Source organism: Nicotiana attenuata, chromosome 6, assembly GCF_001879085.1.
Source record: "Nicotiana attenuata strain UT chromosome 6, NIATTr2, whole genome shotgun sequence".
In the NCBI taxonomy this organism is placed as follows: Eukaryota; Viridiplantae; Streptophyta; class Magnoliopsida; order Solanales; family Solanaceae; genus Nicotiana; species Nicotiana attenuata.
In genome coordinates, this window is record NC_031994.1 from 72,074,458 (window position 1) to 72,146,546 (window position 72,089).

Sequence of the window (72,089 nt, forward strand, 5' to 3'; positions counted from 1 at the left end):
GGGTCAACAGAATTCCTTATTCAGAATTTCTGGTTCGCAGACTCCAATTGGGAAGTCGAACTTTTCCTTGATTTGGGATTCAAGTTAAACCGGTGACTTGGGACACCAAAATTCAATCCTATCCCAAGTGGCGACTCTAAAAATCAAATAAATAATCTCATTTCGAATAATGTCAATTTAAATGGAAAAACTCCCTTATACATTATCCTTCGGGGTAGGTGTGTAAAAAGGAGGTGTGACACCTCCCAGGTGTATTCATATCCCAAACCGGAAGTAGTGCCATGTTTCTTGAGTTTTATAGGTTTAGAGATCCCTAGGAGGTTCTTGCCGAGCCTTTGCCAGGTTCGTACCCACTCCAATTCAATATACTCTCGATCTTGTTATCCCACCTTGTCTTTGTCGACAGCATTGACCCGCTCGATGTGGTGGTAGGTCTCTCCACCTAGCTTTCTTCTTCCTCCGACTGCCGGAATGGTCTGGCGACTGTATATAGGATTGCTGCCATCACCATGAGTGATCACTTCCTGGTGATTCCATTCGAACTTTACGTCCTGATGCAGCGTTGATGCTATGGCCCCAGCAGCATGATTCCATGGTCGTCCTAGCAGCAAGTTGTAAGACGCCGGTACATCTATTACTTGGAAATCAACCTCAAACCAGGTTGGTCCCATCTGCAGACACAGACTAATCTCACTGATGGTGGACCTCTGAGAACCATCAAAAGCTTTCACATTTATTGCTCCCTCTTTTATCTCATGCAGCCCTTTACCCAACTTCTTGACTGTTACCAACGGACATATGTTAAGGCTGGAACCCCCATCGATCAGGATCCTGGTGATGAAATAGTCTTCGCATTGTACGGTGATGTGCAGTGCTTTGTTGTGACCTAGCCCTTCAGGCGGTAGCTCGTCCTCATAAAAGGTGATTTTATGGCTTTCTATCACTTGTCCTACCATATTAGCCATTTCCCCGCCAGTGATGTTACTTGGTACGTACGCTTCATTTAGCAGCTTCAACAGAGCATTCTTGTGTGTTTTGGAATTCTGCAGCAACGAGAGGATGGATATTTGTGCTGGCGTCTTGTTCAACTGGTCGATGACCGAATACTCCTTGGCCTGTATTTTCCTCCAAAGGTCATCCGGACCCGTCTCAATGAGGGGAGGCTGATTGGAGGCCTTCTTGCTTTATTCAACTAGGTGTTCAGGGGTATAGACTCTACCAGTTCTTGTCATACCCTGGCTGCGACAATCTCTTCAATTCTGACCTTACCCTTTCTCCTTGCCTCGGCTGTATAATCCCAGGGTATGGCATTTGTGTAGAATTACAGCATGGTGGACATCGCCACCGGGATCGGCGCGGCTACCTTCACTTCGAATGGAACATGTTCTTTGGGTGGCAAGACTGCGACCTCAAATGGTGCTGGTGCCTTTGCTGATGGCGCTACTTCAAACTCAAGAGGTATGGACACATCTACCTCGGTATCCTCAGATGGTTGGATCTAGACTGTAATCAGACTGAGAGTAACTGATGGTTTCTTTGGGTCATCGCCTTCTGCGATCAACCCGATGGATCCTTCGGGATCCCAATCATCCTCTACTTCAATCATGTAAATACCCCCACCCTTATGGTCCGGTAGAGGGTTATTGCGAACGTTCGGAGCGGCTTCCTTTGCTACAATGACTTTGTTATCAATCAGAGACTGTATCTTGTCTTTTAAAGAGTGGCATTCATCGATGGTGTGTCCTTTCATGCCGGAGTGGTATGCACAAGACTTGTTTGGCTTAACCCACTGAGAAGGATTCTCAGGGGTTGTAGCAGGGACGGGGGTGACATAACCAGCGGCTTTGAGCCTCTCATATAGCTGGTCAATGGGCTCGGCGATGGCTATATATTATTTTGGAGGCCTTCGATCAAAATTAGGTCGGGGCCTAGGAAACTTTTGGCGTGCGGGGGGTGATTGATAATGAGATGGTTAGGCATTGTGAGTTTGGTAGACATGAGCGGGTTAGGAGTATCTGGGTGAGGTAGGTTGATATGTAGGGGGTGGAGATGACTGATAAGTTGGTGGGGGAGTTTGGTAAGAGGGTGCTTGGTAATTTGGGGCTGGCTGATATGTGAGTGGAGGTATTGGGTAAGTTTGGTATTTGAGGGGAGACTTGGTCCTTTGTGCAACCATCACGGCCCCTACGTCCTTCTTCTTAGACACACCACCAGACTGCAAGGCCTTATTTGTATCTTGCAAGGCCTCAAAGTTTGTAACCATACGGCTCTTAATACCTTCTTTAATTCGTTCCCCCAGTTTGATAATGTCGGAAAACTCATGGTTCTCAATCACCATCAATCGTTCGTAGTATTGCGGGTCTTGAGCCCGGACAAAGAACTTGTTCATTTGTTCTTCTTCTAAGGCGGGTCTAACCTTAGCAGCTTCGGACCTCCAGCGAGTAGCATACTCGCGAAATGTCTCCATGGGCTTCTTCTTTAGATTCTAGATATAGAACACGTCTGGCGCGTTCTCTGTGTTAAACCTGAACCTGTCCATAAAATCAGATGCCATACCTACCCAGCTCGACCACTTCTTGGGATCTTGGCTGATGTACCAAGATAGCGCATCTCCTTTCAGACTCCTCATGAACAGCTTCATGCGGAGCCTTTCATCCTTTCCTACTCCGACCTAGCTTGTCGTAGTATGTTCTCAGATGGACCCTTGGATCACTTGTACCATCATACATCTCGAACTTAGGAGGTCTGTACCCCTCCGGTAGTTCGACATCCGGTTGTATACAGAGGTCTTCATAGTTCAACCCTTCAATCCCTTTGCTTCCCTTGACGCCCTGAATTCGGTTGGTTAATTTCTTAAGTTCCTCAGCCAAGTTTCTAATGAGTAGATCCTTTTCATCAGACTCATGTGTGCAAGATATAGGTTAGGTGGAGAGTGGCATGGTCTCCACGTAGATGGGATTGTTGTGGTGGCCTAGTGCGTGGGCGTGGAAATGGTCATTTGCGGAGTTTTGAGGCTCTGGGATGAGTAGTGGAATGTTGTTTGGAGTATGGCAAGTGTTGCATTGGTTCTTTGTTGGAGCAGTGGGGTGATTCGGTTGTTTTTTAGGAGGTGTGAGGTTTTGAACATTGGGGAAGTTAGTGTATGGGGTGCTGAGGGAGAAGGATAGGTTGGCCAGATTCCGAACCTGATCGAGCTCTTCCTGAAACTTCAACAATTTCTGCTCAAGTTGTGACACATTTTCGTTGGGAACCCAAATACCATGGCCATCAGTGGCCTCTGCTGTTGTGTTCTCTTTTCTGATGTTGTTCAAATCATCCATCTTGCTTTTGTTCTTGTTCTTAACAGGACTAAGAGGAGGAGTGGGTGGAAGGCCCCTGGATCTCGTGGAATAAGATGATGTTGCCAGAGTTCACGAACTAACCTTTTGGGAGGGGAATAACAAAATAAAAATAAAACAAAAAAGGTAACCAAGTTAGTGAGGATAATAAAAGGTATTGCAATATTTAAACACGTAGTGCAGGAATGTAAAGCGTGTCCTAATTTAGGAACCTCGTTGTGCCCGAGGTGGGCCTAGCGACAAGTTGATTTGGAGAACTTGGAATACTAAATGCCTCATTTCATTCATAAAGATAAGACGAATCCCAAATTGACATTAAATAAACAGGAAATAAAAGTTACTAATGGCCATTGGCCTTGTTACATTTTAAAGCGAAAAAGATAAACTCATATCTACTTGGTCCCAGAAGGACCTTCCCCAGATTCGGCATCCTTGGCTCCGTCGAACAGCTTCCCCAACTTGCGAAGTCCTAGCAACAGGTATGCTCTAGCTAGATATCCACCTTCAGTTCCTTTAGCCTCTTGACAATCTTCAACCCTTTTGAGAAACTTTCTTTCCAGTTCCACTATGCCTCGCTCCAAGTATCCCAGCGGTAGCCATGTCTTTCCATTCCTCGATCAGCTTTTGGTTGGACTCTTGTATCTCGCGATGTTCACTTTCGCACTCACAGATCCTTTTGCGCAACTGGTTGTACTTGACTTGCGCCTCGGACTTTTCGTCTATAATCCTGTGGCCTCGAACAAACCTTGGCTGGCCCAAACCATCGTGATTGTCTTCCAACCAACCTGAATAGAATGGAGTACAATCGGCGTGATATCTGTCTGGCTCTATGGTGTCTCTTCCCATTACGATCTTGCTATGCCACATATGTTGGGCTTGGCACTTGTAGGGACTATCATCGCCTTAGAAGTCGGCTCGAAAGTGACTCATCTTGTCGACCCTGGGTATGACTTTCTTCCTACCAGCTTGCCTCATAACTCGCAGAGGGACGTAAGGGTAGGTTCCCCTGAGACCAATTAGTACCGGGAAAGGTGCATCTCTGGATCGGGCGATGAACTCCTCTGTCGGAAACCATTCGAACATCCATTAAACCTGTTCTTCGGTCAGATTATCAAATAGCTCAACCCATCCTTTAGCATCCTCAGGCTGAGCGAACATGTCGGGGATGTAATTCATTTGCTTTGGATGGTGGAAAGCGATGTGATCATCCCAGTCCCTACGCTGAATTTCTTGTCGCTAGCCCTTTTGGAGACGCTCTATGAGCCAAAGTTGAAGTAACAGATTGCAGCTTTCGAAGTATTTCGCTCCTCGTTGACACTTCTCTAAGGCTCGGTGTATGTCTGCAATAATCATGGGTACAATGCTGAATGCTTGCCCACCAATCCCCTCCATTAGGGTTTTGGTTACCATAGCCAGCCTAGTATGAATTCTACCTTTCTTCATCGGAAATAAGATCAGACCCAAGAAGCAAAATATGAAGACGAAAACCCTGCGATGGACGTGTCCCAAGGATGTGATGGCAAACTCGCCAGAGTAGGTAAGACTTGTTGTGGCTGTACCTTTCATACAAGTAGTCAAAAGGGATGTATGATTCCTTCAAGCATGTTAATTCTGAATTCTTCTTCAAACCCATCATTCTAAGGAAGCCCCTACCTTTGCGATTCTCAGGCATTAGCAAGCCCGGAGTTTCCCATACAAGACCGGCCAGTCCTCCTATCTCCTCCAGCAAAGGTGTCATCTCAATGCCCCCAAAGCGTAATACGGCCCTTTCACAATCCCAAAACAATGTGGCAGCTTCTATGATCATGTTGTTAGGTTGGACCTCAAAAGGGATGGTAGATTTCCCAGATATTTTCAGACGAGACTTTGATCACTAGAGTGTAAATCTTTCCACCGGCTTAGCAATCTTGGGTGGATGTTGGTGACCATGCCGAATTTGGGGACTTCGTGCCTCATATTTCTGCAAGGCAAATAAGGTTAGACCCTTCCCCCGCCGGACTCGACTATTTAATATCAATGATTAGCATGAAGCATCTAGTTCTCCAAATAAATGCACAGAACGTGACGACGTCCGTTTTGGGTTTAGGGAAACCCAATGGACTTTTGGACAACGCTATCTTAAAGGATCATTATGTGGACAACATAACTGATCCGGCTAGGTTTGACCATGATGCATGCACAATTTGAACAGAGTGAGGTTTCTATGGGGTTTTAGACTGGTACCCTTGAGCGGACAACTCAAGGGGGAAGGCTCGGAACTGTCGACTACACTGCTGATCGACTAGTTTTACCGCAAATATGCCTTTCCGAATTTAGGGGGGTAATGATATAGGAAGAGCGCAACCACTCATTATAAGTGTTGCTATAGTATTTGTTTTGGCACGAGTGGAGTATGATGTTGAGCATGATTATGCAATAATTAAAGCATGTTGACATGTATTTGCACTTTAAGAAAGCGATAAATACAGCAGTTTCATAATTTAAAGCAATAAAGGAAAGAAAACAAGGAAGATATGTCAGTTTTGTTTTTTAAAGAAGAAATTAAACGCTTAAAGGAATTAAACAGATAATTGCACATAGGGAGAGGTACAAATTCACAAGAATAATCTGAAATGGTAAAAGCCTAAAAGTCCCCAGCAGAGTCGCCATGTTGTCACGCCCCCTTTTTCTCGCGAAATCGAGTTTATGACATTTGGTTGAGACTCCTTCCTTTTGGGAAAGGGGTTTTGCAATTTTGAAGAGTCGCCACCTAAGGATTTTTTAAGGTGCGTTAGGGCACCTACAGGACTCAACTACAACTATGTTAGATAACCAGAGATAGGATAAGGGCTTGAAATTATCCCAATGGGAAGGTGTTAGACACCCCTCAGGATCCACTAGTGTAGTTCCTGGCCAGATAGTTTTTGTGAATTTGTGCAATTAGCAAGTAATCAAATAAGGCTCAAATAATAAGGGGATTTTTAAATCTAATACACAAGTGTTTGTTAAAAAAAATGAGGTTTCGAAAAAGAGTTATAATCTAAGCATGCTGATGAATGTAAAGAGGTCCTAGGTTTGTTTGTAATATGGATCATGTCAAAACAATACCCGGTAATCACTCCTCAAAAGAGGGGCTACACGTGGTATTAGCGCATCGGTCATCATATCCATATCTACCCTTCCCACCCCGTGAAGGTATTAAAGCGCGGATTGGTCTCGACCTCTATTGCGCGCTATTACCCGTCCATTTCTATCATCCCGGAGGAATTTTAGGACTACTATTCCTACAAGAGGGAGGATTTTAGGCTGACTTTTAGGTTTAAAGGTAAAAAGACTAAGGCGACATAAAAAAACACATAGGAATGCATTTAAAGGGAAAGCATGTAAGCAATTAGAAGGCTCATAGAAACCTCCGCACATAATGCATATAAATAGCACGACTTAAACACAGTTAAGGTCTGAATTTTAAAAATCCTAAAGCAGGGAATTTGAGTCAGAACCAGGTTCGTTATATAACTCAGATAAAAAGTCCGAATTAGGCCTGCCTGTTGGTTGTAGCAGTTGATAATGAAACAGATGCGGTTCCAATGTTTATTATTACCTGAGGCTTGCCTAGGCGTAATAATGATAGCCTATGAGCATGATATCTATATGGATTAGGAATGCAGTAGAGCAGTGATTAATTTTAAGCAAACAACTTGAGATCCTATAGACATGTTTTCTAACGGTATTAAGGCAGTGTTTGAGAAACTTATTAAAGTAGCGGCAGATTAATTAACTAATCCAATTCGACATGAACTAGACGGCTTCTCCAACTAAACTATTTTTACGTTCTATAGGCATGATTTCGATTATAGCTATTTAGATCCTATAGGCATGGTATCTAAAAAACTGACTTTGGACATATAGGCATGATTTCTAAGGGAAACGAGTTTGGATACATGCTGTAACGAAAATTGAGCTTCAGTTACTTTCTATCCTATAGGCATGATATCTAATTGTAAAGCTGATTTTTAACCCTATAGGCATGTCATCTATTATTAAAGCCATTTATATCCTATAGATATGATTTCTAATTGTGTGAAAGTGAAGCATGTCGAATTTATTTTAAACAAGAACAGATCCTATAGGCATGTTATCTAACAGACCATATTTGAAGCAAAATAGATCCTATAGGCATGTTATCTACCCTTTTAATAGCTAAAACATGCATATTTCCCAGCCTTTTTTACTAGCCAACCCCATAATGTTTACAAGTTATTACAAACCGTGTGACTGAATTACAAAAAAAGAAATGAAAGAAAGCAAGAAGCTACAACCATAGGAAGCCTGATCTTGACTTCCTGTCTGAGTTATGTAATTAATCACTTCAATGCCAATGTTTCAAAGCTTTTCTCATAACTGGGTGTGTCAGAGTTTCCTAAGGACCTCGAGGGATCCCGGGCAGTGCTCACACCTAGATTTGCATAACCAAACAGAATGAGTGCAATGTGGAAGGGCCAGCCCTTATGTGTCCAAGATTAGAGGGAGCTCAAGGGTCCCAAGGAAAGTCTCACACAAGAGGGGCAGAACGTAGATTCTAAGAGTATAGTGGAAGTGCAGAACATAGTTTGAAAGGGATTCATTAAAACTAGGTTGGAAATAGTATGTGGTAAGGGTGATTTGAAAATAGTTGTAGTAGTGAAACTCAAACTACACAGAATCAGTAGTCATTCAAAGGGGCAAGGGATTGTGGGGATACATTGCATGACCCCAGCAGGGGTCTGGTTTGGTCATGCACAGCAATAGCTGATGCTGGCATGGCCACAAACCATCCAAAGGAACACAAACACATATAGGGGATATAGGGGTTTGGATTCATAAGGTAGCAAGTACACGGCAAGTGACTGACAGAGTACACATATAGGGAAGCATTAATTTAAAAGGGGAAGGGAACATATCACAGCATTCTTGTAGTGTAAGTAGACTGCAGAAACATAAGCAGAGGTAGACAAGAATGAGAAACTGAAGCAACTTAAAGAAGCATGTTGTTGTTGAGACTTAAAAAAATTAACTAGGATATACCAGTAGAGAAGCAAAGTGCAGAAAGGTAAAGCAAGAAAGATTCCACAGTCTAGCCTTGGCTTTCAGCTAGCTAGACAAAGCAATAGCACAAGTAGTAGTAAAGAAAGGAGGAGTTTTTTTTAATGTAAGTGTGTGTTCTGAACTTAAAATTATCCGTCTGTTTAAAAGAAGATAGGGTAGGGTATATATAGTTTTGAAAACGAGTGAAGAATAAGGTAATAAGTAAAGTTTCAACACAAACATGAAAATAATCACAATCAGAATCAACTAACACAAGTGATTCCCTTTAATTAAGGAATCACTGCTTAACGGATACTAACAGGTTTAAATAAGGAAAGAAATCAGTTTGGGGACAGATTGATTATTGCCATATAAGGGGGCAGTAAAAGTATGAAGTACATGACTGAGTCTAAGTACAAAAATATGCTTAATTTTGGGAAAAGATTCAAGGTAAAACATCATAGTAATTAAAGGAAGGGAATCAATCAATTTAAACAAACGAATAAAATTAGGGTTCATAAGAAAACCTTTTGCAATCAGTCGCAACATTGAGGGGGTCAGAATCAATCAAGAAAGGATCATGATTCTGCACCTCAGCCTATAAATAGCAAGGAATGATCAGGCATGCAGGGTCAAACATGTCGACAAAAAGAAGCAACACAAACATACTAGCAGTAGGGGTAAGCTAGGGTTCAGTAGTAAAAGAGACCTATTCAAAGTACGGTGGTCAAGTAGGTCAAGCAGTCACATAGAATCATAAGTGAAGAAGAACATAGCAACAGGTAAGAGAGTCAGAAATGAGTAAAGGTCTCACAGTAACAAGTGAGGAAAACCTTTTAAGAAATTAGGGTTTCAACAATAGTCGGGTTTAAAAGATGGTAAGAACTCAGAATCAGATAAGTCAAACAAGACAAAAATATTCAACCGCAAAGAACTTAATCGAACCAAACCTGCGTATAAAATAATCCAAGAGAGTTTCAGAAGCCCAGGTAGAGCCAAAACACTTAGGGCTTTTAGCATGATGAACCAAGTAGCAGAAAACATGGACAAACATAGTAAAAATCATAAAAACACACTGAAAATCGGAGAAAAGCTTAGGGAACCCTAATCGTTAAAAAAATGGAGAGTCATTTTGAAAGAAAAATCGAAGAACCTTCGAGAAGCTCTTAAGAAGTTCGTAATAAGCATAGATCTTTGATAGATCTGAAAGAAAAATTGAACAGCTCTTAGAGTTAGGGTTTCAAAGAACCCAGAGAAAGTGAGAAAGGCTTTAAAAGATACCGATCTAGCCGGAAAAGTCAAGGATCTAACTTGAACAGCCATGGATGGCCGGAGAAAGACCAGAGATCGAAGTCGAGCAAGGACTGCACCAGATCTCTTCGAGATTTGTCCATGGAGTCATGAAAATATGTAGCCAGTAGACATAGGAGACGAGTACACGTTTCAAAACGCCATGGGAGACCATGGATTAGGTGGGGGTTGAGGTGGATTAGGGTGGAATTGGGTGGCGACGGCTAAGGTTTATGTGAGGCTGCAGAGAGAATTGAAAGAAGAGGGATTCAAGGGTGGCGTTTGGTGGAAAATGCATTAGGGTAAGGGGTCGTTTAGGTTTATTTTAGGAATGGTGAACAGTGGTCGTTGATCTGAATTATCAACGGCCTGGATTAAAAGGGTAGGTGGGGAATCCGGATTTGGGTTGGTTTAAATTGGGTTGGGGTCGGGTTTAATTGAAATTGGGCCGGGGAAATTGGGTCTGATTTGGGGTTAATTTTAGGCTAAAATTTAAACACAAATAGGCTGTTATTTAAATAGCCAATTTTCCCCTTTTTGAATAAAAAAAATAGTAAATAAATTTCTGAGAATAAATTGAAAGAACTAAAATTGATACAGCATGTAAATAACAATTTTAAAATATAGGGCTTAATTTTATGAATATAAAACACAATTAAATCTTAAAAAGGCTAATATTGCAATTATATGCAATTAGCTTTAAAAAAATACTAAATCAAATTGTAAAAAAATGCAAAAATTACCTTAGCCATATTTTGGCATAAATATAAAGATCCAATAAATGAATCATCAAAAATAATAATTTTGGACATAATTATTGGGATTTTATGGATGAAAAAGGGAAATAAATCAATTTAAACCTTTAAACATTTTGAAAAAAAATAATAAAACATTTGGACATACCTATATATGCATATATAAGCTATTTTGAATGTATTTTGCATATTGAAAATGTATAGGAAAAAATTGGTGTCAACAATATTAATTAGTCTTGAAACCTCCTTCTCTAATACACATTCACGCACTATTTCATGCTTAACATTGTCTAACAACACAAGCTAATTTTACAAATTTACAACAACAAAAGCAAATACTTGGCTTCAACTTATACTTATGTTTATTTAGGTGAAAAGGTACCTTACATTGCAAGTGTCACCTCAAAAATCTACAACAACTCAATTGTTTCCCAAGTCTCAACTGGAAATCACAATATAGAAAAATAATTAGTTATTTAAAGCATATTAGAAAAAAAAGCTTATTATCTGTCTGATATAAAAGATGTAGGAGGTATTATTTTCAAATCATCAATGGTTAAGAGTTTAAGTGGATTTTACTCCTAATTATATTCTCTAGCTTATCAGAAAATGAAGGCTCTAGGGGGTTCTCGTCCCCATTCAAAGCTGGAAAGGATATAATTTCCCAAATGTTAAGGGGGTTTAAGGAAATTTACTCGCTAAATTTTTCTTAAAGATCTAAGTAAATTCTAATCATTGTGTAACGATCCCATCGGTCATTTTTCTTTTTAAATCCCCGTTCCCCTAATTAAGACTTTTCGTATGTGTTTTTACTTTTTTATGACTTGCATGAATAGTTGGTTCGGGTTTGGAAGGGTTCCGGATGAAATCGAAACACTTTATTCCTTAATAGTGGCCTAAGATGGCCAAGTTTGAATTGGGTAAAAAAATTTAGTATACGACCTAAGAACCGGGATTTGATGGTTCCAATAGGTTCGTATGATGATTTTGAACCTGGGTGTGTCTTCAGATCGAGTTTTGAGTGACCCGGGTACATTTCGGCGCTTAATGTTTAAAGTTGGCGCATTGAAGGTTTTTAAGTTCTTTAAATTTAGTTTGAAGTATACTATGGTTTAATCGAGGATTGTTTGGGAGTCCGAGCCTGGGAATAGGTTCGTATGGTAATTTATGACTTGTGCGTAAAATTTGGCGTCATTCTGAGTTGTCTAAGTATGTTTCGACGCGTTCGAAATTGGTTGAAATGAGTTTGAAGCTCAAAAGTTGATTAATGAGGTTTTGAGGTGCGATCAAACATTCCGGTGTTGTTTTATGTGTTCTGAGGCTTCGAGTAAGTTCTCAATGTATCTATGGACTTGTTGGTGCATTTGGACGGGGACCCGGGGGGCTCGAGTGTGTTTTTGACCACCCGGAGCATGTTTGAACTTGGCTGAAAATGCTAGTGTGCTAGTGTGCTAGTATGCTTCGCGATCGAGATGGTTTTCCCACGATCGTGAAGAAGATTGTTGAAGGGTCCCCAATTTTCCTCTTCGCGAATGCGAAGAGGCTCTCGCGAATGCGGAGAATGACCTGGTCCTCCTTTGTGAGCGCGTACGCTTGAGCGTGAACGTGAAGAAGGCTGGGAGGGAGGATGGTTGTGAGGCAGAAGGCCTTCGCGAACGCGAGTGGTTCAACGCAAACGCGAAGGGTTGGGTAAGCTGAGCATCGCGAACATGACCACAAGGATGCGAACGCGATGAGTAACTGGGCAGCTAGGAGGAGATGGCCTTCGCGATCGCATGGCTTTTTCTGCAATCGCATAGAAGAGCGGGCCTAGGCAGATTTGATTTTTAATACGGGATTTGGCTTATTTTCTTTCATTTTCACTTAGGTAGGCCGGTTTTGAGAGCTCTTTAGAGATGATTTTCATAAAGCATCACAAGTTTCAGAGTTCTCGACGTCCTTTGAGAAGTTCTAGTGAGGTTAAAGAGCCGAATTGAGGACTTGGAAGCGAGGTAAGTCTCTTGCCTAACCTTGTAAAGAGGGAATTTATCCGCTTAGGTGTATTAATTGTTGTGTGCTACTTGTTGTGGGGAGATATGTATGCACGAAGTGACGAGAGTCCATACGTAGCTATATTCATATTATGCTCGGGTAGACTTAGACTTACATCATACCTTAATTGTGATATTTGTATCTATCCTGTGTATTTATTTCCTTGATTATGACTGAGATTGAGAATTAGAATAAAGATACTGATTTAGCCTCTTACTTTGGGAAAATTGGAAAATATTTGATGAACTATGGATCCATGTCTTCTCGACTCACATGTACTTCTGCGAACAAGGTAAATTTCTCTACTCTTATGGGATCGAGTCGTTCACCTCGATAGTGAATTAAATTACTCTTATGGGATCGGGTCGTTCGCCTCGACGGTATGGTAACAATATTCTTATGGGATTGGGTCGTTCGCCTCGGCAGTAGTGAGTACCAATATTCCTATGGGATCGGGTTGTTCGCCTCGGTAGCTTCGTGCTTAATACTTGACACTGGGTTTGGTTTGGTAACAGCTGAGTTAGCGCCTTCAAGGCCAGCTATGACATGTTTAGTGATTTGATATAGACTCATGTGTAGAATTACTGTAATTACTTTTATTTGTTTTGTTGCTACTTGTTGTACATTCACCATATCTACTTTGTGTATTTCTATTACTGTTTGACCACTAGTAAGTGTCAAGTCGACCCCTCGTCGCTACTTCTTCGAGGTTAGACTAGATACTTACTGGGTACACGTTATTTTTCGTACTCACGCTACACTTCTATATTGAATGTGCAAGTATTGAAACAGGTACTACCAGTGGTCACACGGGCATGTAGCCGCACTTCTATGGAGACTTAGTGGTGAGCTGCTTGCGTTGTTTAGATCTGCAGCACCGGAGTCTCCCTCTACCTTGTTTATTATTTCTGTCTATTACCTTTCAGAAAGTTGTTGTATTAGTTTTGCATATTCTCTAGATTGCTCATGCACTTGTGGTACCGGGTTTTGGAGGCTTCTAGGATTTATGTATTGTTGTACTTATCATTACTATCACTATGGTTGATGTATTTCTCACGCCGGTATTTATTTTTTTTGAGAAAAGAGTATGTACGGTTGCATGAGATCTTACTTATTTCATCTTTTTTAAAAGGAAACTTTATTTTAAAAGTTAAAAGGGGATAACTAAATTGTAGGTTTAATTGTGGGCTTGCATAATGGAGGCGTTAGGTGCCATTGCGGCCTATTAAGGGTTTTGGGACGTGACAACTTAGTATCAGAGATTTAGGTTCACATAGGTCTCACGAGTTATGAGCAGGCCTAGTAGAGTCTTGCGGATTGGTACAGAAACGTCCATACTTATCTCCGAGAGGCTACAGGGTGTTAGGAAACCTCTCTTTCTTTATCTCTTATGGTGCAGTTGATATTATGCTAAGTATGTTTGTATTGATCTCTCGCGGATGGTGAGAACGCACGCGGTAGATGTACTAGGCGGTAGTGGAGTTATCCTCCCCGTTACTAGAGGCCAAGGTAGAGGCTGGGGGAGAGCTCCAGCCCCTGTCATAGGACGAGGGCGTTCTAGAGTTGCTCCCATTGTACCACCAGCGGATCCAGTGTAGGATCCTATTATTAAGGAGCAGGATGAGGCACCTGTAGCTGAGCCAGCCCCAGCAGATTTCAGGACTGCAGCAAGATTTCAGGAGGTCATGGGTCGTATGCTGCGGTTCATGGACTCTATGATGCAGGCTGATTTATTTTCAGCGGACCCAAGCACATCTCAGGCGGGAGGGGGAGAACAGACCCCCAGCGCTCAGGCTCAGGGCACGTTGTTGTCTTTTATTAGACCCCGGGTGCACTACCCGCGGCGAGGCCCAACCAGTTGCAACGACCGTGCCATGGTTCGTATCAGTCGCAACCATTAATCATCATAAGCGGCTTGATAGATAGACTAGGCATCGTCCCCCTACTTTGGGGTGAAGAGCCAGAGGACCCCCAAGATTTCATTGACCAGTGAAAAGATAGGCTACGTAACATAGGGATATTGGATTCTAACGGGGTGGACTTTACCACCTTTCAGCTTAAGGGCAAGGCCCACAGATGGTGGCAGACTCCCATAAATCAGGTTGTGGATATAGCTCGGAGGATCGAGCGTATTTGAAACCGCAGCAGAGAGTTTGCGCTGAGGGACAAGCGGCCCTGACAGTTTGGTGGATTCAGTTGTGCCCCACCTGGGGGCAGAGGTCAATTCTTTAGGGGCTAGCCTAGCAGGACTATGCAGTCAGCATCAATGCCTGCTCGGAGTGCTCCAGCACGACCCTACTTTAGTGATATCCCAGAGAGTACGTACCGTCCGCCAACTATTTAGGGTTCCTCCAGTGGGTATTCAGATCACCAGGGTCAGACTTCAGGTCAGCAGTCCACTACTCCGAGGGGTTGTTTTGAGTGCAGGGAGTTTGTCTACGTGAAGAGGTTTTGTCCCAGACTTCTAGGCAAAGCCGAGCAGTAGGACCATCGGCCCATGATTACTGCACCAGCTACCACACTGGCCGGCCAAAGGCAGAGGGCAGGTGGGTAGAGGTCGCCCTAAATGTGAAGGCCAGCCAGGTGGCGCTCTAGCTAGATTCTATGCTTTCCCCGCCAGGCCAAAGGCAGTCGCCTCTGATGTAGTGATCACAAGTACTATTTTTGATCTAAGGTCTACTTATTCCTATGTTTCTTCTCTATTTTCTCTTTATCTGGATGTGTCTCGCGAGTCTTTGGGTGTTCCCGTATATGTGTCCACACTAGTGGGTGATTCTATTATTGTGAATCGGGTCTACTGGTCCTATGTGGTGACTTTCTATGGTTATGAGACCAGAGCGGATCTTCTATTGCCCGATATGGTTGATTTGGAGGTTATCCTAGGCATGGACCGGTTGTCTCCGTACCATACCATTCTTGATTGCTATGCGAAGACTATTATCATGGTGATGCCTTAGTTGCCTATATTAGAGTGGAGGGATTCGTTTGTTGGTACTTCCAGCCGGGTTGTTTCTTTCTTGAAGGCTCGACATATGGTCGAGAAAGGTTGTTTGGCCTATTTGGCCTTTGTTCGGGATAATACTGCACAGACTCCCACGTTAGATTTAGTGCCGGTGGTTCGGGAGTTTTTCGATGTATTTCCTGTTGATCTACCAGGTATGCCGCCGGATCGGGATATTGATTTCGTCATTGATTTGGAGCCAGGCACCCAGCCTATTTCTACTTAGCCTTATCGCATGGCAAACCATGGAACCGAGAGAGTTAAAGGAGAAGCTTCAAGAGTTGCTTGAGAAGGGGTTCATTTGAATACCCAGTAAGTATCTTCTTCAGCTTGTTTGACAAGTTGTAGGTTGCCAAGGTGTTCTCTAACATCGGCTTGAGATCTGGGCATCATCAGATGAAGATTCATGCTTCGGACGTTCTGAAGACAACTTTCCGGACCAGGTATAGGCACTATGAGTTTATAGTTATGTCCTCGGCTTGACTAACGCCCCAGCTGCGTTTATGGATTTAATGAATCGGGTGTTCAGATGGTATATCGAACTTCTTGTCATTGTCTTCATTGATAACATTTTGATTTACACGCGTAGTAGTATAAGGGACCACGAGCAGCATTTGAGGTTAGTGCTTCAGACCTTGCGGGAACAGAAACTATATGATAAGTTCTCCAAGTGCGAGTTCTTGTTCGATTATGTGGCTTTCTTGGGGCATGTTGTATCAGGTGAAGGTATTAAGGTGGATCCTAGGAAGTTTGAGGCAGTCCAGAGTTGGCCTCGTCCTATCACAGCGACCGAGATCAAGAGTTTCTTGGGGTTAGCGGGTTATTATCGTCGGTTCGTGGAAGGCTTCTCGTCTATTGCAGCACCTTTGACTAGGTTGACCTAGAAGGGTGCTCCGCTCAGATGGTCCGATGATTGCGAGGCGAGCTTTTAGAAGCTCAAGGCTGCTTTGACTACAGCACTGGTGTTAGTGTTGCCTTCCGGTTCAAGGGTGTATACTGTGTATTGCGACACTTCGCACGTTGGCTTGGGTTGTGTATTGATGCAGGAGGGGTGAGTTATTGTATATGCTTCACGTCAGTTGAAGCCCCACAAGAAGAATTACCCCTTACATGATTTGGAGTTGGACGCGATAACTCATGGTCTCAAGATCTGGAAGCATAATCTTTATGGTGTGTCCTGTGAGGTTTACACTGATCACCGGAGTTTGCAGCATTTGTAAGCAGAGGACCTTAATTTGAGGTGGCGTAGGTGGCTTGAGTTACTAAAGGACTATTATATTATCATCATTTACCATCCGGTCAAGGCGAATGTAGTTGTGGATGCCTTGAGCAGAAAGGCAGAGAGTCTGAGTAGTTTGGCCTTCATTTCGATAGAGGAGAGGCCATTGTCTTTGGACATTCAGTCCATGGCTAACAGACTCGTGAGATTGGAACTTGCAGAGCCTAGTCGAGTTCTTGCATGTGTTGTGGCTCAATCTTCATTATTTGAGCGGATCAGGGCTCATCAGTACGATGATCCGCACTTGTCGGTTCTTAGATAGATGGTACTGCAGGATGGTGCAAGGAGGTTACTATCGGTAAGGATGGTGTTCTGCGACTCCAGGGTCGCCTATGTGTTCCTAATGTTGATAGCTTGAGGGACAAAATTCTTGAGGAAGCACACAGTTCTCGGTATTATACTCATCCAGGTGCTACGAAGTGTATCGTGATCTGAGGCAGCATTATTGGTGGCGGCGGATGAAGAAGGACATAGTTGAGTATGTAGCGCGATGTCTAAATTGCCAGCAGGTTAAGTATGAGCACCAGAGGCTAGGATAGTAATACCAGAGTGAAAGTGGGAGCGCATCACTATGGACTTTTAGTTGGGTTGTCGCGGATGTGGAGGAAGTTTGATGTTGTTTGGGTCATTGTCGACAGGCTGACCAAGTCGGCACACTTTATTTTGGTGGTGACTACTTACTCTTCAGAGATGTTGGCCTAGATTGACATTCAGGAGATTATCCGGTTGCATGGTGTGCATGTTTCCATCATTTCAGATACTATGCTGGGTGATATGGGTTTAAAGCTATGCGGGAGGGGGTGGTTGTGGAGACGGTTAAAATAATTAATTTAAAAACTGATGCGGGGCAGGTTGTGGGTTTCAACCAAATTTTAGAATTATGCATTTCTTAACCCAAAAAAAAAAAAAGAAATATGTATTTTACTATGTTTCTAAACAGATATGTTTAGTTTCTTTTTCTTTTGGAGTGTTCTTAATATTTTTGAAAACTTTTCAGAGTTTGAAGCGTGCAATTTCCCCTAATAAAATTATAAGATCATAAAATTTGGAGCACCAATGTTAAAATCATCCCAATAAAAAAAAATAGCAGCAACATATAAAGGTCTCTCCTAAGCATATGGTTCCTCCATACAAAGAGTTTCAGACAGTGAGTCAAAGCAAAAAAATGAATACTAAATAAGGACAAAAGTGAGTGTATTAATTAGAATGTCTAAAATTGTTTAAAAATAATATAAAAGTAGTGTTAGTTGAATGACCTCTCAAGTTAGAAAAGATTGACCACCAGCTAAAAAACATTAAGAATGAAAAAAACTGTTTGTAATGTGGGGCGAGGCAGGGCAGTTTTATGGGGTATAGGCGAGGCAGGTTGAAAACAGAAAATTTTACTATGCAGAGGGCGGGTTGAAGTTTTTACAGGTTAACATTGAACCCGCACCGCAACCGTCTCGCCCCACTGCCATCTCTACGGGTAATTATATCAACAAAACTTAAAAGGTTAACTCGTTGAAACATGACACATATCATCTGGCATGTTTTACCAGTCATCCATCTTTGTTGTACACGGGTAACCATATGTATCTTACCTTTATATAGTACTTAACAGCTACTATATACGCAAGTATAAAAGAAAGCTAACAACGTAGAATTCAGTGTCATTGTGTTCTTCACTTCTTTAGTATTACTCTACGTACTCACCGTAAGACAGCAAATTCTGAAGCTTCTTCTGCTTTTAACTGAGTGTGTATCAAGTTGTTTCTGGGTACAAATTGTGTAGATACCAGAAGAGAGCATCCAGGTTAGTTGTAGTCCTAAAGTACCAACAACATAATATGCATTACAAAGTATTCACTTGGCCACAGATGAAAAACAAAATAATCGAGCTTGTGGACTAATAAGAAACGGTTGACACCCAACCACCTAATAATATGAAGTGACACCCAACCACCTAATAATATGAACACAGGGAAGTTCTCAGCATTAAGAACAAAACCATGATAGCAAAATAACTAATTTAGGGTGTCAAATTTACGGGTTGGACTGATTTTGGACGAGTCAAAAATGGATGGGTCAATGACCCGCCCCAAAAGTAACTTGGACTATGTGGGTGAAAATTTGGGTCATAGCCCAACCCACCAAATTCTTACCAAGCTTTAATTAATGTATGTTGTTTTCTTGTGAATTGTTTAATCAGATGTGTTGAGACTTGAGAGGACTGGGTCAAAATTCAACAAATGGGCAGGTCATGTTTTTTTGAGCCAATTTTGACACCTCTAAACTAATTCAAGAAGACATAAATGGACTGCCTTGCTAGAAATCCCCTAAGCAGGTATAACACAAGCATTTTTCTTGTCAGAGCACCATTTATCGAACAGTTGCCTTGACAAACCACTTTGAGGACTACCTGGGCTTGCCATTAGCACACATGGTTTGTTGACTATAAATACTTCAATACTATTCAAGAGAAAAAATATGTTTGAAATTGAAGGGATTTGAGTTGACAAACTGATTGCGGATCCTTTCATTCATGGCATTGATGTAAGTCTGATAGACAGCCATACACCTTCTCGCAAGTGGAGAAGCATAATATATGGGGAAATTAGCAAGTTCAGGATGGCTAGACCAATATTCCTCCAAGATAAGGAGAAGTTCTTGTGCACGTCCCAAGGCGAAAGCAGGAATCAGCACCCGACCCCCTTGCATGAGTGTTGAGAAGCTTCTCTCTTATCTGACATGGCATATGGAGTTGAACACCATAAGTTGATTCTATAATGCAAATATCTGGAGAAACCTCCGGGGGTCTCAGCAGCACGGAGATGCCTGTCTTCTTCACGGGAGTAGTCTCCTGTATAGAGAACTCGAACACCAGCAATATCAACCATAAACATGGCAGCACCAAGAACATGACCGGCAGTATAACACCAAAAGCGAATGCCATTTACTTCCATAGTCTGATGGAAGTCGACAACCTACAGAACAAGTTTACACATGTCAAATAATCATAGCCATATATGTTGCTAAATCTTTTAAAAGAATGATAAGGTGATCCATTGATATGGTGGGAAAAACCCAGTACACAGGTGTTATGAATAATGTAACAAAGTGGTGAACCTACACAAAAACATGGTTCTCTACAATATTAAATTAAAAAACAAAAAACAATAACTATAAAACTGGTCTAACCAAAACATGAATTAGTGCCTATACTCTCTGACATTCATAAACTGCATGTGTTTCTCCCAGATTGCAGATGTCCAATGTGGCATGATGGCATATTCAAGGCACAACCTATCCTTTTTCTTAGTAAAAGCATTAAATTTTTTGTTAACCAGTAAGAAGATTAATTTTATTCATTTCAAGGAAACCAGAAGCTGCAACGAATACACATAAAGGTCAGAAACTCTCTTAGCTAAATGAAAAGCACAATCTATCATCAATTGCTTCTCTAAGAAACAGTTAATTCTAAGTTACATTTAACACTCTTCGGGACAATTAAACAAAAGGGAAACCAAAAGAGTCCAAAAGATTTAAATTTCCACTGCACAACCCCTTATAGTCAAAAGAGATCAAATAACACAATCAGAACCTTCCTTCTCGGTGAAGAAATAACATATTGCCTTGATTCCATATTCCAGTTCATAAGCCAAGGAAACTTTTTAGTGTTAATGTTTCCATCGCATCCCCGAATTAGCTATTATACTCTACTCCTCCCACCATCCCTTCCCACCACTAATACCTCACCTCCACCCCAACCCCGCCTCCACGCCACCTATTCCACCACAATTTAATACTTTAGCAAATTGGTTTTTATATTGATTCATTTAAACTTTCTTTTGATAATTGAGAAATTCTTGAGGTCAGTGGTGCACAGTTTGAAGCTAAGTGGATGATGGACCCACCCCCCTACTCTCCCACTTAAATACCAAGCTTTTGTCTGGAGCAGGTTTCGAACCTGTTGCTTCATTTGAACTTATTTTCATGTTAAAATGTTTAACTACATGAGAAAAGAGAAGAATTAGTGAAGAAAGCGTATAGGAAAGAGCTCCTCATATAGGAATCTAGGGTACATGAAATAAAGGGAAGTATCATAATTACTAGCAAGTATTTCTAACATTCTAGATGCTGACATAGGAAATGGTTCAACATAACCCTTTATAATTTGAATACAAGAAAATAACCCTGCAGAGATCTCTTGCGTTTTATTTATAGATCTCTTGTGTAAAAGTAAATATCTCTCGGCAGATTTGACATAAAAGTATAAAGAACACCAAACATAATGTGTTCTAAAATGACCTGAAGAGCATATACTTACCACGAATATACTTGTCTCAGGAGAGCTTTGGGAGTATATCTGCCGACTAAGTAAGCCAACAAAAATAATGAAGAGATACATTGAAACAGTATTTTCTTGCAGATGAGAATATTGGCTTAAAAGCAATATGCATTGCAATTTGACTATCTTAAATCAGCTTCATCTGCATCGCTGTCCTAAACTTCACCTCCTCTGCTAACTACTTTAACCACAAAAGCTAATATGAAATCAATGTACATCCTTATATTCAACCTCTACACTTGACTCAGTAACTATACCATACTTTTTTTAGGAAAAAGTTATTTGTTGAGAGATTAGTAACCATATCATACTTATTTTTTGAGAGATTAGTAACTATATCATACTGAAAAGGGGTTTCTCCCATTGCGACAGTTAATTGGTAAGGTAGGTTAAATCCCATAAAGACAGTTTTTTCCCTTTTTTGATACATACCTTAAAACATAATATCTGAAAGAAGATCTCCTGTTAGGTGAACATCCATCAATAACCAATAATCTATGCAGGTTCAGGCTCAACTCCTCGTTTTACGTTAGCATACCTACAGGTCGGTTCGGGGCTCTGTGACGCAATATTCCATATATAAGCAAGAAACTGAATCTTAGTATGTTCTCAATCTTCGTATACGAGTCCATGCACCACTAAAATGCACGTCCCAATAACTATTACGATGATCCTGTAGGAACTTACTATCCTAGTATCATCGAGACATATGATGAGAGATAATTTGGCTTATCAACAAAACCTCCTGCAGCATCCAAGATCTGTTAAATGCTCCCTTATCCTAGAAATAACTTAGCATTAGGTTCCATAATCTCAATCTCCTATAAAATATCACGGGCATGCTGCATATGTCAAATAGCCATAATTAAGTTGGAATGTGATACCTCTGTTCCATGAAAGTACTCAACAGAATGTGAAACCTTATACCAGAGTAGGTAAAAGATGTTTCTTCAGTGCATAAATGTCAGCATGATGACATGATAAAGGTAAGCAGTGTTCCCAAGCCAAAGTGTCATAGCAAACATAGCACCAACTGGGAAGACCGAACTAATGTATCTGCATATTGAAATCTTAATTAGGTGTACTGAATGAAAGTCTTCAAAACGTTATTGGACAAAAGCTGAGAAGAAGAAGAAAATAAGTGCAGTAACAAACTATTGTCTACAACTGTTGTATGCATTTGGAGGATAAATGCAAAAGATATGATAAAATTGAGATAATCTTCACCTTCAAGTAAGTTTCTACGTTATACTAATAGGTGAGGAAGAAAGATTAATGTTAATTTTTTCTTTATCTTGTTCATAAACGCTTCATTATTGATAAAGATGTGGTGCAACCCATTTTAGTAAGATTCCGAACTAATCCATTTTATGCCAAATTAGATATCTGAGAGTTATTTTTAAGAGATACCTCATTTTTATCATTAATTATCTCCTCAGATTCAAATATCTCCTCTCCTTCTGAGTCCTCCATCTCTTCGCACTCAAACTCTACATCTTCTCCTATTTCTTCCTCTGAGTCACTTAACTCTTCCTGCTCCATCACAATTTCTGCAAGAGACTGGTCTGGCATATAATCAACGTCATTTCCATTTTCTTCGTCGCTGGATAAAATCATTGCAGTAGCACCTGAATCATGGTGCTGCATGGTTATATTTGGAGTTCTATTGATGTGATGATTTTGATCTCCAGAATCTGAAGCACTAGTTAGTGATCTTCCCATATAATGGTCAGTGTCTCCTCTGCTTCCCATGGCTTTCTGCTTTCTGGACGTGAAACTCAAGTGCATCTCCAAGTCAACCTCATTGCTTTTTCCCACAGGGCTAGAGGGTATAGAACAGGCAGCGTTTGAACTACTATCGACAGCATTCTGAACTTGAGCGCACCTTCCTCTTGATGACTCTGAGATACATGAGGTTCGTGCAGCAGAGGATGCAGCTTCCAAGTCACAATTTGCATCATCAGTTCTTTGCAGAAGTGGATGAAAGTCAAAACCAGATGATATTGAAGTTTTGTCCCTGAGCTTAGAAGACTTGTCAAGAAAGTTAACAGTATGGGCTAATTGGCGTGGATGATGAAAGAGGCTAAGATTTAGTTGAGGTTGACAACCCGAAAAGAAATTGAACGAACTGGATGTACTTAAACTAGAGTTAGACTGATAATATGGCAAAGGGCCATCTTCAGGGGCCCGGAAGAGCAAAGGATGCATCTGTAGACCTGACTCATCTTTTCCTTCGGTAACATTCTTATTATCCTTTGACACACTGGTTTCCTGTAGATTCTGATTACTTATAGTGTTCCTCCCAGCACTACTGCTAAACGGTCCATCTTTCACAAAATAATTCTTTGCAGCACTTGCAATTTTTGGGACTGTGTTGTCTCTCACAGTATCACCCGTACAAGCATCCCCACCAAAAGCCCCTGGATACATTCCACCGTGATAGCTTTTAAAAGCCGACTGAGATATTACTCGAACAGATGGTGGAAGATTAACAGGAGGCAGGCCCGGAGCTAATTTGACCAATTGTCCATTGTTAAATTTACGGGCTCGGTATGGCCTTGAAAAGGACTCGGTTTCTGAGGCCCTTCAAGTCAGATGAGAAGCATAGTGAGTCATCACAATGGAAAATTCAGAATGTCTGCCATCTTGAGAACACAAACACAAAAATAAAGGAGTGAAAAAGAATATAAAGATGCAATGTGTACCTCAGAGAAACAGGGAACTCGTTAGAGATGTGCGATTGCCCATTTCCAGAACGACGGCTATTCATCTCTTCAGCAACTAGAGAACTCTCATCTCCCAATAGCTGAGCAGGAGGAATTTTCTTTGTCAGATCTGACATAGAATGATTCACTTGGATGCTGGATACAGCAGGCCTCCAATCTGCCAAAAAGGCCTCATGAACATAAGCTTCCTCATCTCTTTCTGTACAATTATCTGCACCACTATTTTCTGCTACAGCATAGTCAGCAATATTATCCTGCATATTTTTCATGAGCAAGGGCATTATAGTTTATATACAACTGTACCCAGTGGATGCATGTAGAAACAGAAATTAAAATTAAAGAGCCTTCTCAAAAGTTTAGGGAGCCAACAAAATCAGTTCATCATTCAATGAATCAACTATGCCTCAATCACAAACTAGTTGGGGTTGTACTATCTATTCCACTTTATTCGGGACATTTTATTTGAATACTAATTAATAATTTGACTTTTAAGAAAATTAGAAGTTTTCTAAAACTAGAGATCCTCTAAATCTCACATATAACATCTATGTCATCTATAGAAATAAAATTACGTAAGATATCCAACAGTTGTAAACAAGAAAATTTCAAATGGTACTAATTTTTGTTTTCACTCAAATATTTGTGGTCTGCTCCCACCAGATAACCCACAGAACAAAAGAGGTCTCATGTTCCAAACACTACACTAATACTTATTAGCCACAGCACAATATAAAACAAATGATTTATATTTGAGTTTCCTCCTAACACATGTAACAGTTGCCGCATATGGTATAAAGCCTCTTCGGCTTCTTTTTTTTACTAACCTGTTCTGCTTAAATTGTCCTAAGTTAGACATGCCTCATGAACTACTATCCAACCAAAACATGAAACTTCGGGTAGACCTCTAGTTTTGCGACAGTTTCCGTCGCCAAGGGCGTCTACTGTCTGCATAACTGGATAGGGAGTCATAAGTACCTTACACAGAGAACATATGTTTACTGTCAAATTTCGATCACAGAGAATTATTTTCCCCCAGAAACCGTTCCTTTCCCTTCAATCTAGAGTTAACCTAGTTGAACTGTCTACCGAGAGCCTCCTGATCCTGGCAATTTCTTCAAATTTTAGTGTCCTATACTCTACTGTTCATGTTTTGAGCAATCATTGACTCGGGACAACCTATAAAACTAAAACGATCTGGAAATTCCAGCCTTACCTCCCTTTCGGAAGAAATATGCCATGTTTCCAAAGCAGCAGCTTTTGATTTTCTTCTCTCTTCATATAACCGACGTTTTGCCTTCTTACTAGCATCAGATTTATATGATTTCTGAGTTCCAATAGCAGTGCGCCACTGCCGGGGTAACAAGGAAGGATCTCTATAAGGAACAATAAACTTCCACACTGACATCCAGTCAAGCTTGAACACCTTCAGACCCTGCATGATCATGACTATGTAAATAGTGAAGCAGCGACAAATGGAGATGGTGATGCTACGGAAATGTAAGTTGCAGTGTAAACTTACCTCTTCAATACGTGCAACCTCTTCTGCTGTCAAGGGAGAGTTTTTCATCCTCCGAACAGCCTACAAGATTCATTACAGCATTATTTACCACAATCAATGACCACAACAATCATAAAACACACCATGATCAAAAAACTATCAATCAAAACAAAATAAATGGCATCTCTAGCAACATATATATTTTTTGATAAGGTAAATAATTTTATTAACAATTAGGGGGAACCTTGTATACAAGCCGTGTGCCAAAAAGAAGAGAACCTACACAAATATATGGTTCTCAACAAAGAGGCCCAATCCTCTATACAAGTGGGGACCTCATGAGTGCGCCAAAAAAGAAACTAGAAACAAAAGGCAACTTTGCAATTTTACAAACTCAAGTTCCACCCCTTCAAAGGTAGAGGGCGGCCTAAGAAGTATTGGGGTGAGGTGATCAGGCAGGACATGGCGCGACTTCAGATTTCTGAGGACATGGCTCTAGATGGGAAGGTGTGGAGGTCAAGCATTAGGGTTGATGGTTAGGAGGGAGTCGAGCGTTTTTCTTCCTTCGTATCGGAGGTGGGGATAGCATGTTAGGGTGTTGTCTTGGATTATTAGTGGTGTAAGTTTGTGTCTACACTATTTCTCCGTCTTTTTCATAGTACGGTGGCTCTATTACTGGTTGTTGTTATTGCTTTTCCATCTAGTTTCTATTCCCTAAGATGCTTATATTATCTTTCTAATTTTTGTTGTTGTCACAGATTCTATTGTCTATTTTCGTCTTCTTGAGCTGAGGATCTCTCGGAAACAGCCTCTCTACCCCTTCGGGGTAGGGGTAAGGTTTGCGTACATTCTACCCTCCCCAGACCCCACTCGTGGGATTCTACTGGGTTGTTGTTGTTGTTGTAAGTTCCACCCCTTCAAAAGCCCTCTTATTTCTCTCTTTCCAAATAACCCACATGATTGCTAAGAGAGCAACCCTCCAAGCCTTTGGACGTCTCTTCCCCCTCATGTGAGCCCAACTATGCAACGCCTCCTTCATTGTGCCCGGCGTCACCCATCACACCCCAAACAAATTAAGGACCACATATCTTGGAAAATACTAACTGCAAAAAAAAGGTCATGATTCATGGATGAATTGTGATTGTGAGTTGTACTTTTATTAGGCGAATTGAGAAAGTCATTTTAGGGTTAAAAAAATCTTAGAACAGTTGAAGGGGTGGTAGGAGATGGCTTAAACATGCCCAGCATGTCCCAATTGATAGAATGAATAGATTGCTAAAGCAGTTTTGCAGGCACTTTTCGGGAGAGGCAGTTAAAATGGGGCCATAGCGTTAATACTATGATTGTTTATTAATGTTAGTACACCAGTAACAAACCTTTATTGGATTTTCAGGTGCTTTAGATGATGAGCGATTCTTCTGCCTGACAAAAATCTGCAAAAAGGGTCAAGTACTTCCTCACGTTAAGCACAATTAAACTTTTAAGAAGACAATGAAATCGAGAGGATAAATGACTGACAACACTGTTGCTGTAACTGGAAGTGAACATAAGAATCACCTGATGCTTAGATTTGCAAGGAAGATAGCGCTGCTGAATTGCCCTCCAGTCTGTATTATACTCCATCAAACCCAATGCTAATAATCTGCACCAGATGCCAAGGTAATATTACTAAACTTATCAGTAATCGTAAAAGCGAATATGGGAAAAAATGAAGATCATCCATGATATTAAAACCTTAAGAACCTAGTAGGGAATTGATGAAATTGCCTTAGGAAGTGGAGGATGAATGATACATGGTATTTAACCAAAGCACAATGACTAAAACTGCTTAGGCTCTCACAGATATAGTTGATTAGCTTCATTCAATTGTTTTCGTACAATAGATGCAACAAAATTCTTTTCCGCTTTATGATAACACCTAATTTTGTATCACACTGAGAAATAAATTGTACTAAAAGAGATCGTTTATTTAGGGAAATTTCAGAATCCATTAAATTTTTGTAAGATGTGAATTCCAACATTCCTAACTTTGCAACTCTAAAATCTAACTAAATTCAGTACTTTCTCAGTTCTTCCTATAGCAAGGTTTTAGTTCACAACCTATCACCATAGCAGAGAATGACCACTGTGGAGAAGGTGAGCAATACCAACTAATTAAAGCAAGAAGCATCAAATGCCCCGAAGCAAGGCCAATGTTGCCTCAATTTTACAATCACGGCCTAAGCAGTAAAGCGACTCATTTCATAAAAACCCTGATACTGCTACTGCACGAAAAGTAAAAGAAGACATAAAACTCACTCATCCTCTGCATCAGTAAAAAGCACCCGGTTTGCTACCGCTGCAGGGGGTGGCTTATGGGGATACAGGGCAGGATTAAACAAAGGATAGAAGCGCTGGGCTAACTTAGCAATCTCCTTTGGAACAGGAGCAGCTGCCTGTTTTTTAGCTTTTTCTACTAATACAGCAGCCATAGTCTTCTTTGATGTTGGAAAACTTGATGGAGGAGGAGGCACAATGTTTGAATACAAGGAAGCCTGACCATCAGGTTCAGCAGTAAAATGAACACTTGGCACAGGAAACAAGGGTTCCTTCTCGGAGCAGATATCATCCATACCTCCTAGTTGCCGATGTTGGTAATCTTGCATAGCTGTCAATAAACATCACCCGTGATGAAGTAAATAAAGTATCATAAACTGAACAACCATAAGAAAACTAAATGAATTTGGTGTTCTAACATGATATACCATGAGAAACGTCATCCATGAAGTCCTTAACTAATTTGATTGGAGCCACATCAAGAACAGATAGTATTGGACCACTTATATAAGGTACCCAGGAGCCTACAGGGCATCCCACTTGACTAATAGCATCATGTCTTCCTCTTGAAGGAGAAATTCCATCAAAAGGCTGCACCATGTTAAGTCCAGATGAGCAGTCTCCCTGCAAAACATGTGCTGAAGACATTTTGTTGGTGATTTGGGCAGGCGAAGTCTTCGAAGGTTCATCAGACACTGAGGGATGAACATATGGGGAGAAGAAGCAAAAACTGGGATATGGCACACTTCTACTTGCTAACACTTCATCACGTTTATGAAGCATTTGTGATATCAATTCCCGAACATCAGAAGCAATGTGCCGTCTGGCCGGCTCAAGAACACAAACGGCAAAAACCTGAATAAGAAGTTGAACATGCTCATGTATCAAACAATGTAATTGTCCTATCTGATGGGCTGTAAATCCATTCATACAGCCATCATTTGCAGCCGACAGATTGGGTGAAGCTAGAGAACATCTTGGCAACATCATGCTTTTTGCACCATGTCCAGAGTAAGGAGAAATGGGCAGATATGGTAACAAAGGGCGTAGTGGCCTATTTGATAGTCCTAAAACCTTCTTCTTGTTCTCAACAGAAGCTCTTTGGCACCTAATTTGCCTAGTCTTAGGTCTTCGACTAACAGCCTCGTACTCCTCTTCAGCATCATCCTTCACATGTTCATCAATGTCACTCTCCAATGCCTCCTCAATTTCAAGCTCAAAATCTGCATCGTTGTCTTCATCTTCATCATCAGCATTTTCATTCTCTTGTACATTTCCAGAATTTCCATCTCCACCCAGTAAAACAGCTGCAAGAAACTTCCTGTACTCTTCATCGTCAGCATTCTGAAGATCATCCTCATCATCTGTTTCTTGAAGAAATGTCTCGAGTTCATCAAGTGTACGGCTAGCAAGTGAGTACCGCGCTCTAGTGCGCTTACATATGGCATCTTCATTATCCATATCTATGATGGATCTCCTTGAATTTGCAACATTGTTACACTCTCCAACTGAAAGATCTTCAATGCCCTCTCCCCCTCCACTAAATACAGTCCTCTTGTTATTTGAAATTCCACTTTCAGGTTCAGTATCCAAAACAGATTCTTTCTCCTTGAGTTCAGAAGAAGAGATTTTCTTCACGTCTTCTGGACAAGCTCCAGAAGAAGCTCTATTTTGCATCACAGTTTCCTCACCAAGTTCTTTGTCTCCAATGAGACAGTCCTGTCGCAAACCTGGCATTCTTTCTTTGCAATAAGCTTTCCATGATTCAGCAATGTTCTCCACATTGTCAACAACATCAGCATCCAAACCCTCGATTTCTGAGCTCAGGCTTGAAGAAGCATCAGGAGAAACAGCTTCTTTTAACAAAGGATTAAAGTCCACATCCTCTTCCTCATCTTCGTCATACTCAATCTCATCGCCATCCCTGTTACAACCACCATCATGGTGTTCGTTCTTTTGTTCATCAGCCTCTTGTTCTAGAGGACTTCCATTGTTGGATAAGTTGCTGCGTACCAAGAGCACATTCTCCTGATGGGACTCTTTATCTTCATTAGATAATGCAGTTGAACTCAAAGACAAAGACATCTTCAGCACAGAATTTGAAAAGGCTGATGCCTATGAATACTGACAAACACTTAGCACTCAACTGTATCCTCAAAAATGACTAAATATTTGCCTCTTCGTACTAGATGCTCCTCCATCACAACCTGCAAAATTTCAAAAAGCAAGGTTGGTCAGAAGCACTGAAAAAGGCTAAATATCACTCACATTCACTGCTAGTACCAGGTTACCTAAATCAGAAATATCAAGTAGAATAGATAAGAACGACAACATAGTTGAACAGGGAAAGCAAAGGAAAACCAATACTCACAATCCCAACCAAATCCAACGCAAGCATAAAGTAGCGATAATTCCAGTTTATTCAGAACTAAACAAGGACCAAACAACATCTGGGTCCAAACACTAAGAAACTTAGATGTTGTAAGCATAGTATGAACAGGGAAAGAAAAGGAAAACCTAAACTCACAATCCCAACCAAATCCCACGCAAGCATAAAATGGTGACAATTTGCAGTTTATTCAGAAATAAACAAGGATCAAACAACATCTGCGCCCAAAGATCAAGAAACTCAGACGAACAACAGAGCAACTCAAAAGTCGGCTGGTACACATACTCGTTATGCGGGGATTATAATATAGCGATTTTTTGCGCAGTGATTAATAATGAAGGGATTGTTATGTGATGATTAATTATAAAGGGATTGTCATACATGAATTAGTTTCTCTAAAAGGGCATTTTTATCTTTAAAAGGTTCAATCTCCGCGCTTTATCCCGCATATACAAAAAATAGATTCCCGTATAACTTAATACCGGCATTATTTAATATCGCAAATCGAATGCTATGTGATTTTTTCTTTTTGTGGCCGACCAAACTTTGTATTAGCTTATACACGCTGGGATTAATTTGCTCAAATACCACAATCGAACACCCGTTTTAATTTAGTAAGAGCTTTGAGAAATCAGCAAGTAGTTGACGTAACTTTGATTCTTATTCAGCATGCAATACCGGAACGTGTTCAAGTCTGTAGAATAGGATTGAGGCATAGTTGATTGATCTGTTTGATCGATCAGCTGAAAGACCTGAGTTTTTGACCCCGTTCATGTGTTATCGAACTGGAATTCTCCTTAGACCAAATTACTTCTACTAATAAATTAAAAATTCTTAGTCACAGACGGGATTGAAATGATAGGGGCGATTGTTCACATGTGACATACTAGAAAACAAGTTGAGTTTTAGACTTCCATATAATTTCACGGTGAACATAAAAAAAGGTAGTAACTTTTTTCAATCTTTTCGAAATAAAATCAAACAGGAGTGGAAATTCAATACAATGGAGATAGATATTTACATCGTCATGTAATTTCGACCTGAAGTGTACTCATTTCTTCTATATTCGAAATTCAATAATTGAACTAACAATTGAACAATTGTTTCAGAAACAGTAAAACTGTGGTTCGTAGAAAAGCTCCACCAGTTTCAAAGACTGATTAAACCACTTTAATTAGTCGAGTATTGTTTCTTCTAGTGCTAATGTGTACTGTGACGTCTCCAATTCAGGTAAGTTATGGGTACACAGAATATGAACTAGAATACCTAATTGGCCGTAGAAAGGGTTCAACAATGGCCGATTAACACAGATCGGAGGAAGGGTTTTGCATTTTGGAATTTCGGGTGGAGCGGGAGACCCGGGCGGCCCGGTTTTGGGGTAGGTACCGTGAAGGACAGCCCGGAATTTGGCAGGCGATGTTTGATTATTCGGGTCCAACTACAGAATTACAAAGGTACTAAGGATTCATTTGTTTTTATTAAAACTAGTTTCTCGACATGTGCGTTGCACATGAACTACTTACTTTTTCATTAAATAAGCCATTCACCTAGGTTTTCATCTCCTATGATGATGGGCATGACTCCTACCATATTAATAAACTAAAGATACAAGGAGGGGGACACAAAACCTAATCTTCAAAGAAAAGTTACAAAAGAAGACACTAACGGAAAGCAATGAGAATTTCCCATTTCAGTTCATGTTCAGCAAAAAGGTTCACTAAACATATGATTATTTCAATTATAAAATCCTCATTTGTTCATTGACCTTAGCAAATCCCTTCTTTTCAGTCCATATCCTATAGTTTTCAAGCGTGCTTTTCGCATTTGTATGCTCCTCTTACCATTCCGGGGAGTTGTTCAAACTTAAAATAGACTCTTGAGGTGTTTGTGATTTATCCAGCTTTAGCAAGCCTGCCAGTATATTAGCTTCTCTATAGCAATGAGTGGATTCCCTATAATGAAGAAGGCTTTCTTCCTTTAATTGGTACTAATAGTTCCAACTTTTGTTATACATTTACCGAAATTCAACATGCTCTAAATGACTAAGACAACTTTAAAATCTTTATGGGACATTTAAAAATATATCAACTTGGAATTTTGGAAAGTATCTAAGAAGATGAATTTAACAAAGTGCGAAAGAATTCCAACTCAAATAGTCCATTGGTATATCATATCCTAAATAAAGACAAACTAATGAACCTTCAAGAATTCCAAGAGTTATTAGGAAAATTCAGCACTCGGGCATTTTTAAGGATCACCAATCAGAATAACCATACAACCATTTTCAAACAAAAGAGGTTTAGGGACCAATACTACTATTTTTTGAAAGATTTATTTTAATCTATTGGAGAGTGTGTAATATCATTCACATCAAACTAAAGACAACAGAGAGAAGGTAAACACAATCCACAATGTAGAGTTACATAAAAATCGTGAACATAATCCTCAAAGATATGAATTATTGTAAATAATTAATGCTTCAAAATCACACGAGTTATAATATCTCTAGTCGGTTACAAAATAAAGTGCGAATTCAGCTAACCAACATAAGAAACTCAAACCCAAATCTTGTTATAATTATTCAATCCCCTTCTCTTATTGTAACCTTGCTCTAACCCAAAAGGTATGTGACAAACAATATGTTATTCTTGATATTGATATCGTTTCATCTTGTGGGTATTTCATGTTCTGCTAGAAAATCTTTTTTCTTGGATGTTTTAACATATTAAAACCTCGAATAAAAAGCAAAGGGAACTATTTCCAACTATAAATTTACGACAATTTAAACCAATTTACAAATAAATACATCCGAAACTGATCAGTGTTGTTGCACTTGGATAAATCTGTAATGCAAGAATTGTCTTTTGTCCCACCGAAATCTTATTTTAACCCCAAGTCCTTTTTCTTCTCCATGAACACACCACACTGACCATTAAAATCATAAATAAAAGAATGGGTTATGAAGATTATGAAGCACATGTCCAAGTTATATTGACAAATTGCAGCAATAACCATATTAAAACAAAGCAAAAGAGAAACATAGAAAAGTAACGGCAAAAGCCGTGAAAACTAAAACTGAATTAGATGCTAGTCATCTCAAAATTCTCAAACAACATATCTCAGTTTAAAAATTTGCAGAAAACGATTAAGGTATTCACATAATAAATCAGTATAAAATTGACAACCAACTTACAAGGATATCGCCTGTTGCTTTAGCAGAGTGAGGGAAATTGGCATGGGATTTCTGATTTTAAAGAAAGGGAAAGCAATCGGTGACACTGCTTGCCGAGGACCGCAAGGAGAAAGGGCGACAGGTTTATTTTGTTTTCAAACAAATATATAGCGAAGGGGTAATTTACATTATCTACGAAAGAGTAATGTTTTAGTAAAGGATAATTTCGTAATTTGACTTTTCACTTAAAAGTTTCTTGCTTTTAATAACGTATAAAAGTTTCTCGCAACACGTGTATGTAGTATGTTGACTCATGTAAAACATGATTTTATAAATAATATCAATGTTATTAAAATGAAACTTTGAATAAATAATTATACAAGAATAAATAAAGTATAAGTTACTACAAGTTATCAATATGAATCGTCGTATAAGGGGACTTGTGTTGTAAAAAACTCGATTAGGTTTGGTTTGATTTGGTTTGGTAGTGAGTAAAAAATTCGAACCAAACTGACATATTATAAATATGTAATTTTATATATACTGTTAAGACTTTTTATAGAATTTTCTATAAAAAAAAATATCTAGAAATATTTAGAATCCTCTTATGGGATGTAGTATTTAATAGACTATGAAGTGCATTCATTTTTATTTACCTTAAATAATGAGTTGTATCACTTTCTTATCAAGTGCTATTGAAATGCGTCAATCAACTGTTTGTTCTTCTATATTCATATGTCAATATTTCTTATATCTTTTTCGAATTTGAAATGATATTTCGATAATTTAAAATTAAATAAAACATATCGTTATTTAGGTATCATAGTGATTTTATGTTTAATTATAAAATTCAATTAACCTTGGAAGCGTACAACAATGAAAAATTATTGTTAGACAACTAAAAGAAAATAACTATCATGTGTTACTAAAAAAGTCTCCCATAAGAATATTTTAATAGATCATATGCTTGTCAATATTTTTAATTTTTGCTAAACATATATTCACTTACCAAAACAGACGCAAAATCCAATATGGCATCATCAGCAACGGGAGAAGATTCAACTTGAGCAGAAGAAGCTTGAATACCAACTTCACCAGGAGTAAGCTCATCACCTTTGGGAACTCCGACTTCAGGTGAGGAAAAGCTCTGACTTTTCTGAGTGTTCTCAATTGTTTCCTTAGCCTTGGCGATCTCAGCATTCAAGTCAAAGCCTTCCTGGCTAGCATCCATCAAAGTCTCGAGGCGGGTATTCAAAAAATCCTAACTTACATCACGTGTCGATTTATCTTCAAGGGCTTCGTAATCTTTCTCCCACTGATCAATTTCAGCCTTCAACTCTTCTTTCTCAATCGAAGAAGCATCATAAGAAACCTTCAAAGGGGCGAGGGAACTCTCCAAAAACTGGATCTTATCAGAAGAGACACGGAGGTCTTCTTGAACCTGAGTGAGTGTTTGAACTAGCTCCCCAGCATAAGTCTCCTTCTGATTAAGGAGTTCTTTCAAACCCCTTATCTCCTCGGTAGCTTTAAAAAGTTGCTCTGCAAATGAAGACTCAAGGATGTCTTTGTCTCTGCCAACTTGACTTGAAGAGGCTTTTTCAACTGCCAATTCCACCGCCATCATCCTTGCTTGTTGTTCCAAAGCACACTTCTCTTCAGCTAAAACTTCTTTCTCCAATTGAAGACCCCCGTATTGTTCCTTCCAGTTATCCGCTTCAATACGATAATCATTGACTAGTTGCTCAGTGTTAACAATTCTCTTCATAAGCTCCGTGCCTATCAAGTTAATCTACAAAAGAAAAGAAAGAAGCGATTGTCAAACAAAAGTAAACGATCACGAGGAAAAGAAAGGAAAAAGATGAGACTTGAACCTTCAAAGATGAATGAAAAATATCATTCATCCATGTCAAGGAGCTGTGGCTTTCCAACTTTGACTTCTCAACTGGGCCAAGTAAAGGATTCAACCATACGTCGGCTTGACCAGATTTTTTCAACAGATTACCACCTTCAGGGACTTCTATGGTAACCTTTTTCATCACCCTATTGCTACTAGAAGTACCAACTTTAACATGAGAAGTAGTAGCAACAAGGATAATTGAGGAAGTGAAAGCAGCCACAGAAGGAGCAGTAGCAGCAGCAACAAGAACGGTAGATTGAGAATGAATGGGGAGTGACGTTGGAAGAGAAGCAAGGGGTAATTCTTCAGAAACGGGACCAAAGTCTTCACTATCAAAACCACAGGAAAATAGCTGATCAGTAGAGTCACGAGGGGGAGCATTTATCTCACCATCAGAACTCACTAAAGTAGCATCTTCAGGCTCGTTCAACGGAACTGGACTTGGGGGAGGGGTGGCTTCATCATCTAAAATAACGCGCATCCTAACTCGAGGTCTACTAACTAAACAACCTTCCTCTAGTTCTTCTTCTCCCTCTAAGTCACGGGCTCCATCAACCTTCCTCTTTGAAGAAGAGCTCAGAATCCTTTCTTCAACAAGACTCACCGTAAGCCTTGCAGATGAAACAGAAGCGGGACTAACACCACGAATGGAAATCCTAACAAATGAAATGAGTCACGGTGAGAAACTCTTAAGTTAGCAAAAGGAAAGAAAAGGAGAAGAAGACTAAGTGGGAAAAAGTACCATGTGTCTTAACTTTCCACCCAAACCTTTGTGAGAGATACTTCCAAGATCTTCTCTCCATAGGAGCAACAAATAATAACTTTCCTACCCAAGCACGAAAGTCAGGGATCTCCTAAAAAAACTTCCATAGTTGCTGAAAAAGTAGGCACGAGTATACATGAGAATAATCTTTGATGAAGGAAAAAAGATAAAAATGCAAGTACTTATGTGCAAAATTCTATTTTTCTGGAAAAGGCATGTTTTCTTCACCCACCAAAGCATTAGTGGGAGCAGCAACAAAGTGAGCATACCAGCCTCGATCTCTATCATCTTCAGGGTTAACTAATACTCTCTTACTTTTGGCCGCAAGGGAAAAAACTCCATCACGAAATAGTTTGGGAGAGTAAAGATGGAGTAGGTGAAGAAAAGTAAAAGGCATAGAAGCCAAGTTTGATAAATAACGGAGGCATGCAACAGCTCTCCAAACAATAGGACCAATTTGTCCTAAATACACATTGAAGTAACGACAGAACTCAATGATTACCGGGTCAATAGGAGGTTTAAAACCTAGGGTAAAGGACATGTATAAACGAAGGAATAGCCAGTTTGGTATGAAGTTATTCTTTGGTTAGAACCAGGGACTAAAATTGGGAAGTCGGGTTTCCAATTACATTCTCTTCGAACCACAGCGAGAAGACCAGTGGTAATCAAAGTTGGGTAATGATCACCGCGGTCAAGGGAAGCAGCCTTGGAAGAGAGTTGACTCTTCATGGATTCACTATCAGTCACAAAGGATAGTTCTTGAGGAACAAATTCATTAATAGTGGGTTCACGAAGGGCTTCGGTTGAATCTTTATCTTTAGAAGACGATCTTGGGGTTGCAGAAGCCTAGGTCTAGAAGAAGATGGATTGGCAGCACTACCTTGAGAGGGGGAACCACGGTTAGAAATAGAACCGAGGCTATGTAATTTGCCACCTCTTCTACTCCTAACAGGGGCAGTTGAAGGGAGAAGTTCATCAACAATTACTACTTTGCGAGGATCCGAATTTGACGAAGACATGGTTGTATAAGGAACTAATAAAGTAATATGTGTTGAAGGATAAGAACGAGTAAAGAAGAAGAACACTGTAGGGTGAAGGTTTCGTGAAAATAAAGGTACATGAGGTACTTATAAGAAGAAACAACCGTCATATAAAGTAAGTAATGATGGAACGTCATAATGAATCAGTCACTTCGTGACTGACGCAGCCGCAAGAAAGCCCTAAAACAACGCTAAGGAGTCACAGACCTAATCATCAAAGGCCACGTGGCACATGCATTAAATGGAAGTAACATACGACACGCCGGTTCTGAAGAAAACGCAATGATGCTTGGGAAACAGCGGCAAAGAATTCCCTCCATAAATATATACCACTTCCAAAATATTCAGTTGCAGAATATTCGGCAAGTGGGGGGACTATCTGTATTGGTAAAAAATAAATAATACACGTGGAATTACATTTGGCAAATAGGACATGATACGTGAAACAATGAGAAGAAGACAAATGGAATATCATAATATAAAAGATGAATGAGTTACAAAAGGTATGAGCAAAGCCTAAATAAGTCAATGAAGAGACACGGGCGGGATGAATCAAGACTGTAAAAAGGAAAGATTCATGAACCTTCAATTAATGAGGAGGGGGAATCCGAATCGTTATAGAATCCTCGTGAACAGTTACGATTACCAATTATAACGGATCATTAATACCATTAAGCTCATAATGATTTAGCCATAAATGGAAGGAAACGTTATATTTGTAAACATCTATATAAGAGGAGAGAATTTCACTTGTAAGCACATCTGGAACAATATTGAGATATACACTTTACATTTTTGCTTTCTCGAAATCTTCTACTCTAACCTTGCAATCAATTATTTTCTTAGTTATTCTTATTTTTTTTCCTTTGATATCTTTGAGAAAGTGAAGCTAAACTTGGTTATTAGTAACCCGTGTTCTTCTAAAATTAGATTTTGACCAAAAGACATATTTTTGGTTAAACAGCATAGACGACGAGAAACTAAAGTTGTGCAAAGTAACGTTATTGTCAAGTTAATTACAAAGTAATGAGATGGAGAAAATGCCATGTAATGTAAGGAGCAAATTATTTGCAAAAGATGAAGAAGAAAGGCAATATGCATACCCTACTTCAATTTCTTTATCACTCAAACAACAAAAACTTTGCTTCGTTTTTGGCATAGGCTGCCTAAGTAGTGTCTTTGCCTTTTGCCTTTACATATAGCAGCAAATTGGTTCAGGCTTACTTATCTCTAACTTTTTAGCATTTGCAAATGCCATTTTATAAGTATTTATTGTTTGATCATAAATAATATTTCAATCTTTATAAATACTGAAATTTAATATTTATAAATACTGGTTAAAAATTTTGAGAACTTATTTGAGAAGTATTATGTAAAAGTAATGGTTTTTGCTATTTTGTATTGAACTTTATTTCCAAGTAAAGTTCATGTGTAAACATAATTTGATGACTTTCAAATACTTGTTTTTATTTATTTCAACCGAATATTGTCCAAATGCATGCGCATTTCAATCAAGCACACTCTGTTTTCTCACCTAACCCTCTCTTCGTCGATTTCTCAAGATCTTAAACCCGACATCAGAGTCCTAGACAAGAGACTAATAAGACTTGAACAAAAACGGTTTAATACTTTCAGTTTTGACATCTATGACTGAAAAATAAGAACTAGTTGTTCCAAAAGAAACTACCATTTGTTCTGAGAGGGGATCGATTTTTTCTCATAGCTCCTGCATAACATCTACTTCCTTCATCTTGTGGTTCTATTCAATTTATATTTGTTATGATGAAAGACAAAAAAGTAGAAACAATCAAATGTTTAAACGGTTTGTGTAATTTTCTCTTAGGAGATTTTCTGAGGAACTTATAAGGAGCATGTTTTTAAAGGAATCAAATAAAAGGAAGTTAGTCATGTACCCATCAGTGCCACAGATTAGCAAGTTCATCTGGGGCTTTTGTATCTATACCCGGGATCATGATTGAACCTAAACTCAGCCTATCCACTTTACGATCTACTTCAAACTTATCGAGTCTGAAGTGAAAAAATTTCACTTCAAATACACTTAAGGCCAAATAGGATAAATTACACTTCAAATACACTTAAGGCCCAATAGGTCTGAAGTGAAACCAAATGGTTTCATGCACTTAAGGCCAATGTATCTGAAGTGAAAAATTGCACTTCAGATACACTTTAAGGCCAAAAGGTCTGAAATGCAACAAATGTTTTCCTTTACTTAAGGCCAATAAGTCTGAAGTAAAAAAATTACAATTCAGATACACTTAGGCCAAAAAGTCTGAAGTGCAATAAACGTTTTCCTTCACTTCAACAGACGTTTTCCTTCACTTAAGACCAATAAGTCTAAAGTGAAAAATTGCAATTCAAATGCACTTTAGGCCAAAAGGTCTGAAGTGTAACAAATGTTTTCCTAAACTTAAGGCCAATAAGTCTGAAATAAAAAAGTACACTTTAGATGCTTAAGGCTAAAAGGTTTGAAGGGCAACCAACGTTTTCATGCACTTAAGGCCAAATAGGGCTAAAGTGCAAATTGCCCAGAAACAGTAATATCTTCTTTGAATTATAATAATTCAATATACGATTTAATACCTAAATCTACTTCAAATGAACTCAAATTTGGAACATAACCTACAAATATCATCAAGAACAAACCTCAATCATCAATTTGTCAAAACAACAATAAATCTAACAAACCCATTTTGCAATTAAGAAAAAAGAAAGAAGAAGAAGAAGAAACCTAATCAATAGTAAAAAATAAAGCGTCACAATAGCTCACTACTGTAAAACATCATAAACTCCCTTAAAATATGTTCACAAACACCATATAAAATTACTATCACCCGAAGAAGAAGAAGAAGAAGAAAGAGGAGAAAAAAGCCTGAAGTTTTTTAAAAAGTGAGTACAAGTTAAAACTTTTTTAAAAAGTGGGTACAAGTTAAATTGGGACGAATAAGGCGCCCGTGCAACTTGTCCAGCTCAGGGCGAATAGGACGCCCGTGCAACTTTTCCAGTTCATCTCTGCAACAACATGGGCTCAATGAACGTCTGGGTGACAATACCTACATCCTAAAGCAAATTCCCAACATCCATACTAATACCTAAACTCTTAAGCTATCACACTTCTTTTCTTGTAATATACTTCTGACTACCATACTAACCAAAATAGAGAAACGGTTATAAAGCTACTTGCACAACACACTTATAATTATCCTGCTATCAATAACAGATAAGCAGTTAATAGAGTATTTGCTTTTATAAGTTGCTTGAGTCACTTTAAAGAGCAACAGGAATTTGCTACCACAACAGCGCATCAGAAGGCACTTCTGACTTTGGAGCCAATAGCTAGGGCATCAAGCAACTTCTTTTCATACAATTACTCGAAAATTGACCTCGCTATATAAAGAGGTCAGAGCCATGACATCCATGGAGTATTAGACATTTAGACTCAAGGAAACCATGCTGAATTTACAAATAGCAAAAAGTAAATGAAAGTCCAAAATCAAGCTCGCGCGTCCAACATCATGCTCCTTGTCCACAAAGACACAACTGTTGAATTTCAACAGTTGATTTTACCAAAAAAATCAAACTTCTTCCACAATCCAGCTGACAAGAAATCATTTCCCCCTAAATAGAGAAAAAAAACAAATGAAGTGAGAAAAATAGCAGGATTGTCCTACCAGGGAGGAAGACGGATGGAATAAGAGGTTTCGTGGCAGCAGTACTAAAAGCTACTACTAGTATTTGTTAATTAACTATGCATCAGCAAAATAGGTATAGAAATGAATCAATAACATACGTGTTCATCATCAATGTGATATTATCTCCTTTCAGAAGAATCCGCCCTGCACAGGGAACAAAGACATTTAGAGACGAAAGGCACAGACAAGTATGTTTTTCCTTGTTATTCTTGGGGGAAATAAGGCTAGGCCTTAGGGTGAAATTTTTTTGTTACCCACCCAGCTGCTTTCTGCTTTTCTTCTTCACATTGACTTCCTCAGCATCATCTAGAACCAAATTCATGTACTCATCAAAGCCCTAAACAACAAAAACAAATTATGTCTCCGTCAACAAATCCAAGGCCAAGAAAAGATCTTGAGGCATAAGCAAAGTTTGCGGCAATAATAGTACTTCTAAATTCTCCCTAGTCCTCCGATGTTACAACTCTAGCCAAAAGCACACAGTGCAGGTGTCTCATGCAAAAGCAATAATTCAGGGGCATCCAGCAAAACTCATTTTTTAATCTGCTGGCAGAGAACATGTGCAAGCAACCTTCATCAAAACTAATTCACGCAACGACCTAGGAAATAATCAAATACTAATTCTAAGAGGGTTTAAGACAAAACATGCTTTTCTCCACCCTTTGGGCTACACTACCATAAAATTGAATTCAATCGACAAGGTTACAGCTCTTTAAACACAAGGCTATACAGTGTGGATATGTCTTTGTAGCGTTGCTTCAGAGAATTTCTTTTTGCCCTTTTAAACTACGGGGACTCCAGTCTATCCCAGATTCAAGTATAAGCTAGCATTGCCACAAAAAAAGAGAAAAACTAAAGTTGCTTGTCAATTACCTAGATGTCAATTACAAGCTTGCTACAGGAACGAAAGATATTATGACAACAATTACGCTAGATGCTTTGTACTATTTTTTTTTTTTTTTTGAGATGTAGATGCTTTGTACTATTTATAATGCAGTTCACCAAAAATAAGCGCTACATGACGTATAAAACACAATTAGTTGATTGTTAAAGGAATATAAGCTTAAACTGCTTTTCGCCTTTCTGAACTTTCAATCAGCTGGATGCTTTACCTTGCCTTGCCCAAAGAACTTCAGGTGATATATCCAGCATAGTTGGGAATTTATCCTTAGTATGTCCAAATTATGCACCTTTAAATTCTCAAAATCATTTTTCAATGATAAATCCTCAGTCATAATTTTTTAACTTAGGCCGCTCCTACAAAACCAAATACTAAAATCTAAGGAGCTTCACTCATTATCAAAAAGGAAAAGAAATTACAGTTCCATAAATCCATACCCAAAAAAAAGGAGGCATTGCCCTCTAAGCTGAATTTTATCTGAGAAATAACCTACTACTATTAAAAGCATGCACTAAAATTTATGCCAAGAAAAAGAAAACATTACTACTCAGCAACTACGAGACTGAACCATAAAGTAATCGGCATAAACAGTGGTAAGAGTTAATAATTCATAAGAAAAAAAAACATAAATCTTCATTCTTCTATATAAGTAAATAAATAAATAACATACAATAATACGTCCTTCAATCCTCAGATCCTTCTGCTCAAATAGCCATATCTGAATACGAGCTTTCTGCAAAATAATTTCTACATCAATTATAATTCAAATAGTAACTGGAAATTAATCCCTAACGTAATAGTTGAACTGAAAAAAATAAATCAAGCATAAATAAGAGGCGCATGAGAGCAAACTTACACTCTGAAGAAACCTGAAGATCAGGTTCTGTTAAAAAAAAAATCCCCAGTTAGTGCAAAAGTAGAAATATTAAAGTTATAAATTGCTCATACAAGAAAATTGGGGAAGAAGGAAGAAACTTACAATGGGTTGGGTCATAATCCTCTGTACTTTGGTGCTAGCCATGGCTGCTACTCCTGTTTCTCTCACGAGTCACTCTTCCTCTCTGATCTCACGGAATGAAGCAAAAACCTAGTTAGGAGATGCTACTAAAACCCTAGTGTTTAATCTGTGAATAGAAATGTCGGGTAGTGCCCGAATTACATTACCGGTGATGAATTCGGGTTTGGGGTGTGTTCATGGTTTGATGTGGTTTTTGCTTAAGAGAAGGCAAAACCAATTCTAGAAGGAAAAAAAAGAAAAAGCCAAACTAATTAAAGTTGGTTTTTTTAAATATTTAAATCAAATAAACCAGATATAGTACTATAAATTTATTGGTTTTGCTTCTGTTAATTTTTTTTATTTGCGTCAATTTAACGATTAGTTTTAATTTCCATATAATGTTCATACACTATCAAAATGAATTCAGTGTGCCAAAAACTTAAAAAAATTTATACCCAAACTGGAAAAAAAAAAAGAATTTAATTCAAATGCTAATAAAACCAAGAAGGATACAGAAAGATATTGAATTGTTTGTAATTCTTGCTTAAGTTCTAAACATTCGGCTTTGCCGTTCTAAGTACTTTAACTATTTCGTATGTTTTAGAATTAATCTATTCTATTATTTGGCAGACCTTTGTGCCCTCGGTTAGTGGTTATTATTATTATTATGTTATTTTAGTTGATAATTTCACTCGTTAGTCATTACACATTGATTTATTTTATTCGTCATAAAAGTGATGTTATATCTTGCTTTATCTATTTTAAACTTTTTGTTGAAAATCAATTTGGTGGGTCTATTAAGGCATTTCGTTCAGACTCAAAGTTCTTCCTTTATCTTCTTTCTTCGCTCGCATGATATTCATCAACAATTGTCTTGCCCTCACACACCTCAGCAAAATGATGTAGCTAAGCGTAAGCACCGTCATATCACATATGTTGCTCACCCTTTACTTTTTCATGCTCATGCCCCTCTTTTTTATAGGTTGAAGCTTTTCCTACTATAGCTTATTTTTGATTGCCTTCCTTCTTCCTCTCTAGCTAAACTCTCTCCCTGTGAGAACCTATTTGGGGTTTCACCTGACTGCATCATTTTTAATTCTTCTCGGTGTCTTTGTTATTCAAATTTGCATCCTTATCGTTCTCACAAACTTGACTCTCATTCTTCTCCTTGCGTGTTTTTAGGGTATAGTTCTAATCACAAGGGATATCGTTATCTTTGTCTTGATACTAACCGTGTCTTTTCCCTCATTTCTTAGTCTTCTAAGAAGCAGCATATTGTCTCTTGCTCTAGTACTGCGGCTGAGTATCATTCTATGGCTCATAGTGTAGCTGAGATATTATGGATTCAACAGTTGCTACGAGACTTGCATATTTTTCTCTCTGACGCGCCACTTTTTTTTTCCTGATAATGTAAGTGCCTTATATCTTATGACGAATCCTATATATCATTCCCCTACAAAGTATCTTGTAACTGATTTTCACTTTGTATGGAAATGTGTAGCATCTGGATCTGTAATGAATTCAATCATCAGTGATTCCAGCCTTATACCATTTATTTATAACAAAGGAAATAATTCACAACTCCAACTATCCTCAATTAGCAACTTTATTCACTAGGTCATGTCTAGTACATGCATTTAACTTAATCAACATCAAGATAACATTAAGCACATGTAAGAACACAATACACATACCTCCTACAGTAGCTTCAAGTCGAAATCCAAGTTATATTTAGCTTACAACAACCCTCAATGGCAATACAACACCATAGAAGTGACTTAAGCTAATCTTCACTTCCAATCTAAAGTTTCATATGTTTCTTTCACCAATTCACTTGATAAACATATAGACATGCATAACAACAGAAACCATATCATAATTAAGTTATTATATATATATATATATATATATATATATATATATATATATATATATATATATATATATATATATATATATATATATATAGACATGCATAACAACAGAAACCATATCATAATTAAGTTATTATATATATATAACACAACCCGACAAAAAATAACATCTCTTCCCCTTTCAAGTGCTATCTTGTAATCTTTGACTCCAAAACTACAACCAACATGTAATTAATCTTTAACACTATCAAAAGGATGTTAAAAATACCTTAGGCAGTAGATAAAATTCGAACCCTAAGCTTAACTTAGCTCACCATCATCCTTATTTACATCACAACACCATAGAGGGGTTATTCTTCACCTTTGGCTAATCTTGATGTTGGATTATGGTGTATTTTTTTGAAATTTGTCTGGAGCACTGGGGAAACTATTTAGGAGGGTTTGGAGAGTGTAAGGATGGAAGGAGGTCGAAAAATGAGCCAAGCTCATCCCAAAAACGAGATAAAAACAAGTGAAGGTCGGCCACCGACCCAAGTGGGTCCCATAGGGGCTTCCTGCGCAGTCTCGCAAAAACGTGAATATCGCTCTACTACGATGTCGTATTGACAAATTGTTTAATGCATTAGAAACTAGACTCATATATAATCAATTTGGTAGGTGGATCATCTAGCAAATCCAAATATAATGGGAGAAAAGCTCAGCTACATTTGGCCTAATTTTAAGCACATTTATGAGCATAACTTCTGATGACCTTCGCAAACTTTTGTTCCACAACTCGCTTGACTTCAAAACATAACACACGACTATGATACAAATAAAATATCTCATAACATAACCTCCTTATCATGTTATTCACCCTAGTCTCACCCAAAAAGTACATGTTATAACATTCCCAACTTGTCGACTTTGACGAAACTACTTGGTATTCATGATCTTAAGTATTTGTAACATCCAAGTTAACATGAATAACTTACTTTATGTTCTTTCAAATATGATCTCGTTTCTTACCTTATATCAATTGACTTGCGACGTACTTTTACCTACGAAAACATAGGGTGTAACATTATTTTCCCCTTTGGAACATTCGTCCTCGAATGTTGACTGATGCGCTTATCAGTCATAACCTATAGATATTACGAATACTTCAATACTGCCCTTGCCATCTAGTCAACTGTTCTGTGAATAAATCCAAAGTCTAGGGTATTCCCCCCTTTAGGCCTCTTTCTCATACCACGACTTATGGTCAAAATTCTTCCAATCTCGTAACTGTCGCTACCTTCTGTCATGCTGCTCTGTCCTTGTATGTGAGCCTATGTGACTCTTTTCTCCTTTTTCCTCCAGCTTTTAGCCAATCTCTAGGCCTCACATTGTGAATATATACAGTACTATGACAAGTTGTCCCTCCCGGTATCTATAGGTGTACTGAAGTTCTCCGCTCGGTACATTGTTGAACTTACGGTTATTTTCTTAGCCTCGGATATCTATCCTTATGGATTTATTGCATCTAGGTATGTCATACTATACCATAACACTTACTTTGAGTTATTATTACCGAGCTTTGCTACCCAACTTCAGGTTACTCTCTTGCTGCATAACCTATATTTATAAATCTAAGTCCTTTAATGCTTCCTCGTCACTGTTCATCTTAAGAATGACAGCCTAATCTCATCTCATAATTTGGAACTTTTATCCATCTATTGTTGATTCACCTTAATGTTAATCTATAATCTACCACTGACAATTTGAAACCTCTTACATAACACATTGTCACTAGGGCTCATGTCTCATCGAGGAACATCTAAAGTGATTTTCCTGATCCACCTAGGAGCGATACAATACTTCAATAACCATATTTTATGGAATTCCAACGTGGTTCATCCTATGGGGGTATTCTAATCTCGTGCAATTCATGAAATCCATTTTCTGTAAATTATTACTCAATCAAAGGCCTAAACGTCATTCTCTTTTCATTTATTACAATTACACTCTCATTCTACTATCAGGGCAGCATTCCATCTTTTCTAAATGCTCCTAGTCTTAGACTCCTCTAAGTTCATTCAGGCTATACTGAGCTTTCTATAACTTATAGAAATCATCAGCTCTCTTGTTTGATGGGCTTAATCCCAATGCCTTACCTATTCTTGTCACCTTCTCACTCACATTTCTCCTGTCTACCTAAAACATTGTCGCTCTACCATACTTTAGCTTGTGATATACACATATCTATTTATGCTACTCGCAACCTTTCTTTAACTTGCTAGCACCATAGATTTCCTTATGTTATTCTGGAACCTCAAGCGAGACATCACGTCGTCTCTAACTCTTATTTACTCTCTTAACCAGATATCTCAGTACCTGGAAACCATAGGATGGAGGATATGATACTAACGATGCCACTATCATTTCTGGATATTGAATTACGACTAGAGGTGGTGGTTGGTGGTGATTTTGGTTGATGGCGGTGGTTCTGGGTAATAGCTAGCGATGATTGGTAGTGGTAGCAATTATAATTAAGGATGGTAGTGGTGGGTGGTGATAGTTAATTATGGTGGGTGGTGGTGGTACGTAGTTGTGATTGAGGAAGGTGGTGGTGGTAGTTGTGATTGAGGAAGGTGGTGGTGGGTGGTGGTAGTTTATAATGATGTGCAGTGCCGGCTATAGTTGTTGATAGTGATGGGGTGATTAGTTGTGGTAGCTAAGGTGGATGAATGTGTAGTTGTAGTTGAGAATGATAGTGATGGGAGCGGTAGGGATGGTGGATGATGGTAGCCGATAATGGTGTCGGTTATGATTGCAGATGATGCTAGTGGTGGTTGAGTATGGTGGTGGCCAGTGGCATGGTGGTAGTTAATAATGGTAGGTGGTAGCGACAGTTAATAATGAATGTGGATTATTGTATCTTAATGAAATTAAGTCTTTGTTATAGATCTTAATCATATTCACTTATTTAGACCCATTAAGTTATTGTAAAGTAAAAAAAAAACACACCTAATGATTAAAATCTGAATAATTAAGATTCATACTTTAAAAACAAACGCACTTAATATTTGAGATGTGAATAATTAAGATTCAGACCTCATTAAGTGCAACCAAATGAGGATGTGACCTAGACCTACACGCATTTTTTAACATAACGCTTTCTTCAACAAACCACAGACGCTTTAAACACCATTTCTTTCCCAAACCTCCTATTACTTTGTAGGATAAACACGATATCGATTCTTATAGATTTCGTCGGACTCCAAGACTTTGATCTCTTTCATTTGTTCTTCCACCGAAAAGCCTTTTCTTTTTTAATGTAAGTTAACACTACCATTGAAGATGGAATATACCATTAAAGCAGCAAAAAGGATAAACATTTTGGGCCTGACACTAATGATTACTAGATGAAAAACATATCAAATTGTGATTCCTTGATCTTGAATGATTTTGGTTCTCTTTGTGTACGGGTAAAACCGGGGCAATGTCTACCCCGATTCCCCGATGAGAGACTGAAGGGGGAACACGGATCTGCGAGATTGTAATCAAGGCCAAAGACTCTTCGTATCGAGACCCAAGAAGAGTAAACGATATATCCGATATCGGACATAGTAAAGTGACGCACCCCGGACCAAGTACAACTTCTAGACCTCGAGAGACACAGTGGACGGTTATGCACGATAGGTAGGGGGCATAATAATGGTCCTCAACCGGATATTATGGCGGGAATCTCATTCAGAATTGATTATGGATCAATAATTACCGGAAAAAAGAAGATTTTTACCTTATTTAAACTTGTACTAGGACTTAAATTCTCCTACTATATAAAAGGAAAGTTTTTCTTTTATCTGACACATTGTGACACGCAATTCAAAGCTATAAATGTTTATTTTGCCTTCTAGCTACTGTTAAGGACATTGCTCACTTGTTTCTATTTTCATTCGCGACAGGGCTTGAGCCGAGGGTCCAATCGAGGACGAAGTCACTATTCAATCCAAGATCAGGCTTAGTCATAACAGTGCGATTAGTTTGATCGTTTATTTCATCTTTAATTTATTTATTTATTATTCATAATTATTCGTGTTGAATCAAACTGTCACACCTCCTTTTTACTACCCCCGAGGGGGGGTATATAAGGGAGTTTTTCCAATTTAAGTGACATTATTCGAAATAGGATTATTTATTTATTTTTATTCAGAGTCGCCACTTGGAATATTTTAATTGGTGTCCCAAGTCACCAATTTATTTTAAATCTCAAATCGAGGAAATTTCGACTTTCCTTTTGAAGTCTGCGAACCAGAAATTCTGAATAAGGAATTCTGTTAACCCGAGGGAAGGTGTTAGGCACCCCCGGATTCCGTGGTTCTAGCACGGTCGCTTAGCAATTCATACTTGGCTTAATTGTTTAACTACTCATTTTTAGGACCTATGTGCAATTATCTTTTACCTCTTTTTAAAATTACTTGAATATTCGTAATTAAAGGATTGAGTTACGAGTACGTATACTCTTTCCTTTGGTGCGTCAAAAACCATGTCACGTGAACGTGTCCACGATTAATAACGCTTTGTTTATTTATTAAGAGAATTTAGTTAAAGTTGTGCGAACGCATACCTCGAGTCTTTTAAGAAATTAATTCACAATTATATTACACTAACGTATATATTATCGCAATACTAATCTAGATTGGGCCTAAAGCAAACTACGATCATTGGTTATTTATTAAAAACTAAGTTACGAAATTAATACAAGGGCCATGAAGTATAACTTGTCTAATATAGCTCGCCTCAAATTCATTTTTAAGAATCTAGTTAATTAATTAAGGAAGGCTTAATGGAATTCTAATTATTTTAAACTAAAGGTTCGACCCTACTTATTAACTAATAGGCATCGTATTAACAGACTAATTATTTAGAGAAAGGATGCTTCATCAACAGCAACTAACGAACCCCTTTTGCAAATGCCTTCAGGCTTGGGCCCAAAATGAGCCCAATTCTTAGTGGAAGAAAGAACGTCCAAAGACATAGACCATGCAATTGAATCTGAAATTGAACTTTCATTAATTGGGCCAACAATAGGCCCAAATTTCAGAACCAAACAATTGTACAAAATCATTTAAATGCAGATCAACCTAGACTATATGAAACACGAAAGTAAACTAACATTCTACTTCTGAATTTTTAACTATTGAAACACAAACCAAATAGCTAAACATTCTGCATATTTAACATTAATTCAAACTTAAACATGCTCATAGGCAAACAAAAGTAAATCGGCGCCTGCCTCTACTCTTAAAGCGATATTTTAGACCATTTTCCTTGTTCACAATAAATGTTTAGCTAACTACTAAACTTGAAAGCCATTCAATCAACAATTCATGAAATAAAGTGCTACATAATTTTCCAAATAGTAGAATACAACACTAGATAGACTCTAACGTGAAACTTTCTGATTCCAAACCTTAGGAACATCAACTTAAACAGATTCAAACAAATTCCCACAGCAGCATTGGTTTCAACAGGCCAAAACAGATTTGAAGCATACTTAAATTTACTGAAATTTCCATTGCACTAATTCTCTACCACCCACACATATTATCAGAAAACTTCAAACATTTATACTAAGCAAATGAAGGAAACATTTATCCAACACTATAACAGAGTCTAAAAATACAATGAACAAGAAACTAAACAGCTTATGAGCATAGGCAGAGTGCTCTTCAAACACAAACGAACTCAATTGCATTTTCCAACAAGCTCCATGTTTTCCATACACATAACCACATTTAAAACTTCACTTGCCATTCAATGGTTCAAAGAAATACCTGGGAATTAAAAGAGAAACAAAAAAGTGAAGAATCAGCAAGAGAGCAGCAGCAGAAATCAATTTAGCACCAGCAATGAAACAGTGCCCAAGTCAGCAAATTAAGCCTCAGATTTCAACCCAATTTCAACATTCAAAACCCCAAATGCACGACTTCTACCGAACCTCTTTAAATTTTGACTTATCACAAGGGAATTAGAACTCAAAATCAAGCAGAAATTCAGGCTATTTTTAATACTTTTTCTTGAAAGAAAGAACTCAGCCGTTTTGTAACTTTTCAAGAATTTTTTTTTCTCTATTTTTTTTTTTGTGAGTGAAGAAAGAGTGCCTTTATAGGCAAGCTTTTAGGGCAGCAGAATGAATTCAGTTTATTGCTTTTTACCCCTTTTGAAATTTTCATTTTTGCTCTCATGTCCTTAGTTAAAAAATCAGGTTTCTGAATCAGTCCCAATCCCAGCTTCTAGGAAGCTTCCCTATTTAGTTACCAGAGATTCCCTATCCTAAATTTCCTAATTTAACCTTTGAAGCTCTGTTTTTTACTTTAGGAAACCAAACGGGTCAGTGTTGACCCAAGGTCGAAATTCTAAAATTGGGCTTGCCAGACTGGATTGAATCCCTTCTTGGGCTTCTGATTTTCAGGGTCTAAGTTCAATTGAACTCAGACAAAACCATACAGCCCAAAAGCTTGCAGAGTCACAAAGACTCTGAAACCCTGAGTCCCCAAAGAAAAAGTAGAGACAGAAAATCCAACCTCATACAAAACTCCAAACCAGAAAAAAATACTAACTAAACAAATCTAAAACTACATGCAAATACGGATGGTTTGAAGAAATGAAAAAACGGAAAAAACAAAAATAAAAAAATAAAGAAAGAAACAGAAAAAGATGAGAAGAGAACTACAAATGAAAATTAAATAACAGAAGATAAAGAAAAATACCTAAGAAGTGGCCCGGACAGTAGAAAATTGAAACAAACCTTCAAATTTTGGCCGAGTTTGACCTTAATCGTGTGTTCTTGTCAAGAACACACGAATAAAATTCAACTAGACCCCAACCCTTCACTGAAACTTCGATTTGGGGTTTTGGGATTTTTAGGGTTCAAAATTTTGATTTAATATTCAAGGAATTCTGGGGTGATTCGAGGGAAACCAGTGATGGATTTGGTATGAGGGAGTTATGGGGGTTACGTGGTGTGGATTTGAGGCGATTTGGAGGTGGCACCGCCGACTTGAGGCGGTGGAAAATTGGGGCGGCTCTAGGGTTTGGTTCGGCCTCTGAAGCGGAGGGGAAATGAGAGAGATGAGTGGGGGGGGGGGGGTTACAGATTCGGACAGTTATATAGTAACGAGGACCCCAGTTCCGGACCGTTCGATCAAATGAGATCAACGGTCCTGATCGAAGGCAATTAAAACGGGATCGTTTGGTCTCTGCGTGGGGGCAGACCGGGTTGGGGCAGAAATTGGGCCGGGTTTGAACGAGTATTTGAGAGTAAACGATTGGGCTTATGAGAAGACTTAATTAAGAGCCCAAAATCTAATCCCTTTCCTTTCTTTTGTTTCTTTTTCTTTTCTTTTTTATTTCAAAATTCCTTTTTCTTTTTAAAAAATAAAACCTAGATTAATCCCTAAATTAAATTATCCTACCAAATTAAATTGATTAGCTCTAAATAATAATTACCACAATTTAATTAAATACCAAATTAAAAGAAAATTACCAAAATTCGAAGCTAAAAATTAAAATGCAAAAATATGTTATTTTTTTGTGATTTTTTCATTTTTCCAAAACACTAAATTACTAATTAATCTAAAAAAATGTAAAATTAAATCCTAAATGCGAATGCAATGTATTTTTGAATTTTTATGATTTAAACAAGATTAAACATGCACACGAAAAAGCAAACAATTAGGAAAATTCTACAATAATTCCTAAAATAACAAATAATTAAAAGAAAAAAAATCTAATTTTTGGAATTCTATAGGAGTAATTCATGCGAGGCAAAAATCACGTACTCACAAAACCACATATCCTTTAAACCGTGTACAAATTTAATGGTTACCCAATATTGGCGTAAACAGTTTAGCGCTCACTGTTGGGCTAAGGATAATAGTGATGATTTGATACGAATCTCCATAACACAACCATTTTAGGCTTGTTCTTTAAAATATTAATTCCAGGTCAGCCTAAAAATGTCAAGCTCTCAGTCGGCTCACATGAACGTTGATGCTAAATCAGTCCATCACAGCAAAAATAATAATGTGGTGCCCAGTAGTGATGTGCTTCCTATCGATCGCAACGGTGTCCCAGCCGCCTACGCGGTCGATGCAAACTCGCAGGTGGCCATCAACATTAATTTGCCAACTAGTCCCTAAAACAGTGTTTGCGGGGGACCCCAACCTACAGTTCGAGAAGCTCGAAGGTGAAGGTGATGGGGTGAGCCTACAGCTGGTTTTAGAAATGCTGCAGGCTCAGAAAATAGCAATAGCACTACTATAGAATCAAATCCACGCCCCCAACAGGGTCAAGCCGAAACAATCCTGGGAAAGCACTCGAAGAGACGAACAAATTACCGAGAGACCGAGTGAAGTCGAGCCCGGGGTAAGTTCCAAGGTAATGAAGATGCTCGAAGCGTTGACGAAATGGGTGGAGTCAGGTGAGGAAAAAATTGAGGCTAATGACAAGAAGGTGGAAAGATACAACTCCAGGGTCGATCAGATCCCGGGAGCACCCCCGATATTGAAGGGACTAGACTCCGAAAATTTTATCCAAAAGCCCTTTCCTCCGAGTGCGGCACCAAAGCCGATCCCAAAGAGGTTTCGTATGCCTGACATCCCCAAATATAATGGGACCACTGATCTAAATGAGCATGTGACCTCCTATACATGTTCAATCAAAGGGAACAATTTGGAAGTCGATGAGATCGAGTCGGTGTTGCTGAAAAAGTTTGGGGAAACTTTGTCCAAAGGAGCAATGATATGGTATCACAACTTGCCCCCAAATTCCATTGAATCATTTGCTATGCTTGCAGATGCTTTCGTAAAGGCCCATGCGAGGCCATCATGGTCGAGACCAGAAAGTCAGATCTTTTCAAGGTCAAACAAAGGGATAACGAGATGCTTAGGGAGTTCGTGTCAAGATTCTAGATGGAATGGATGGACCTACCACTAGTTGTAGATGATTGGGCCGTTCAGGCATTCACTCAGAGGCTCAACCCCGGATGTTCCTTGGACTCTCAACAGCTAAAACAAACCTTGGTGGAGTACCCGGCGGTAACCTGGGATGACGTCCACAACAGGTACTAGTCAAAGATCAGGGTCGAAGACGACCAACTCGGGGCCCCTTGTGGATCTGTTTACCCCATCAGGGCCAATGATAAATCTAAGAGAGATATTGATCAAAAGCCAAGACCGGTCTGAGATTGATATCAACCATACAACACGAATCGAAAGGGATATGGAACCGAACGTCTCCCAGCAAGGAAGGAGGAGAGAAGCGATCGAGGGCCTAGTGGCCGGGGCCTGATGAGCAAGAATAGATTCAATAGGTCGCTCGGGAGTAGGGAGGCACCAAGATTCTCGGAATATAACTTCAACGTAGACGCATCAAGCATCGTATCGGCCATAGGGCGCATGAAAGAGACCAAGTGGCCCCGACCATTGCAGTCCGATCCAGCGTAGAGAGATCCTAACTTGATGTGTAAGTATCATGGCACTCACGGTGATAGGACCAAAGATTGCCGACAACTAAGAGAAGAAGTCGTTCGACTGTTCCACAATGGGCACCTCCGAGAATTCCTAAGTGAACGAGACAAAAAACACTTCAGAAATAGGGACACCAACAAATAGATCGAACAAGAGGAGCCTCAACACGTGATCAACATGATCACTGGGGGAGTCGAAGTCACCCAAGGGCCAATGATAAAACGCACTAAAGTTTCCATTACGAGGGGAAAATGCACTTGGGATTATGTTTCGGAGGGAGTCATTTTTCAGCGACGAAGATGCCGGGGGCATCATACATCCTCACAATAATGCACTATAATATCCGTACTTAAAAATCAATTTCGAGTTAAACGTGTGTTGATTGATCCAGGTAGCTCGGCCAACATCATTAAATCAAGGGTCGTAGAGCAATTAGGGCTACAGGATCAAATCGTACAAACGGTCCGGGTATTGAACGGATTCAACATGGCATGTGAGACCACGAAAGGAGAGATAACTTTGCCGATAAACACTGCCGGGACAATCCAAGAAACAAAGTTCTACGTGATCAAAGGGGATATGAGGTACAACACTTTATTCGGAAGGCCATGGGTCCATATAATGAGGGCGGTACCTTCGACCTTTCACGAGGCGCTAAAAGTTCCCACACCTGGGGAGTCAAAACGGTTTACGGAGACCACAGTCCGAGATCAAACACGAGTTCATCAAGGATGAGGTATCCAAACTTCTAAAAATAGGATCCATCGGGGAAGTTAAATACCCGGATTGGTTAGCTAATGTAGTGGTAATACCTAAAAAAGAAATTAAACTAAGGATGTGTGTGGATTATAAAGACCTAAACAAAGCATGCCCAAAGGACTCTTTCCCTTTGTCTAACATCGATGGAATGATCGACGCGATAGCCGGGCATGAGATACTCAGTTTTCTCGATGCTTACTCCGGGTACAACCAAATTTAGATGGACCTGGATGATAAACAAAAGATTTCTTTCATAAAAAAAATTCAGCACCTACTGCTATAACATAATGCCGTTTGGATTAAAGAACGTCGCTGCCACCTACCAACTACTAAGTGGGGATTTTGACTACTTATTAGCGCTTTTTAGCTTTTCTTTTAGTCTAAAAGCATTGAATTGTGTTCCCGAAACTGATGAAATATGAAAAATTACAGGAATGTTGGAAGTTAGACTCCCGAGATGAAATTCGACTCAAAAAGGAGTAATCTAAACACAAGGCAATAAAAGGCATAGAAGCTTACAAAGTGCGGACCGCAGAATTTCATCTGCCACCTACCAACTGCTAAGTGGGGATTTTGACTACTTATTAGCGCTTTTTAGCTTTTGTTTTAGTCTAAAAGTATTGAATTATGTTCCCGAAACTGATGAAATATGAAAAATTACAGGAATCTTGGAAGTTAGACTCCCGAGATGAAATCCAACTCAAAAAGGAGTAATCTAAACACAAGGCAATAAAAGGCATAGAAGCTTACAAAGTGCGGACCGTAGAATTTCATCTGTGACCGCAAACACTGAAGGAAATCCCAACAGACTTTCTAGGAAACTGCGGACTGCACAGGAATTGTGCGGCCACAAAAGAAGAGCTTGAGATCAACTTTAGAGGGTGTGCAAATTTCCAAGTTCCCGCCAAAGAAGTACCTTGCGGCCACAGAAGTAAAGGTGCAGACCGCAGAAGACTAGGTGTGACGACCCGGCCAGTCGTCTAATGAGTTACCGCTCCGTTTCCCCCATTTCTGCTTCTTTATGCCTTGTTTATCCGTGTTTTGTGGTATCGGGTTGGTCAGATCGAATTCGGATTGGTTTTGGTGGAGTTTGAGACACTTTGTCTCTTTTAGGAAGGCTTAAGTTGGAAAAAGTCAACCGGATGTTGACTTATGTGTTAGAGGGATTGGATGTGAGTTCCGATGGTTCAATTAGCTTTGGGAGGTGATTTATGACTTGGGAGTGTGATCGGAATGGGTTTTGGAGGTCCGGAATAGATTTAGGCTTGAATTGGCGAAGTTGATATTTTGGTGATTTCCAGTGGGTAGGCGAGATTGTTATATAAGGGTAGGAATGGAATTCCGAGAGTTGCAGTAGCTTCGTTATGTGATTTGGGATGTGTGTGCAAAATTTGAGGTCATTCGGACGTGGTTTGGTTGGGTTTTTGATTAAAAGCGTATTTCGGAAGATTTTAAAAACTTAGGCTTGAATCCGATGCGTTTTGAGTGATTTGATGTTGTTTGAGGTGTTTTGATGATTGGAACAAGTTTGACTAAGGTTTTAGGATGTTTTGGTGCCTTTGGTTGAGGTCCCGGGGGCCTCGGGTGAGTTTCGGATGGTCAATCGGACCATTTTGTGCCTTAAAAGATAGCAGAAAGTTGCAGGTTTAGTGTTGCAAGAAATTGCTCTTCGCGATCGCGTGGGTTGTCTCGCGATCGCATAGAAGGAATCGAGGTGGGCATCCAGTTGTTCTTCGCGTTCGCGATTGGAGGATCGCGATCGCATAGCATTGAGGAATTGTTCATCGCGAACACGTGAGGGAAGTCGCGTTCGCGTAGGGTCATTTGGACCTGGGTCTTTGCAGGTCGTTTGTGCATTGCGAACGCGGGGTTATGTCCGCGATCGCGTAAGGTTATTTCACCTGGTCATCGTGTTCGCAGGGTCCTTGTCGCGTTCGCATAGTGTATTTTGGGGGAGTTTAATATTTGTTCTCCGCGATCGCGAGGGAAGTGCCGCGATCGCGATGAAGGAAATGAGACCTGGGCAGAATGTTTTTAAACTCGTCTTGTTCGCGAATGTGGGTCTATTTTCACCCATAGCTGCTCATTTTTGGAGATTTTTGAAGGAGATTGAAGAGGGATTCAAGGGGAATCGTTGGGAGGTAAGATTCTTGGACTAAAAACTCGATTATTATGTCAATTCCACCTAGAAAATCATGAAAACTAAGCCAAAAATTGAAAAACTAGGGCTTGAGAAATTGGACTTTTGAATTGGGATTTGAAGGACCATTTGGGGTCGGATTTGAACACGATATGTATGAACTCGTGGGGGGATAAGGAACCTAATGATGTGAAATTTTCTGAGTTTCGAGAAGTGGGCCCGGGGCTCGGGTTTTGGTAATTTTGGGATTTTAATGTTAAATTGGATACTTTCGAGTGGGCTTCGTGCCCTTAGCATATTTTAATGATTATGTACAGATTGTGGCTAGATTTGGAGCATTCGGAGGTCGATTCGTACGGGCGAGGCATCGCAGGTTAGAGTTTGGACCAGATCGAGGTGAGTAATGATTGTAAATGACGTTCTGAGGGTTTGAAACCCCGGATTTGCACATCGTAGTGCTATATTAAAGTGAGGCACACGCTTGATGACGAGCGTGGGGTCGTGCATTGTTGGGGACTGTGATTTGGTCCGTCCCGATTGATGATTTTACCGCGTATTTGACTGAAATCTAATTGTTATCATCATTATTTGGGCTGCATGTCATATTTGGGCTTCGTGCCAACTATACCTTTCGGGGATCCTTGTTGATATTTCCTCACTGTTTTGACTTTATACCTGAATTCAGTAATGTTATTTTCCACTGTTTTCAAAACTTAGCCATGTTCACTCAGTTTTAATACTCAAATGATATTTAAATGATGTTTTGGGCTGAGGAACACTGTTTTACTATTGCCCGAGAGGCTTATGTGATTTTTGACTGATTTGAGGCTGAGGGCCTGAGATATGCACGCCACGAGGTGGCTTGATTAATATGAGGCCGAGGACCTAGATTTGATACCACGAGATGGCTTGTTATTGCGCTTGGGCCGAAAGGGGCCCCTCCAAGAGTCTGCACACCCCCAGTGAGAACGGGTACCCATTGTGATGTGAGATATAGCCCGAGGGACTGGTATTGTTCTGTGTGATTGCCCGAGGGGCTGGTACTGTTCTGAGATGTTGCCCGAGGGGCGGATTTGTTGATATTGTGCCCGAGGGGTGAACCTTATGTGCTTATCTTTCTTATTTGCCTGTCATTTACCTGTTTAAATGTGTATTTGTGCCCGAGGGGAGGATTTCTGTGCTTATCTACACTAGTTGTTCTGCATTCATTTGCGTAACTGTTGAAAAAGTCTTTTTCAAAGAAGTTTAAACTGAGCTAAGATATTTTAAGCGATTTTACAGCTTCATTGCTTTCTACTGGCTTTTGAAACTGCTTCTATACAACATGTTGATGCTCTTTTCGTGATTTCTTATCACTTAGTCTTTATTTATGATTATTACTCATTGAGTTGGCAGTACTCATTTTACTCCCTGCACCTTGTGTGCAGATTTAGGTATTTTCTGAGCTTGGTGGCAGTTGTCATTGGAGTTAGCAAGGTAGCTGCCTGGCGATCGCAGCTCTGCTTTCTCCCTCTTTATTCCTCCTTATGTATTATGGTGATCTTTCGACCATTTCGGTCTTGATGTGATTAGACAATTGCAGTATATGCTCATGACTAGTGACACCCCGGTTAGGGCTGTGTATGGGTGATTCTTTCGCGTATTTATGTTATTATCAGCCATTTCGGATTGTTTTATCATGTTTAAACTGTTCTTAAATGCTTATCTGTTAAAAAATTGGAAAATGGGAAGTGGGCTGGCCTTGTCTTCACGAGAGGCGCCATCACGATTGGGTTCGGGGAAAGGGTCGTGACAAGTTGGTATCAGAGCCTAGGTTACATAGGTCTCACGAGACATGAGCAGGTTTAGTAGAGTCTCGCGGATCAGTACGGAGACGTCTGTATTTATCCTCGAGAGGCTGCAGAACCTTTAGGAAAACTTCACGTTCTTGAAATTCTTATCGTGCGTCCTTGATTCAGCTTGGAATATAACTCTTTGAATTCCTTCCACGCATTCGTATGCGTGAACGAGCGCTCAGTATCAGATGTGCATCGATGGCTTGTGATTCCCTGATTGAGGGGCGAGATGTGATCTCTATGTGCTGATGTTGGGCCAGTCTGGAGGACTCGAGGCCGGATTTTTGCCTATAGCTTGAGCACCGAGGTGCTGATTGTGTGAGCACGTGTTTCTAGATCTATGTGTTCTGTTGTGTCCCTATTAAGGGAAGTAATGACTGGATAGTACGTGATGAGGGTGATGTGACTACGAGATGTATTCCTATGATTTAGAAGCGACGAGAAGAGGTCTGCTGGAGGATAGAAGAACTATTAGGTGCTTGATTTCCGTCTTGATTCGAGTTATAGCCCCGAGTTATGGGCGTGTGAAGAATCTCTTCATGTCTCCTAGTTGGGAGTGGAGTAAATTTCATATTGCGGTATGAGTTCAGACTCAGGAAGACTAAGTGACTGCGTAATGGTTATGGCGGTGGAAGGTATACATAAACATTAGTTTAAGGCGAAGCAGGTTGGTTACCTCTTGCGAAGTGTTCTTGAGTTGTGTGATCTTTATCTTGTCTGTTAGAAGATCCCATTTGCAAGTGAAATATATGTGTGAATTTAATTTGGGTCGCTTAAGAGAGTGGGTTTAATTGTTACGAGAGTAAATGCGAGATCTGCAGAAGATATGAAGTACCAGATGGTTTGTGTTCCACGAGCTTATGAAGGATTGAGTTAATCTCACTATGGTATTATGGCAGCAATAAAGTATATACGTTATGAGTTATGGTGTGTGTTTTGATCTATGGCTTCGAGCCAAGTGGGGGAGTTTCTATTGATTAGCTGATTGCACGTTTATGTGCTATGTTGGTTCCAGTTTGAGGCGTGCTGGTGAATCAGTTATGGTTTGAGGAGATTGAGCCCGAGGATGGCTCGAGTAAAGGAAAAATTTTCGACTAAGGTACGGTTATATCATGCTTCATAGGTGTTTGAGAATCACGGGATGTCTTGAGTTGTTGTTGATAAAGAATGCTCAGTGCATAGGAAAGGAAAGTGGCTTGGTTGCATCAAGGTAAGGTTATATGCTGCAGTGTCAAAAGTGCTAATGAGGCACAGGTTGTTCGGTTCTCTTGATCAGGCTAATTGCAGTTTGGGTAGAGTGATGACTATAAAGAATGGTTCTAATGCGTTCTGGGTTTTACATGTAACAATTGGAGATTGATTCCGCGAATGTGTTATGGCGAAGTCTGTAAGTATAAGAGGCCACATTGAAGGCCGAGAGTGTTGTGGAAATAAAGTATTTTCTCTTGATTGTATAACAATTGGTTTTGATTTGAAAGGTACCTTATAGGTGTTATGATTTAAAAATGTGCAGTCCATGTTCAGGTATCATTATGATAATGTAGCGCTTTTAATGCTAAGATTAGTGTTATGGATATATACGTTGTGGTGCTTTGTTGAGTTGTGGATGTGTTGCTAGAATGGTTTTGGTGGTTCTCTGGCAGGTGGATAGGCCTAGTTACAAAGGAGATGCTGCAGAAATTTCTGAAAAATTTGGGAGTTAGTCAAAATTTAGGGACCTGAGGTAGGTTAGAAAAGAGATATATTATGTTAAGTGTTTGGGGCGGACTCTACTTCTCATTCGAGGACGAATGATCCAAAGCGGGGGAGAATGTAATGCCCCGGAAAATTTCGCTAAGTAATTTAGGATTTCGTGGTGCCAGGTAGGCTAATTATAACATTTTACGTGCTATTAACATGATGGACATCAACTAGATTTGGTAAATAAGTGTATAAGTCTTATAATAAGTAATTTGGGGTCCAAGGAAATGCCCAAGTCTAAGTCAAATTGGAAAATTTCATAATAGGCTAAAATTCCAAATGAGTTCGCACAAGTCCACACTTTGGACGAGCATATCTAAATATATATAAGGTTTTATATGATGAACAACCTATCAAATGAAAGGTCTTCGAGTCTAGTTTCTAACTTTTCAAACCGTTCATCATTTGGACATTCCTACACAAAGTTATGATCAAATTACCAAAGGCTGAAAAAATGCGATCCTGTGGGAAATTTTATGCGATCGCATATCAATTATGCTGTCCGCATACTTGATATGCGACTGCAAAACAGGTCGCAGAATTGACCAGAACTGCCCAGTTTTGGCACCGAGTTATGCGATGGGTTTGCGGCATGCATACCCATTTTACGATGCATTATGCGATCGAATACGCTGTTTCGGAGGCTTCATTTCCCAATTTTCATAACCCGACCCCATTTTGATAAATAGGCTTTGGGGTTCATTTTGGGGTGATTTTATGAGCATTCTAGAGAGAGGTGAGAGCATTTTAGAGAGAGAAGGATGAACCCAACATTCAAATCATCCAATCTTGCATCAATCTTCAATAATCAAAGAACCCAATCACAAGTTCTTCGTCAAAGAGGTAAGCTTCCATACCCCATAATTTCAATTTTGGGATTTTGATTAAAAATAGGTCATGAGAAGTATGATTCTTGGGTGTAATAGTATTATGGATACATGCATGTACAAATTAGGTTTGTGGGAAGATTGTTGAACACAAATAAGTAAAGATTGGATTGGAAAATGAAGGAAATCTTGTAGAAGAGCTTTTAAATCAAGATGCACAACTAGTGTTTGATAAAATGCTCAAATGAGCTGAAACCATGAATATCTCCCTAATTTGTTTCAATTTTGTTATGTCTCAAAGTAGATTGGGATTGCTAGAATTTCCGGAATGTTGTAGTAACTTAAGGAAAGCTTAAACAAGGTATGTTGGCTAAACTTTCTCACTTAGAATCGAATTCCATAAATATTTTCATAAGTTCAAGTATGGTTGGCTCAAAGTTCATAANCGAGTGTCATTTTCACCATATGAACTTTCGTATATTGAAAAATTGGTATGTTTTAGCTTGTCCTTTGGATATCATTGATTATTACTTGTTGTTTACATGGTTGTCTTTTCTTATATTGGCATTCTATTTTGAAAGATGACTTTAGCTATTCATACTAGTACTATTCGACGGTACTAACGTCCCTTTTGCCGGGGGCGCTGCATCTTTAATGGATGCAGGTGGTTCCACAGTAGGCGGCAGTGATCAGTGATAGCGGTATGCTCCTTTCAGCTAACTTGNCTTATATTTCCCGGGTTATTAACCCATTAAACATGACTATTTCCGAAATGAAGCCTTATGAATTAAAAGATATATATTCTTAAGATTGAGTTGTCGTATTAAAACGTTATGGCTTTGAGTCGTGTTTCAAATAAAGGCTAGTATGCCAAATTGTGTGAGAAAACTCGATATGGTTGATACTCCTAATTGCTCTTATGTGTACCAAATGTATTTGATTGATTGTGTCTAGTTGTTGGTAATCTATAAAGATGTTTGAAATGAATTGAATGAATTTGTGTTGCAAGAATATAGGTGCAAGATGTGTCTCAATGCTTTCAATATGCTATTTTGTCAAACGAGAATGTGTGAAGAATGTGAAACATGTGCTAAAATGCCTAGACTTCAAGTCGAGTTTGTTTTGAGATGGTTATGCCGAAATGTGTGAAATCCTCTTTATGCTTACGACCTATAATTGCTCTCGTATGTGCCTATTATCTTGAATTGAAATGTTTAATGTTGAAAGTGAAAATGATGTGAAATGTGGGGGGAAAGAGCTTGAGTTATGAAATGTGGCCTAGTGCCAAGTATGATATGATAATTGTGGCCCCAAGTGCCGATGAACTGATATATGTTAAATAAATTTGAAATGAGATGATTGATGAAATATGAAAATGTCTTGGTGAGATGGCCTAGCCGATCGGGCCGTGATCGGACGCCATGCCGCACACATGGTGGTAGTATGCTGATATTGAAAACCGGAAAGTGAGAATGAAATTGTGATTGAGATACATGTCTCAAACGAGACAACCTAGCCGATCGGGTCTTGATCGGACTCCGTGCTAGTTTCACGATGGTATATGTATATGTATATATATATATATATATATATATATATATATATATATATATATATATATATATNATTTTGAAAGTATGACTTTGAGTAATTCATACTAGTACTATTCGACGGTACTAACGTCCCTTTTGCCGGGGGCGCTGCATCTTTAATGGATGCAGGTGGTTCCACAGTAGGCGGCAGTGATCAGTGATAGCGGTATGCTCCTTTCAGCTAACTTGGTGATCCCCCACTTTATTTCTGGTTCCAGTGTCATTTGGTTATCGTGTACTTTGTATTTTGAGGTATAGCCGGAGCCTTGTTGCCGGCATTTCCATATTATTCTTCAGTTGTATTTAGAGGCTCCGTAGACAGGTTGTGGGTGGTGTTTTGTTTTGGAAATTAAATTAGAAATATTGGTATTTGACAAATATGTTTTTCTTCATATCCATAAAAACTGTAACATTTTGGATATTATGGTTGAAACTGCTAATGGAAACAAAATGGAAGTTGTTAATGAAATAATTACAAAGTATGATTGATGGAGTTCATCTCCTCTTTATGCATCAATTAGTTTGGGTAGAATGAAACCTGTCAGGCTTGCTCGGTCGGGATCACTCGGTTGAGCGTCGGTCGTGCTCCTCAGTTTTGAGGCGTGACATGTGTACGAACCCTAGCTTCCAAACTTGTGTTCTCTAGTCTAAGGACTGAAAATAAGCCAAATATATGTTTCCAATAAGCTAGGTCGTGTATTTGTGGGTTTGGGGTTGTGAAAATATGAAATGCCAAGACTGTCCATAGATGAAGCCCGTTGACCGCACCTGCGGAAGTATCCTCGCAGGTGCGGCTCCACAGATGCGGATAGCCTATCGCAGAAGCGTACTCTGAAGGGAAACACTGACTTCGCAGAAGCGGACTTGCACGCGCAGATGCGCAATCGTAGATGCGAAATTTAAGCACAGAAGCGGTTCCTGCCTTCCAGGCCCTCTTCCGCAAATACGGACCATTTCCTCGCAGATGCGAGGTCGCAAAAGTGACCAGTGTTCCGCAGATGCGGATTCACTGAAGGAATTTGCACTTGTTTAACTCTTTTTTTGCTCAATTCCACTTCAATTGAATTCAACTCACTTCATAGCATCATTTACCTAAAAATCTAGCAATACATACCATAAATAACCTCATATTATAACTAATGGATGCAAAATCTAAAGAAAAGAGGCTAAAATAAATGGTAAAATCACCACTCATCAATTGTGCGACTGCAAAATCCCAGCTCCTACAAGATGAAGAATTCTGCGGACCGCACATGGAATTGTGCGGCCGCAGAACCTCCTGAGGGACATTTTTGTCCGAAATTGTCAACCTTATATAAATAGAAGATTTTCACGAAATAAGATCAAGTTCTGAATATTTTAAATACCGTAGCCGTTTCTCTTTGCTTCTTTAGGAAACTTTAGCTTATTTTGGTGATTTAACATTAGATTTCTCTATTTTAATCTTCCAATATGAGTTTTATTATCTTTTCTTCTTTGTTTCTTCTACACCCACTATGAGTCGCTAGATTTTTACTAGGGTTGTGACCCAACCCTAGTGTGTATACCTTATGGGTGATTAATTTTATGCTTGTTTAAGAATGTGTGTTTATTATTTAGCTTAGTTCATGCTTCAATTGTAGAATTAATGGTTGCAAACATTGATTCATGCCTAATTCACTTAGTCTCTTCTTGAGAAAGAGGGACCTAGTCTAGGTTAACTTAGCTAGCAAGGAATTGGGTCAATTGAGAGATTGATTAACCCAATTAAAGGGTTCAACCTAGAGATAGTAATAACCCGACTTGAGCTCTTATCAACCATTTTGATCGATACCCATTTGTTCTTGAGAAAGCCAAATTGGGCAAAACCATTATCTGACCGAGAGGTATTGAGTGGGCAATGTAGTGTTGTGAGCTACAATACACCCCAGTCAATAAAATGAGCATAAAAGTCTTTACCCCATTAGGAAAACACGTAGGTCATGATCACTGCCCTAGGCCTTTTATATATTTGGAAAACACTCAAAAATAATCATCTCAAGTTTTATATCTTTAGATTTGCAATCATTAGCTTAATTTAGAAGTAGAAACAAAAGCCTATTTGTGGAAGTGCAATCTAGACACTTCACTTGCTTATTCCGAATATATACTCCTAACTCCCATCTTAGCTCCCCGAGGATTCGATCCTGACTCTTTGTTGGGTTTTATTATTGCAAACGACTGTATCATACCTCTTTAGAGGCGAGCATTAGGACGTGATCACCAATGCCTAGTAAACCTGATGTTCGAAGAACAAATAGGAAAAATCAATGGAAGTTTATATTGACGATATGTTGGTCAAGTCGTTGCGAGCAGAGGACCATTTGAAACATTTGCAGGAAACCTTCGACATGCTAAGGAAATACAACATGAAACTCAACCCGGGGAAGCGCGCATTTGGGGTCGGTTCGAGCAAATTACTCGAGTTCATGGTATTTAATCGGGGGATAGAGATCAACCCTCACAAAATAAAGGCCATAAAGGACATCATCGTAGTGGACAACGTCAAGGCGATTCAAAGACTAACCGGGCGTATAGCCGCATTAGGACGGTTCATCTCGAGGCCCTCGGTCAAGAGCCATCGGTTCTTCTTACTATTGAAAAAGAAGAATAATATTTTCTGGACTCCGGAATTCTAGCAAGATTTGGAAGAACTCAAACGATACATGTTGAGCCCCCTTCTGCTGCACACTCCGAAGGCAAACGAACAGTTGTACCTCTACTTGGGGGTTTCGAGGTGGCAGTAAGTGGTGTCTTAGTCCGGGAGGAAGAAGGTAAGCAATTTCCTATTTACTATGTTAGTAGAACCTTGGGCGATGTCGAATCAAGGTATCCTCACCTAGAAAAGTAATGGCTCGCCTTGCTAAGCGCTTCAGGAAGCAAAAACTATACTTTCAATGCCACCACATATGTGTCGTAACCTCTTACCCGCTGAGGAATATCACGCATAAGCCCAAACTCTCAGGCCGGTTGGCCAAATGGACCGCGGAGATTAGCGGGTAAGATATTGAGTACTGACCCCGCACTGCCATAAAATATTAGATTTTGGCAGACTTCGTGGCCGACTTTACGCCGGCCTTATACCCGAAGTTAAAAAGGAATTACTACTCACCCCGGGGGTTAATTCGGGAATCTGGACCCTATTCACGGACGGTGCCTCCAATTAGGGGCGGGCATAATACTGACCGAACCATAAACTTCAGTTCATTCGGTTTCAGTTTTTTGGCTTAGTCGGTCGGTTTGCAGTTTATGTTTTCCATAATTTCAGTGTTCGGTTCGGTGCTCGGTTTTGCAATTTGATTTACAGTTAAACCGAAAAACCGAAGTTTTCTAATATAGGTCCTAACCTTTGGGCTCCTCTTAAGTTGTCTAGCCCAACTTTTTTATATATTTACATTATAAAATTTGAAGCCCAAACCCAAATAAAGTCCCACATTCTAAGAATTATCCCTTTTTGTTTGCCAATGCATCTTTCATCTTTGTTTTCTTGCGCGTCGCTGCTATAATTTTATATTTGGTGCTGTCTTTTTTAAGGTTTCAAACTAGATGCATGGTAACATGAGATGAGCTAAGTATTTTCTTCTTTAACACTCCATTAAAAAAGGGTGATCACCGTTAGACAAATGTTATTGAACTTTCCAGAGTTGATTTTGATTATGGCTTGAGAAATTGGTATGATTTGGGATTTCGGTTGCTAAAGTGTTCAAGGGGTTTGGTTTTGTCGTTGTGAACCACGGCATAAAAGGAGATTGGCAAATTAATTTTGTCTTATTTGAGGCTTGGTGAATTTGCATGGGGATATACGAGATAGTTATATTGTATGTAATATTTGTCAAATAAATATATATTTCTTATATCAACTAAATGATTTGGCTAATTATATTATAAGTATAGCGTTTTCGAGTTTTAGTTGCACTAAAACATGAAATTAGTCATATTTTTTAGTAAAAAAGTCCGATTTAAAAGCTAAATGCGACAAGGCCAAACATACCGAATTGAACCAAAAATTGACCTAACCGAATTAGGAAAAACCAAAGAAACCAAACTAATTTGGTTCGGTTATTGGTGCACCAAATAGAAAACCGAAAACCGAACAAACCGAACCGAACTTCATGGAAACCAAACTGAATCGACTGACGCCCACCCCTACCTCTAACGCGAGGGGGTCACGGCTCAGTATCGTGTTAAAATCATATGCGGGAAGCGTAATTAGACAGTCTATTAGAACCGTAAAATTAACTAACAATGAAGCCGAGTATGAGGCCATAATTGTAGGTCTAGAACTGGCTAAAAGCCTCGGGGTCGAAGTGATCGAAGCCAAATGTGACTCCTTCCTCGTCATAAATCAAGTCAACGGAATGTTCGAAGTAAAAGAAGAACGGATGCAGAGGTACTTGGACAAATTGCAGGTGACCCTGCACCGATTCAAGGAATGGACTCTGCAGCATGTACCCCGAGATCAAAATAGTGAGGCCGATGCACTAGCCAACTTGGGGTCATTTGTCGACTTCGATAAATTCAGCACGGGGGCAATGGTACAACTGATGATTCGGTGGTAGAAGAAGGCCACACCAAAGTAAACTCGACAAGTTTGACTTGGGATGGGAGAAACAAATACATAGACTACCTGAAGACAAAAAAATTGCCTTAGGATCCCAAGGAATCGAGAGTCCTACGCACCAAGGCTGCCAGATTTAGCTTAATTGAAGGGGCATTGTTTAGGATATCCTACTTCGGCCCATTAGCCATATGCTTAGGGATGGGAGAGACCAAATATGCCATGAGAGAAGTTCACGAGGGCACTTGTGGGAACCATCGAGGGAAGAATCCTTAGTTCGAAAGATAATCAAAGCCAGCTACTACTGGAATGAAATGGAGAAGGATGCGAAAGACTTCGCGCAAAAATGCGACGAGTGCCAAAGACATGCCCCGATGATTCATCGACTGGGAGAGATGCTCCTCCCGGTCCTGTTACCATGGCCAAGAGAAAGAAGTCATCGGCTTCATCTAGGATCACATAATATGTCGATTTGGGATACCAACCGAGATTGTTTGAGACAACAAAAAACAATTCATCAGCAGCAAGGTAAGTAAGTTATTCAAAGATCAATAGATCAAGAAGATATTATCAATGCATTACCACCCTTGTGGGAATGGGCAAGCAGAATGGACAAACAAAACTATACTCCAAAACCTGAAATAGAGGTTGATCAGTTCGAAAGGAAAGTGGAAGGATATCTTGCCCGAAGTCCTATGGGCATACCGTACGACTGCAAAGTCAAGTACAAGGGCGACCCCGTTCCCTTTGGTCTACAGAACAGAAACCTTAATACCAGCCGAGGTAGGGGAACCCGTCACGAACCAAATTCTCCTATAGGTCGTGATGGCGCCCAACGTCACCACTAGGCAAGCCAACAGTTAACTAACTCTTTGATCATTTCATTAAAAGATTTGAAATAGTTGATTTTTAGTTTGTGCATAAATAAGAAGTAAACATTAATAAAAATGAGGGATCACGATTTTTATTGCAGTGAGATAAATAAGGTAACCCAAAAACCATCCAAGTGTCTACTAGCTTAAACCTCCAAGACCTGGTGTCATAATGTCACGGCCCAAATCCCAAACCCGACCGTGATGGCGCCTCTCGTGAAGACAAGGCCATCCAGATCAACGAAATCATTTCTTTAACCATTACTTAACATTTATAAATCCAAAACGCATAATAAACAGTTATAAAAAGGAAACAACAACATTAGATAAAGGGAACCATCCCGACACAGCCCGAACCGGGGTGTCACAAGTCATGAGCTACTACAGAGTTGCCATAAGTCTACAGAATAAAGAGTTTGATACAATAGTCCGAAAGTACTGAAATGATATAAAATAAGGAGTCAAGGGGCTGCGGACGTCAACAGCTACCTCGAATCTCCAACTCGCTGTCTGTCTGTGAGGAATATCAGTGCTCAGGAGGGGACTCCGCTATGCCTGAATCTGCACACATGGTGCAGGGAGTAATGTGAGTACTCCGACCCAGTGAGTAATAATAATAAATAATAATTGAAGATAAGAAATCACTTAACTGCACGAAGCAATTCTATATCAGGCAATAAAAGCAGTAAGACAGTAAAACAGTACAGAATCAAATGAAACCTCCTTTTAAAATCCGGTAAAAATCAGGTAAAACAACAGTAAATAATGAGTAGAAATCTGCCCCTCGGGCTCAGTATGAATCGCTCAGAACGGTATCAGCCCCTCGGGCTCAGTATCAGTCACTCAGCATAATATCAGCCCCTCGGGCTCAGTATCATATCACATGGGTACCCGCGCTCACTGTGGGTGTGCAGACTCCGGAGGGGCCCCTTACGGCCCAAGCGCTATATCAAAATAAGGCCTGAAAGCCTTCACACATCACACTCGAGGCCTGAAAGCCTCCTCACATATCACTCGAGGCCTTAAAGCCTCCTCACAATACACTCGAGGCCTGAAAGCCTCCTCACAGTACTCTCAAGGCTTGAAAGCCTCACTCAGTCCAGAAACATCATAAGCCCCCGGGCATCAATAAAATAATAGATCTCAGCCCAAACAGTAGTGAAAATGTCATTAAAATCTCAGAATTCAATTAAAGCGACTGAGTTTGCAAAACAGTATAATTATAGGGACTGAGTTCAAATAACGTATCAAAATAGTGATGAAACAGTGATGACAATCCCTGAAGGATTCAGGTAATCGGCATTAAGCCCAAAACATGGCAATAAGCCCAAATCAAATCAGCTTAGTCAAATATGTGGTAAAATATCAAACGGGACGGACCAAGTCACAATCCCCAGTAGTAAACAACCCCGCGCTCGCCATTATGCGCGTGTTTCACCTCAATATAGCACTACGTTGTGCAATTCGGGGTTTCAAACCCTCAGGATATCATTTACTATCATTACTCACCTCAAGCCGGCCAAAATCCTAGCTCGCTATGCCCTTGCCTCGCAAATCAACCTCCTCGCGCGTCGAATCTGGCCAAAACCACAACGAATACATTACAATAGGCTAAGGGAATATAACCCAATCGAAAAGACTCGAAAAACATCGAAATTCACGAAATTGGCAAAACCCGAGCCCCGGGCCCACTTCTCGAAAAATCAGAAAATTAACATCACCGGGTTCCTTATCTCGCCACGAGTCTATACATATCAAAATTACCAAAATCGGAGTCCTTTTGACCCTTCAAATTCCAATTTGAAATACCAAATTCCCAAGCCCTAGCTTTACCCTCTTTTGATGAATTTCCACAGGTTTCAATGTAAATTCTACCATTAATTCATGTATTTAGGCCAAGGAACTCACCTCCAATCACACCTAGTCGAAATCCCCCTTCAAATTCCGTCCAAGAGCTCTCAAGGTCGATAAAAATGGTGGAAATGGACTAAAACTCGCGGAACAAAATGAGCATTAAAACCCTTCTGAGAACAGTCTTTTTCGCATCTGCGGTTACTTTTCCGCATATGCGACTACCGCTTCTGCGGTTTTCCATCCGCTTCTGCGGAACTCACTAATACGCCCAGGACCGCTTCTGCGGTCCAATCCCGCTCCTGTGGTGACCGCATCTGCGCACAACCTATCGCTTCTGCGGAATACTCTTCACCAACACGAACAGCTTCTGCGGTCAGCAACCGCATTTGCGGAGACCGCTCCTGCGGAACCCCTCCGCTTCTGCGAAAATCCTCCATATAGCGCACACTCGCACCTGCGACCAACTCTTCGCATCTGCGGAACAGCATATGCGGCCCTTCTTCCGCAGATGCGGAAACACCATATACCAGCAAAACCAGCAATTTCACCAAGTCTAAAATCATCCCGATGACCTTCCGAAATCACCCCGAGGCCCCCGGGACCTCAACTAAAAGTGCCAATCCATCTTAAAACATCATTCAAACTTGCTCCAATCATCAAAACACCACAAACAACACCAAAACCCTCAAATTACATCGGATTCAAGACTAAAACTTCCGAATTACGCATTTGATCAAAAACCCGACCAAAACACCTCCGAATATCCTGAAATTTTGCACACACATCCAAAATCACCTAACGAAGCTACAACAACTCTCGGAATCCCATTCCGACCCTCGAATCAAAATCTCACCTATCAACCGGAATTCGCCAAAATACTAACGAAGCCAATTCAAGCCTAATTCTACACCGGACCTCCAAAATAAATTCCGATCACACTCCTAAGTCACAAATCATCCCTCAAAGCTAACCAAATCACCGGAACTCACATCCGAGCCCTCTAACTCATAAGTCAACATTCGGTTGACTTTTTCCAAAACAACCCTTCCTTAAAGAGACTATGTGTCTCATTTCCATCCAAAACCAATCCAAATCGACTCGTTTACTCAAGACTCTTATAATGAAACATAAGGAAGCAGAAAAATGGGAAACGGGGCGGTAACTCACGTGACGACGGGCCGGGTCGTCACATCCTCCCCAACTAAAACAAACGCTCGTCCTCGAGCGGGTCAAGAAACATACCTGAAGTCTCAAACAGGTGAGGGTATCTACTCCGCATCTCCCGCTCGGTCTCCTAAGTAGCCTCCTCCACGGGCCGACCTCTCCACTGCACCTTCACCGAAGCTATATCCTTTGATCTCAACTTTCGAACCTGACGACCCAGAATAGCCACTGGCTCCACATCATAGGTCAAATTATCATCCAACTAAGCAGTGCTGAAATCCAATACATGAGACGGGTCCCCAACATACTTCCGGAGCATAGAAACATGAAATACCGGATGCACGCCTGACATGCTGGGTGGCAAGGCAAGCTCATAAGCCGCCTCCCCAATCATCCTAAGTACCTCAAAGGGTCCAATAAACCGCGGACTCAGCTCCCTTTCTTCCCAAACCGCATAACACCCTTCATGGGCGAAACCTTCAGCAAGACCTTCTCACCAACCATATAAGACACATCTCGAACCTTCCGGTCCGCATAAATCTTCTGACGCGACTGAGCTGTACGAAGCCTCTCCTGAATCAGCTTTACCTTCTCTAAGGCATCCTGGACCATCTCTATCCCCAATAGCCTAGCCTCACCGGGCTCGAACCAACCAACAGGAGATCTACACCGCCTCCCATACAACGCCTCATACGGAGCCATCTGAATGCTCGACTGATAACTGTTATTGTAGGCAAACTCCGCAAGCGGCAAAAACCCATCCCAAGAACTTCCAAAATCAATAACACAGGCACGCAACATGTCCTCCAATATCTGAATAGTGCGCTCGGACTGTCCATCCGTCTGAGGATGAAATGCTGTGCTCAACTCCACCTGTGTACCC

General features: G+C 39.7%; 2 protein-coding genes and 1 pseudogene across 7 annotated transcripts; all 3 read right to left on the reverse strand.

Moving 5' to 3' along the window:
* Positions 18,447 to 20,714, reverse strand: LOC109227968 (annotated as a pseudogene).
* On the reverse strand, positions 19,192 to 33,320 carry LOC109227185. Of its 6 annotated transcripts, none has more exons than XR_002068231.1 (12): positions 33,190 to 33,320; positions 28,036 to 29,814; positions 27,590 to 27,938; positions 26,849 to 26,933; positions 26,668 to 26,724; positions 25,313 to 25,372; positions 25,007 to 25,225; positions 23,773 to 24,047; positions 22,478 to 23,651; positions 21,952 to 22,123; positions 21,755 to 21,848; positions 19,192 to 21,605 (listed from the first exon to the last, which is right to left on the reverse strand). XR_002068231.1 is itself a non-coding variant. In XM_019392243.1 (10 exons), exons 2-10 carry the CDS (start codon positions 29,690 to 29,692, stop codon positions 22,115 to 22,117), a joined length of 3,885 nt encoding a protein of 1,294 aa, XP_019247788.1. In that variant the 5' UTR covers positions 29,693 to 29,814; positions 33,190 to 33,320; the 3' UTR covers positions 19,192 to 22,114. The 6 variants fall into 6 exon arrangements, 1 of the variants encoding a protein (XP_019247788.1); XR_002068230.1 differs by having other exon boundaries at positions 19,192 to 21,625; XR_002068229.1 differs by having other exon boundaries at positions 19,192 to 19,703; positions 21,500 to 21,848.
* Positions 40,064 to 42,675, reverse strand: LOC109227186 (small nuclear ribonucleoprotein E-like). Its single transcript, XM_019392245.1, has 6 exons — positions 42,459 to 42,675; positions 42,336 to 42,362; positions 42,150 to 42,212; positions 40,837 to 40,915; positions 40,677 to 40,722; positions 40,064 to 40,504 (listed from the first exon to the last, which is right to left on the reverse strand). The coding sequence occupies exons 1-6, from the start codon at positions 42,498 to 42,500 to the stop codon at positions 40,495 to 40,497; spliced, it is 267 nt and encodes an 88-aa protein (XP_019247790.1). The 5' UTR covers positions 42,501 to 42,675; the 3' UTR covers positions 40,064 to 40,494.

Coding starts and splice junctions, on each gene's coding strand:
- LOC109227185 (XM_019392243.1), bottom strand. CDS start 29,692: ATGTCTTTGTCTTTGAGTTCAACTGCATTATCTAATGAAGATAAAGAG. Junction 26,725..26,848: donor CTTGCAAATCTAAGCATCAG/GTGATTCTTATG, acceptor CCCTTTTTGCAG/ATTTTTGTCAGGCAGAAGAA. Junction 25,226..25,312: donor AGGTTGCACGTATTGAAGAG/GTAAGTTTACAC, acceptor ATGATCATGCAG/GGTCTGAAGGTGTTCAAGCT.
- LOC109227186 (XM_019392245.1), bottom strand. CDS start 42,500: ATGGCTAGCACCAAAGTACAGAGGATTATGACCCAACCCATT. Junction 40,916..42,149: donor GGATTGAAGGACGTATTATT/GTATGTTATTTA, acceptor TTTGTTGTTTAG/GGCTTTGATGAGTACATGAA. Junction 40,723..40,836: donor GAAAAGCAGAAAGCAGCTGG/GTGGGTAACAAA, acceptor TTCCCTGTGCAG/GGCGGATTCTTCTGAAAGGA.